The sequence below is a fragment of the Salvelinus alpinus genome, chromosome 27 (assembly GCF_045679555.1).
Source record: "Salvelinus alpinus chromosome 27, SLU_Salpinus.1, whole genome shotgun sequence".
NCBI classification, from domain to species: domain Eukaryota; kingdom Metazoa; phylum Chordata; class Actinopteri; order Salmoniformes; family Salmonidae; genus Salvelinus; species Salvelinus alpinus.
In genome coordinates, this window is record NC_092112.1 from 7,750,151 (window position 1) to 7,822,239 (window position 72,089).

Consider the following 72,089-nt stretch of genomic DNA (forward strand, 5'->3'; position numbering starts at 1 on the left):
CTGAAAACCATGGTAACCATGTTCTGGGTAATATCTTATGTTCTGAAATCCATGGTAACCATGTTCTGGGAAGTATCTTATGTTCTGAAAACCATGGTAACCATGTTCTGGGTAATATCTTATGTTCTGAAAACCATGGTAACCATGTTCTGGGTAGTATCTTATGTTCTGAAAACCATGGTAACCATGTTCTGGGTAATATCTTATGTTCTGAAAACCATGGTAACCATGTTCTGGGTAGTATCTTATGTTCTGAAAACCATGGTAACCATGTTCTGGGTAGTATATTATGTTCTGAAAACCATGGTAACCATGTTCTGGGTAGTATCTTATGTTCTGAAAACCATGGTAACCATGTTCTGGGTAAATATCTATTTGACATTAAGGGAATGGTCTCTTGGAAACATTCTTGCACATCACAGGATCATTCCTATGAAAATGTTAGGTAATGACCAAATGACACTTTTAAGGGAACGTTCTATAAAGTTGTGGGAACGTTTGTTGTTAGCTGGGCTAATCAGTAAAGAGTCTGTTTTAGTGACTGTGTCCTGTCACCAAGCCTATAACACTTCAGTCCTAAATGGCATGATATTCATTATTTAGTGCACTAGGTTATATAAGGAATAGTGAGAGTAACTAGGTTATATAGGGACTGGTGAGAGTAACCAGGTTATATAGGAAATAGTGAGAGTAACTAGGTTATATAAGGAATAGTGAGGGTGACTAGGTTATATAAGGAATAGTGATAGTAACTATGTTATATAGGGAATAGTGAAAGTAACTAGGTTATATAGGGAATAGTGAGAGTAACCAGGTTATATGTGGAATAGTGATAGTAACTATGTTATATAGGGAATAGTGAGAGTAACCAGGTTATATGTGGAATAGTGATAGTAACTATGTTATATAGGGAATAGTGAAAGTAACTAGGTTATATAGGGAATAGTGATAGTAACTAGGTTATATAAGGAATAGTGAGGGTGACTAGGTTATATAGGAAATAGTGTGAGTAACTAGGTTATATAGGGAATAGTGATAGTAACTAGGTTATATAGGGAATAGTGATAGTAACTAGGTTATATAGGAAATAGTGATAGTAACTAGGTTATATAAGGAATAGTGAGGGTGACTAGGTTATATAGGGAATAGTGAGAGTAACTAGGTTATATATGGAATAGTGATAGTAACTAGGTTATATAGGGAATAGTGAGAGTAACTAGGTTATATAGGAAATAGTGTGAGTAACTAGGTTATATATGGAATAGTGAGGGTGACTAGGTTATATAGGAAATAGTGTGAGTAACTAGGTTATATATGGAATAGTGATAGTAACTAGGTTATATAGGGAATAGTGTGAGTAACTAGGTTATATAGGGAATAGTGATAGTAACTAGGTTATATAAGGAATAGTGAGGGTGACTAGGTTATATAGGAAATAGTGTGAGTAACTAGGTTATATATGGAATAGTGATAGTAACTAGGTTATATAGGGAATAGTGAGAGTAACTAGGTTATATAGGGAATAGTGAGAGTGACTAGGTTATATAGGGAATAGTGATAGTGACTAGGTTATATAGGGAATAGTGAGAGTAACTAGGTTATATAGGGAATAGTGAGAGTAACTAGGTTATATAAGGAATAGTGAGAGTAACTAGGTTATATAGGGAATAGTGATAGTAACTAGGTTATATAGGGAATAGTGATAGTGACTAGGTTATATAGGGAATAGTGAGAGTAACTAGGTTATATAGGGAATAGTGAGAGTAACTAGGTTATATAGGGAATAGTGATAGTGACTAGGTTATATAGGGAATAGTGAGAGTAACTAGGTTATATAGGGAATAGTGAGAGTAACTAGGTTATATAGGGAATAGTGAGAGTAACTAGGTTATATAGGGAATAGTGATAGTGACTAGGTTATATAGGGAATAGTGAGAGTAACTAGGTTATATAGGGAATAGTGAGAGTAACTAGGTTATATAAGGAATAGTGAGAGTAACTAGGTTATATAGGGAATAGTGATAGTAACTAGGTTATATAGGGAATAGTGAGAGTAACTAGGTTATATAGGGAATAGTGATAGTGACTAGGTTATATAAGGAATAGTGAGGGTGACTAGGTTATATAAGGAATAGTGAGAGTAACTAGGTTATATAAGGAATAGTGAGAGTAACTAGGTTATATAGGGAATAGTGATAGTAACTAGGTTATATAAGGAATAGTGATAGTGACTAGGTTATATAAGGAATAGTGAGAGTAACTAGGTTATATAGGGAATAGTGAAAGTAACTAGGTTATATAGGGAATAGTGAAAGTAACTAGGTTATATAAGGAATAGTGAAAGTAACTAGGTTATATAAGGAATAGTGATAGTGACTAGGTTATATAAGGAATAGTGAGGGTGACTAGGTTATATAGGGAATCGTGATAGTAACCAAGTTATATAGGGAATAGTGAGAGTAACTAGGTTATATAGGGAATAGTGAGAGTAACTAGGTTATATAGGGAATAGTGATAGTAACCAGGTTATATAGGGAATCGTGATAGTAACCAAGTTATATAGGGAATAGTGATAGTAACTAGGTTATATAAGGAATAGTGAAAGTAACTAGGTTATATAAGGAATAGTGATAGTGACTAGGTTATATAGGGAATAGTGATAGTGACTAGGTTATATAAGGAATAGTGAGAGTAACTAGGTTATATAGGGACTGGTGAGAGTATTAAACTAGATTTTATAGGGAATAGTGAGAGTAACTAGGTTATATAAGGAATAGTGAAAGTAACTAGGTTATATAAGGAATAGTGATAGTAACTAGGTTATATAGGGAATAGTGAGAGTAACTAGGTTATATAGGGAATAGTGAGAGTAACTAGGTTATATAGGGAATAGTGAGAGTAACTAGGTTATATAAGGAATAGTGAGAGTAACTAGGTTATATAGGGAATAGTGATAGTGACTAGGTTATATAGGGAATAGTGATAGTAACTAGGTTATATAAGGAATAGTGATAGTAACCAGGTTATATAGGGAATAGTGATAGTAACTAGGTTATATAAGGAATAGTGATAGTAACTAGGTTATATAGGGAATAGTGATAGTAACTAGGTTATATAGGGAATAGTGAGAGTAACTAGGTTATATAGGGAATAGTGAGAGTAACTAGGTTATATAGGGAATAGTGAGAGTAACTAGGTTATATAGGGAATAGTGATAGTAACTAGGTTATATAGGGAATAGTGAGAGTAACTAGGTTATATAGGGAATAGTGAGAGTAACTAGGTTATATAGGAAATAGTGAGAGTAACCAGGTTAAATAGGGAATAGTGAGAGTAACCAGGTTATATAAGGAATAGTGAGAGTAACTAGGTTATATAGGGAATAGTGATAGTGACTAGGTTATATAGGGAATAGTGCCCAAGTTCATTTTTCAATCAGCCACGTCCTATAAACCAATGAGGAGATGGCACGAGGGTATATACTCCTATAAACCAATGAGGAGAAGGAACGAGGGTATATACTCCTAAAAACCAATGAGGAGAAGGAACGAGGGTATATACTCCTATAAACCAATGAGGAGAAGGAACGAGGGTATATACTCCTGTAAACCAATGAGGAGAAGGAACGAGGTTATATACTCCTATAAACCAATGAGGAGAAGGAACGAGGGTATATACTCCTGTAAACCAATGAGGAGAAGGAACGAGGGTATATACTCCTAAAAACCAATGAGGAGAAGGAACGAGGGTATATACTCCTGTAAACCAATGAGGAGAAGGAACGAGGGTATATATTCCTAAAAACCAATGAGGAGAAGGAACGAGGGTATATACTCCTAAAAACCAATGAGGAGAAGGAACGAGGGTATATACTCCTGTAAACCAATGAGGAGATGGGACGAGGGTATATACTCCTGTAAACCAATGAGGAGAAGGAACGAGGGTATATACTCCTGTAAACCAATGAGGAGATGGGACGAGGGTATATACTCCTATAAACCAATGAGGAGAAGGAACGAGGGTATATACTCCTATAAACCAATGAGGAGAAGGAACGAGGGTATATACTTCTAAAAACCAATGAGGAGAAGGAACGAGGGTATATACTCCTGTAAACCAATGAGGAGATGGGACGAGGGTATATACTCCTAAAAACCAATGAGGAGATGGGACGAGTGTATATACTCCTATAAACCAATGAGGAGATGGGACGAGGGTATATACTCCTGTAAACCAATGAGGAGAAGGAACGAGGGTATATACTCCTATAAACCAATGAGGAGAAGGAACGAGGGTATATACTCCTATAAACCAATGAGGAGAAGGCACGAGGGTATATACTCCTATAAACCAATGAGGAGAAGGAACGAGGGTATATACTCCTATAAACCAATGAGGAGAAGGCACGAGGGTATATACTCCTGTAAACCTATGAGGAGAAGGAATGAGGGTATATACTCCTGTAAACCTATGAGGAGAAGGAACGAGGGTATATACTCCTGTAAACCTATGAGGAGAAGGAACGAGGGTATATACTCCTGTAAACCTATGAGGAGAAGGAACGAGGGTATATACTCCTGTAAACCAATGAGGAGAAGGAACGAGGGTATATACTCTTAAAAACCAATGAGGAGAAGGAACGAGTGTATATACTCCTATAAACCAATGAGGAGAAGGAACGAGGGTATATACTCCTGTAAACCAATGAGGAGAAGGAACGAGGGTATATACTCCTATAAACCAATGAGGAGAAGGAACGAGGGTATATACTCCTGTAAACCTATGAGGAGAAGGAACAAGGGTATATACTCCTGTAAACCTATGAGGAGAAGGAACGAGGGTATATACTCCTGTAAACCAATGAGGAGAAGGAACGAGGGTATATACTCCTAAAAACCAATGAGGAGAAGGAACGAGGGTATATACTCCTAAAAACCAATGAGATGGCACGAGGGTATATACTCCTAAAAACCAATGAGGAGATGGCACAAGGGTATATACTCCTATAAACCAATGAGAAGAAGGAACGAGGGTATATACTCCTAAAAACCAATGAGGAGAAGGAACGAGGGTATATACTCCTATAAACCAATGAGGAGAAGGAACGAGGGTATATACTCCTGTAAACCAATGAGGAGAAGGAACGAGGGTATATACTCCTGTAAACCAATGAGGAGAAGGAACGAGGGTATATACTCCTGTAAACCAATGAGGAGAAGGAACGAGGGTATATACTCCTATAAACCAATGAGGAGAAGGAACGAGGGTATATACTCCTGTAAACCAATGAGGAGAAGGAACGAGGGTATATACTCCTATAAACCAATGTGGAGAAGGAACGAGGGTATATACTCCTGTAAACCAATAAGGAGAAGGAACGAGGGTATATACTTCTAAAAACCAATGAGGAGAAGGAACGAGGGTATATACTCCTATAAACCAATGAGGAGAAGGAACGAGGGTATATACTCCTGTAAACCAATGAGGAGAAGGAACGAGGGTATATACTCCTGTAAACCAATGAGGAGATGGCGCGAGGGTATATACTCCTAAAAACCAATGAGGAGAAGGAACGAGGGTATATACTCCTATAAACCAATGAGGAGAAGGAACGAGGGTATATACTCCTGTAAACCAATGAGGAGAAGGAACGAGGGTATATACTCCTGTAAACCAATGAGGAGAAGGAACGAGGGTATATACTCCTGTAAACCAATGAGGAGATGGCCTCGAGGGTATATACTTCTAAAAACCAATGAGGAGAAGGAACGAGGGTATATACTCCTATAAACCAATGAGGAGAAGGAACGAGGGTATATACTCCTAAAAACCAATGAGGAGATGGGACGAGGGTATATACTCCTGTAAACCAATGAGGAGAAGGCACGAGGGTATATACTCCTGTAAACCAATGAGGAGAAGGCACGAGGGTATATACTCCTGTAAACCAATGAGGAGAAGGAACGAGGGTATATACTCCTGTAAACCTATGAGGAGAAGGAACGAGGGTATATACTCCTATAAACCAATGAGGAGAAGGAACGAGGGTATATACTCCTATAAACCAATGAGGAGAAGGAACGAGGGTATATACTCCTGTAAACCAATGAGGAAAAGGAACGAGGGTATATACTCCTGTAAACCAATGAGGAGATGGGACGAGGGTATATACTCCTATAAACCAATGAGGAGATGGGAGGAACGAGGGTATATACTCCTATAAACCAATGAGGAGAAGGAACGAGGGTATATACTCCTATAAACAAATGAGGAGAAGGATCGAGGGTATATACTCCTGTAAACCAATGAGGAGAAGGAACGAGGGTATATACTCCTATAAACCAATGAGGAGAAGGCACGAGGGTATATACTCCTATAAACCAATGAGGAGAAGGAACGAGGGTATATAATCCTATAAACCAATGAGGAGAAGGCACGAGGGTATATACTCCTGTAAACCTATGAGGAGAAGGAACGAGGGTATATACTCCTATAAACCTATGAGGAGAAGGAACGAGGGTATATACTCCTGTAAACCTATGAGGAGAAGGAACGAGGGTATATACTCCTGTAAACCTATGAGGAGAAGGAACGAGGGTATATACTCCTGTAAACCAATGAGGAGAAGGAACGAGGGTATATACTCTTAAAAACCAATGAGGAGAAGGAACGAGTGTATATACTCCTATAAACCAATGAGGAGAAGGAACGAGGGTATATACTCCTATAAACCAATGAGGAGAAGGAACGAGGGTATATACTCCTGTAAACCAATGAGGAGAAGGAACGAGGTTATATACTCCTATAAACCAATGAGGAGAAGGAACGAGGGTATATACTCCTGTAAACCAATGAGGAGAAGGAACGAGGGTATATACTCCTAAAAACCAATGAGGAGAAGGAACGAGGGTATATACTCCTGTAAACCAATGAGGAGAAGGAACGAGGGTATATACTCCTAAAAACCAATGAGGAGAAGGAACGAGGGTATATACTCCTAAAAACCAATGAGGAGAAGGAACGAGGGTATATACTCCTGTAAACCAATGAGGAGATGGGACGAGGGTATATACTCCTGTAAACCAATGAGGAGAAGGAACGAGGGTATATACTCCTGTAAACCAATGAGGAGATGGGACGAGGGTATATACTCCTATAAACCAATGAGGAGAAGGAACGAGGGTATATACTCCTATAAACCAATGAGGAGAAGGAACGAGGGTATATACTTCTAAAAACCAATGAGGAGAAGGAACGAGGGTATATACTCCTGTAAACCAATGAGGAGATGGGACGAGGGTATATACTCCTAAAAACCAATGAGGAGATGGGACGAGGGTATATACTCCTATAAACCAATGAGGAGATGGGACGAGGGTATATACTCCTGTAAACCAATGAGGAGAAGGAACGAGGGTATATACTCCTATAAACCAATGAGGAGAAGGAACGAGGGTATATACTCCTATAAACCAATGAGGAGAAGGCACGAGGGTATATACTCCTATAAACCAATGAGGAGAAGGAACGAGGGTATATACTCCTATAAACCAATGAGGAGAAGGCACGATGAGGAGAAGGAACGAGGGTATATACTCCTGTAAACCAATGAGGAGAAGGAACGAGGGTATATACTCCTGTAAACCAATGAGGAGAAGGAACGAGGGTATATACTCCTGTAAACCAATGAGGAGAAGGAACGAGGGTATATACTCCTATAAACCAATGAGGAGAAGGAACGAGGGTATATACTCCTGTAAACCTATGAGGAGAAGGAACGAGGGTATATACTCCTGTAAACCAATGAGGAGAAGGAACGAGGGTATATACTCCTGTAAACCAAACCAATGAAGGAGAAGGAACGAGGGTATATACTCCTAAAAACCAATGAGGAGAAGGAACGAGGGTATATACTCCTAAAAACCAATGAGGAGAAGGAACGAGGGTATATACTCCTGTAAACCAATGAGGAGAAGGAACGAGGGTATATACTCCTGTAAACCAATGAGGAGAAGGCACGAGGGTATATACTCCTAAACGAGGGTATATACTCCTAAAAACCAATGAGGAGAAGGAACGAGGGTATATACTCCTGTAAACCAATGAGGAGAAGGAACGAGGGTATATACTCCTATAAACCAATGAGGAGACGGAGATGGAGACGAGGGTATATACTCCTATAAACCAATGAGGAGAAGGAACGAGGGTATATACTCCTATAAACCAATGAGGAGAAGGAACGAGGGTATATACTCCTATAAACCAATAGAGGAGAAGGAACGAGGGTATATACTCCTATAAACCAATGAGGAGAAGGCACGAGGGTATATACTCCTATAAACCAATGAGGAGAAGGAACGAGGGTATATACTCCTATAAACCAATGAGGAGAAGGCACGAGGGTATATACTCCTGTAAACCTATGAGGAGAAGGAATGAGGGTATATACTCCTGTAAACCTATGAGGAGAAGGAACGAGGGTATATACTCCTGTAAACCTATGAGGAGAAGGAACGAGGGTATATACTCCTGTAAACCTATGAGGAGAAGGAACGAGGGTATATACTCCTGTAAACCAATGAGGAGAAGGAACGAGGGTATATACTCTTAAAAACCAATGAGGAGAAGGAACGAGTGTATATACTCCTATAAACCAATGAGGAGAAGGAACGAGGGTATATACTCCTGTAAACCAATGAGGAGAAGGAACGAGGGTATATACTCCTATAAACCAATGAGGAGAAGGAACGAGGGTATATACTCCTGTAAACCTATGAGGAGAAGGAACAAGGGTATATACTCCTGTAAACCTATGAGGAGAAGGAACGAGGGTATATACTCCTGTAAACCAATGAGGAGAAGGAACGAGGGTATATACTCCTAAAAACCAATGAGGAGAAGGAACGAGGGTATATACTCCTAAAAACCAATGAGGAGATGGCACGAGGGTATATACTCCTAAAAACCAATGAGGAGATGGCACAAGGGTATATACTCCTATAAACCAATGAGAAGAAGGAACGAGGGTATATACTCCTAAAAACCAATGAGGAGAAGGAACGAGGGTATATACTCCTATAAACCAATGAGGAGAAGGAACGAGGGTATATACTCCTGTAAACCAATGAGGAGAAGGAACGAGGGTATATACTCCTGTAAACCAATGAGGAGAAGGAACGAGGGTATATACTCCTGTAAACCAATGAGGAGAAGGAACGAGGGTATATACTCCTATAAACCAATGAGGAGAAGGAACGAGGGTATATACTCCTGTAAACCAATGAGGAGAAGGAACGAGGGTATATACTCCTATAAACCAATGTGGAGAAGGAACGAGGGTATATACTCCTGTAAACCAATAAGGAGAAGGAACGAGGGTATATACTTCTAAAAACCAATGAGGAGAAGGAACGAGGGTATATACTCCTATAAACCAATGAGGAGAAGGAACGAGGGTATATACTCCTGTAAACCAATGAGGAGAAGGAACGAGGGTATATACTCCTGTAAACCAATGAGGAGATGGCGCGAGGGTATATACTCCTAAAAACCAATGAGGAGAAGGAACGAGGGTATATACTCCTATAAACCAATGAGGAGAAGGAACGAGGGTATATACTCCTGTAAACCAATGAGGAGAAGGAACGAGGGTATATACTCCTGTAAACCAATGAGGAGAAGGAACGAGGGTATATACTCCTGTAAACCAATGAGGAGATGGCCTCGAGGGTATATACTTCTAAAAACCAATGAGGAGAAGGAACGAGGGTATATACTCCTATAAACCAATGAGGAGAAGGAACGAGGGTATATACTCCTAAAAACCAATGAGGAGATGGGACGAGGGTATATACTCCTGTAAACCAATGAGGAGAAGGCACGAGGGTATATACTCCTGTAAACCAATGAGGAGAAGGCACGAGGGTATATACTCCTGTAAACCAATGAGGAGAAGGAACGAGGGTATATACTCCTGTAAACCTATGAGGAGAAGGAACGAGGGTATATACTCCTATAAACCAATGAGGAGAAGGAACGAGGGTATATACTCCTATAAACCAATGAGGAGAAGGAACGAGGGTATATACTCCTGTAAACCAATGAGGAAAAGGAACGAGGGTATATACTCCTGTAAACCAATGAGGAGATGGGACGAGGGTATATACTCCTATAAACCAATGAGGAGATGGGAGGAACGAGGGTATATACTCCTATAAACCAATGAGGAGAAGGAACGAGGGTATATACTCCTATAAACAAATGAGGAGAAGGATCGAGGGTATATACTCCTGTAAACCAATGAGGAGAAGGAACGAGGGTATATACTCCTATAAACCAATGAGGAGAAGGCACGAGGGTATATACTCCTATAAACCAATGAGGAGAAGGAACGAGGGTATATAATCCTATAAACCAATGAGGAGAAGGCACGAGGGTATATACTCCTGTAAACCTATGAGGAGAAGGAACGAGGGTATATACTCCTGTAAACCTATGAGGAGAAGGAACGAGGGTATATACTCCTGTAAACCTATGAGGAGAAGGAACGAGGGTATATACTCCTGTAAACCTATGAGGAGAAGGAACGAGGGTATATACTCCTGTAAACCAATGAGGAGAAGGAACGAGGGTATATACTCTTAAAAACCAATGAGGAGAAGGAACGAGTGTATATACTCCTATAAACCAATGAGGAGAAGGAACGAGGGTATATACTCCTATAAACCAATGAGGAGAAGGAACGAGGGTATATACTCCTGTAAACCAATGAGGAGAAGGAACGAGGGTATATACTCCTGTAAACCAATGAGGAGAAGGAACGAGGGTATATACTCTTAAAAACCAATGAGGAGAAGGAACGAGTGTATATACTCCTATAAACCAATGAGGAGAAGGAACGAGGGTATATACTCCTGTAAACCAATGAGGAGAAGGAACGAGGGTATATACTCCTATAAACCAATGAGGAGAAGGAACGAGGGTATATACTCCTGTAAACCTATGAGGAGAAGGAACGAGGTTATATACTCCTGTAAACCTATGAGGAGAAGGAACGAGGGTATATACTCCTGTAAACCAATGAGGAGAAGGAACGAGGGTATATACTCCTAAAAACCAATGAGGAGAAGGAACGAGGGTATATACTCCTAAAAACCAATGAGGAGATGGCACGAGGGTATATACTCCTAAAAACCAATGAGGAGATGGCACGAGGGTATATACTCCTATAAACCAATGAGAAGAAGGAACGAGGGTATATACTCCTAAAAACCAATGAGGAGAAGGAACGAGGGTATATACTCCTATAAACCAATGAGGAGAAGGAACGAGGGTATATACTCCTGTAAACCAATGAGGAGAAGGAACGAGGGTATATACTCCTGTAAACCAATGAGGAGAAGGAACGAGGGTATATACTCCTGTAAACCAATGAGGAGAAGGAACGAGGGTATATACTCCTATAAACCAATGAGGAGAAGGAACGAGGGTATATACTCCTGTAAACCAATGAGGAGAAGGAACGAGGGTATATACTCCTATAAACCAATGAGGAGAAGGAACGAGGGTATATACTCCTGTAAACCAATAAGGAGAAGGAACGAGGGTATATACATCTAAAAACCAATGAGGAGAAGGAACGAGGGTATATACTCCTATAAACCAATGAGGAGAAGGAACGAGGGTATATACTCCTGTAAACCAATGAGGAGAAGGAACGAGGGTATATACTCCTGTAAACCAATGAGGAGATGGCGCGAGGGTATATACTCCTAAAAACCAATGAGGAGAAGGAACGAGGGTATATACTCCTATAAACCAATGAGGAGAAGGAACGAGGGTATATACTCCTGTAAACCAATGAGGAGAAGGAACGAGGGTATATACTCCTGTAAACCAATGAGGAGAAGGAACGAGGGTATATACTCCTGTAAACCAATGAGGAGATGGCCTCGAGGGTATATACTTCTAAAAACCAATGAGGAGAAGGAACGAGGGTATATACTCCTATAAACCAATGAGGAGAAGGAACGAGGGTATATACTCCTAAAAACCAATGAGGAGATGGGACGAGGGTATATACTCCTGTAAACCAATGAGGAGAAGGCACGAGGGTATATACTCCTGTAAACCAATGAGGAGAAGGCACGAGGGTATATACTCCTGTAAACCAACGAGGAGAAGGAACGAGGGTATATACTCCTGTAAACCAATGAGGAGAAGGAACGAGTGTATATACTCCTATAAACCAATGAGGAGAAGGAACGAGGGTATATACTCCTGTAAACCAATGAGGAGAAGGAACGAGGGTATATACTCCTATAAACCAATGAGGAGAAGGAACGAGGGTATATACTCCTGTAAACCTATGAGGAGAAGGAACAAGGGTATATACTCCTGTAAACCTATGAGGAGAAGGAACGAGGGTATATACTCCTGTAAACCAATGAGGAGAAGGAACGAGGGTATATACTCCTAAAAACCAATGAGGAGAAGGAACGAGGGTATATACTCCTAAAAACCAATGAGGAGATGGCACGAGGGTATATACTCCTAAAAACCAATGAGGAGATGGCACAAGGGTATATACTCCTATAAACCAATGAGAAGAAGGAACGAGGGTATATACTCCTAAAAACCAATGAGGAGAAGGAACGAGGGTATATACTCCTATAAACCAATGAGGAGAAGGAACGAGGGTATATACTCCTGTAAACCAATGAGGAGAAGGAACGAGGGTATATACTCCTGTAAACCAATGAGGAGAAGGAACGAGGGTATATACTCCTGTAAACCAATGAGGAGAAGGAACGAGGGTATATACTCCTATAAACCAATGAGGAGAAGGAACGAGGGTATATACTCCTGTAAACCAATGAGGAGAAGGAACGAGGGTATATACTCCTATAAACCAATGTGGAGAAGGAACGAGGGTATATACTCCTGTAAACCAATAAGGAGAAGGAACGAGGGTATATACTTCTAAAAACCAATGAGGAGAAGGAACGAGGGTATATACTCCTATAAACCAATGAGGAGAAGGAACGAGGGTATATACTCCTGTAAACCAATGAGGAGAAGGAACGAGGGTATATACTCCTGTAAACCAATGAGGAGATGGCGCGAGGGTATATACTCCTAAAAACCAATGAGGAGAAGGAACGAGGGTATATACTCCTATAAACCAATGAGGAGAAGGAACGAGGGTATATACTCCTGTAAACCAATGAGGAGAAGGAACGAGGGTATATACTCCTGTAAACCAATGAGGAGAAGGAACGAGGGTATATACTCCTGTAAACCAATGAGGAGATGGCCTCGAGGGTATATACTTCTAAAAACCAATGAGGAGAAGGAACGAGGGTATATACTCCTATAAACCAATGAGGAGAAGGAACGAGGGTATATACTCCTAAAAACCAATGAGGAGATGGGACGAGGGTATATACTCCTGTAAACCAATGAGGAGAAGGCACGAGGGTATATACTCCTGTAAACCAATGAGGAGAAGGCACGAGGGTATATACTCCTGTAAACCAATGAGGAGAAGGAACGAGGGTATATACTCCTGTAAACCTATGAGGAGAAGGAACGAGGGTATATACTCCTATAAACCAATGAGGAGAAGGAACGAGGGTATATACTCCTATAAACCAATGAGGAGAAGGAACGAGGGTATATACTCCTGTAAACCAATGAGGAAAAGGAACGAGGGTATATACTCCTGTAAACCAATGAGGAGATGGGACGAGGGTATATACTCCTATAAACCAATGAGGAGATGGGAGGAACGAGGGTATATACTCCTATAAACCAATGAGGAGAAGGAACGAGGGTATATACTCCTATAAACAAATGAGGAGAAGGATCGAGGGTATATACTCCTGTAAACCAATGAGGAGAAGGAACGAGGGTATATACTCCTATAAACCAATGAGGAGAAGGCACGAGGGTATATACTCCTATAAACCAATGAGGAGAAGGAACGAGGGTATATAATCCTATAAACCAATGAGGAGAAGGCACGAGGGTATATACTCCTGTAAACCTATGAGGAGAAGGAACGAGGGTATATACTCCTGTAAACCTATGAGGAGAAGGAACGAGGGTATATACTCCTGTAAACCTATGAGGAGAAGGAACGAGGGTATATACTCCTGTAAACCTATGAGGAGAAGGAACGAGGGTATATACTCCTGTAAACCAATGAGGAGAAGGAACGAGGGTATATACTCTTAAAAACCAATGAGGAGAAGGAACGAGTGTATATACTCCTATAAACCAATGAGGAGAAGGAACGAGGGTATATACTCCTATAAACCAATGAGGAGAAGGAACGAGGGTATATACTCCTGTAAACCAATGAGGAGAAGGAACGAAGGTATATACTCCTGTAAACCAATGAGGAGAAGGAACGAGGGTATATACTCTTAAAAACCAATGAGGAGAAGGAACGAGTGTATATACTCCTATAAACCAATGAGGAGAAGGAACGAGGGTATATACTCCTGTAAACCAATGAGGAGAAGGAACGAGGGTATATACTCCTATAAACCAATGAGGAGAAGGAACGAGGGTATATACTCCTATAAACCAATGAGGAGAAGGAACGAGGGTATATACTCCTGTAAACCAATGAGGAAAAGGAACGAGGGTATATACTCCTGTAAACCAATGAGGAGATGGGACGAGGGTATATACTCCTATAAACCAATGAGGAGATGGGAGGAACGAGGGTATATACTCCTATAAACCAATGAGGAGAAGGAACGAGGGTATATACTCCTATAAACAAATGAGGAGAAGGATCGAGGGTATATACTCCTGTAAACCAATGAGGAGAAGGAACGAGGGTATATACTCCTATAAACCAATGAGGAGAAGGCACGAGGGTATATACTCCTATAAACCAATGAGGAGAAGGAACGAGGGTATATAATCCTATAAACCAATGAGGAGAAGGCACGAGGGTATATACTCCTGTAAACCTATGAGGAGAAGGAACGAGGGTATATACTCCTGTAAACCTATGAGGAGAAGGAACGAGGGTATATACTCCTGTAAACCTATGAGGAGAAGGAACGAGGGTATATACTCCTGTAAACCTATGAGGAGAAGGAACGAGGGTATATACTCCTGTAAACCAATGAGGAGAAGGAACGAGGGTATATACTCTTAAAAACCAATGAGGAGAAGGAACGAGTGTATATACTCCTATAAACCAATGAGGAGAAGGAACGAGGGTATATACTCCTATAAACCAATGAGGAGAAGGAACGAGGGTATATACTCCTGTAAACCAATGAGGAGAAGGAACGAGGGTATATACTCCTGTAAACCAATGAGGAGAAGGAACGAGGGTATATACTCTTAAAAACCAATGAGGAGAAGGAACGAGTGTATATACTCCTATAAACCAATGAGGAGAAGGAACGAGGGTATATACTCCTGTAAACCAATGAGGAGAAGGAACGAGGGTATATACTCCTATAAACCAATGAGGAGAAGGAACGAGGGTATATACTCCTGTAAACCTATGAGGAGAAGGAACGAGGTTATATACTCCTGTAAACCTATGAGGATAAGGAACGAGGGTATATACTCCTGTAAACCAATGAGGAGAAGGAACGAGGGTATATACTCCTAAAAACCAATGAGGAGAAGGAACGAGGGTATATACTCCTAAAAACCAATGAGGAGATGGCACGAGGGTATATACTCCTAAAAACCAATGAGGAGATGGCACGAGGGTATATACTCCTATAAACCAATGAGAAGAAGGAACGAGGGTATATACTCCTAAAAACCAATGAGGAGAAGGAACGAGGGTATATACTCCTATAAACCAATGAGGAGAAGGAACGAGGGTATATACTCCTGTAAACCAATGAGGAGAAGGAACGAGGGTATATACTCCTGTAAACCAATGAGGAGAAGGAACGAGGGTATATACTCCTGTAAACCAATGAGGAGAAGGAACGAGGGTATATACTCCTATAAACCAATGAGGAGAAGGAACGAGGGTATATACTCCTGTAAACCAATGAGGAGAAGGAACGAGGGTATATACTCCTATAAACCAATGAGGAGAAGGAACGAGGGTATATACTCCTGTAAACCAATAAGGAGAAGGAACGAGGGTATATACTTCTAAAAACCAATGAGGAGAAGGAACGAGGGTATATACTCCTATAAACCAATGAGGAGAAGGAACGAGGGTATATACTCCTGTAAACCAATGAGGAGAAGGAACGAGGGTATATACTCCTGTAAACCAATGAGGAGATGGCGCGAGGGTATATACTCCTAAAAACCAATGAGGAGAAGGAACGAGGGTATATACTCCTATAAACCAATGAGGAGAAGGAACGAGGGTATATACTCCTGTAAACCAATGAGGAGAAGGAACGAGGGTATATACTCCTGTAAACCAATGAGGAGAAGGAACGAGGGTATATACTCCTGTAAACCAATGAGGAGATGTCCTCGAGGGTATATACTTCTAAAAACCAATGAGGAGAAGGAACGAGGGTATATACTCCTATAAACCAATGAGGAGAAGGAACGAGGGTATATACTCCTAAAAACCAATGAGGAGATGGGACGAGGGTATATACTCCTGTAAACCAATGAGGAGAAGGCACGAGGGTATATACTCCTGTAAACCAATGAGGAGAAGGCACGAGGGTATATACTCCTGTAAACCAATGAGGAGAAGGAACGAGGGTATATACTCCTGTAAACCTATGAGGAGAAGGAACGAGGGTATATACTCCTATAAACCAATGAGGAGAAGGAACGAGGGTATATACTCCTATAAACCAATGAGGAGAAGGAACGAGGGTATATACTCCTGTAAACCAATGAGGAAAAGGAACGAGGGTATATACTCCTGTAAACCAATGAGGAGATGGGACGAGGGTATATACTCCTATAAACCAATGAGGAGATGGGAGGAACGAGGGTATATACTCCTATAAACCAATGAGGAGAAGGCACGAGGGTATATACTCCTGTAAACCTATGAGGAGAAGGAATGAGGGTATATACTCCTGTAAACCTATGAGGAGAAGGAACGAGGGTATATACTCCTGTAAACCTATGAGGAGAAGGAACGAGGGTATATACTCCTGTAAACCTATGAGGAGAAGGAACGAGGGTATATACTCCTGTAAACCAATGAGGAGAAGGAACGAGGGTATATACTCTTAAAAACCAATGAGGAGAAGGAACGAGTGTATATACTCCTATAAACCAATGAGGAGAAGGAACGAGGGTATATACTCCTGTAAACCAATGAGGAGAAGGAACGAGGGTATATACTCCTGTAAACCAATGAGGAGAAGGAACGAGGGTATATACTCCTGTAAACCTATGAGGAGAAGGGACGAGGGTATATACTCCTGTAAACCAATGAGGAGAAGGAACGAGGGTATATACTCCTGTAAACCAATGAGGAGATGGGATGAGGGTATATACTCCTAAAAACCAATGAGGAGATGGGACGAGGGTATATACTCCTGTAAACCAATGAGGAGATGGGATGAGGGTATATACTCCTATAAACCAATGAGGAGATGGGAGGGACCGGACTTGCAGCACGTTGAGCGTCACAAATAGAATCAATTTCTATTTTAGCGCCAAGGCCACGCTGACGCCCACGAGCGGTCTGGGTGCAACGACTGAATAACATATAATATACACTGCTCAAAAAAAATAAAGGGAACACTTAAACAACACAATGTAACTCCAAGTCAATCACACTTCTGTGAAATCAAACTGTCCACTTAGGAAGCAACACTGATTGACAATAAATTTCACATGCTGTTGTGCAAATGGAATATTTTTTATTTCACCTTTATTTAACCAGGTAGGCTAGTTGAGAACAAGTTCTCATTTGCAACTGCGACCTGGCCAAGATAAAGCATAGCAGTGTGAACAGACAACAACACAGAGTTACACATGGAGTAAACAATAAACAAGTCAATAACATGGTAGAAAAAAAGAGAATCTATATACAATGTGTGCAAAAGGCATGAGGAGGTAGGCAATAAATCGAATAATTACAATTTAGCAGATTAACACTGGAGTGATAAATCATCAGATGATCATGTGCAAGTAGAGATACTGGTGTGCAAAAGAGCAGAAAAGTAAATAAATAAAAGCAGTATGGGGGGTGAGGTAGGTAAATTGGGTGGGCTATATACCGATGGACTATGTACAGCTGCAGCGATCGGTTAGCTGCTCGGATAGCAGATGTTTAAAGTTGTTGAGGGAGATAAAAGTCTCCAACTTCAGAGATTTTTGCAATTCGTTCCAGTCGCAGGCAGCAGAGAACTGGAAGGAAAGGCGTCCAAATGAGGTTTTGGCTTTAGGGATGATCAGTGAGATACACCTGCTGGAGCGCGTGCTACGGGTGGGTGTAGCCATCGTGACCAGTGAACTGAGATAAGGCGGCACTTTACCTAGCATAGCCTTGTAGATGACCTGGAGCCAGTGGGTCTGACGACGAACATGTAGCGAGGGCCAGCCGACTAGGGCATACAGGTCGCAGTGGTGGGTCGTATAAGGTGCTTTAGTAACAAAACGGATGGCACTGTGATAAACTGCATCCAGTTTGCTGAGTAGAGTATTGGACGCTATTTTGTAGATGACATCGCCGAAGTCGAGGATCGGTAGGATAGTCAGTTTTACTAGAGTAAGTTTGGCGGCGTGAGTGAAGGAGGCTTTGTTGCGAAATAGAAAGCCGACTCTAGATTTGATTTTGGATTGGAGATGTTTGATATGAGTCTGGAAGGAGAGTTTGCAGTCTAGCCAGACACCTAGGTACTTATAGATGTCCACATATTCTAGGTCGGAACCGTCCAGGGTGATGATGCTAGTCGGGCATGCGGGTGCAGGCAGCGAACGGTTGAAAAGCATGCATTTGGTTTTACTAGCGTTTAAGAGCAGTTGGAGGCCACGGAAGGAGTGTTGTATGGCATTGAAGCTCGTTTGGAGGTTAGATAGCACAGTGTCCAAGGAAGGGCCAGAAGTATACAGAATGGTGTCGTCTGCGTAGAGGTGGATCAGGGAATCGCCCGCAGCAAGAGCAACATCATTGATATATACAGAGAAAAGAGTCGGCCCGAGAATTGAACCCTGTGGTACCCCCATAGAGACTGCCAGAGGACCGGACAACATGCCCCCCCCGATTTGACACACTGAACTCTGTCTGCAAAGTAGTTGGTGAACCAGGCAAGGCAGTCATTAGAAAAACCGAGGCTACTGAGTCTGCCGATAAGAATATGGTGATTGACAGAGTCGAAAGCCTTGGCCAGGTCGATGAAGACGGCTGCACAGTACTGTCTTTTATCGATGCCGGTTATGATATCGTTTAGTACCTTGAGCGTGGCTGAGGTGCACCCGTGACCGGCTCGGAAACCGGATTGCACAGCGGAGAAGGTACGGTGGGATTCGAGATGGTCAGTGATCTGTTTGTTGACTTGGCTTTCGAAGACCTTAGATAGGCAGGGCAGGATGGATATAGGTCTGTAACAGTTTGGGTCCAGGGTGTCTCCCCCTTTGAAGAGGGGGATGACCGCGGCAGCTTTCCAATCCTTGGGGATCTCAGATGATACGAAGGAGAGGTTGAACAGGCTGGTAATAGGGGGTGCGACAATGGCGGCGGACAGTTTCAGAAATAGGGGGTCCAGATTGTCGAGCCCAGCTGATTTGTATGGGTCCAGGTTTTGCAGCTCTTTCAGAACATCTGCTATCTGGATTTGGGTAAAGGAGAAGCTGTTGAGGCTTGGGCGAGTAGCTGCGGGGGGGGGGGCGGGGCTGTTGGCCAAGGTTGGAGTCGCCAGGAGGAAGGCATGGCCAGCCATTGAGAAATGCTTGTTGAAGTTTTCGATTATCACGGATTTATCGGTGGTGACCGTGTTACCTAGCCTCAGTGCAGTGGGCAGCTGGGAGGAGGTGCTCTTGTTCTCCATGGACTTTACAGTATCCCAGAACTTTTTGGAGTTAGAGCTACAGGATGCAAATTTCTGCTTGAAAAAGCTGGCCTTTGCTTTCCTGACTGACTGCGTGTATTGGTTCCTGACTTCCCTGAACAGTTGCATATCGCGGGGGCTCTTCGATGCTATTGCAGTTCGCCACAGGATGTTTTTGTGCTGGTCGAGGGCAGTCAGGTCTGGAGTGAACCAAGGGCTATATCTGTTCTTAGTTCTGCAATAGAACAACAGGTGGAAATTATAGGCAATTAGCAAGACACCCCCAATAAAGGAGTGGTTCTGGAATAGACAACAGGTGGAAATTATAGGCAATTAGCAAGACACCCCCAATAAAGGAGTGGTTCTGCAGGTGGTGACCACAGACCACTTCTCAGTTCCTATGCTTCCTGGCTGATGTTTTGGTCACTTTTGAATGCTGGCGGTGCTTTCACTCTAGCGGTAGCATGAGACGGAGTCTACAACCCACACAAGTGGCTCAGGTAGTGCAGCTCATCCAGGATGGCACATCAATGCGAGCTGTGGCAAGAAGGTTTGCTGTGTCTGTCAGCGTAGTGTCCAGAGCATGGAGGCGCTACCAGGAGACAGGCCAGTACATCAGGAGACGTGGAGGAGGCCGTAGGAGGGCAACAACCCAGCAGCAGGACCGCTACCTCCACCTTTGTGCAAGGAGGAGCACTGCCAGAGCCCTGCAAAATGACCTCCAGCAGGCCACAAATGTGCATGTGTCTGCTCAAACGGTCAGAAACAGACTCCATGAGGGTGGTATGAGTGCCCAACGTCCACAGGTGGGGGTTGTGCTTACAGCCCAACACCGTGCAGGACGTTTGGCATTTGCCAGAGAACACCAAGATTGGCAAATTCGCCACTGGCGCCCTGTGCTCTTCACAGATGAAAGCAGGTTCACACTGAGCACATGTGACAGACGTGACAGAGTCTGGAGACGCCGTGGAGAACGTTCTGCTGCCTGCAACATCCTCCAGCATGACCGGTTTGGTGGTGGGTCAGTCATGGTGTGGGGTGGCATTTCTTTGGGGGCCGCACAGCCCTCTATGTGCTCGCCAGAGGTAGCCTGACTGAAGGCATTGATGCTATGGACTGGCCCGCCCGTTCCCCAGACCTGAATCCAATTGAGCACATCTGGGACATCATGTCTCGCTCCATCCACCAACGCCACGTTGCACCACAGACTGTCCAGGGGTTGGCGGATGCTTTAGTCCAGGTCTGGGAGGAGATCCCTCAGGAGACCATCCGCCACCTCATCAGGAGCATGCCCAGGCGTTGTAGGGAGGTCATACAGGCACGTGGAGGCCACACACACTACTGAGCCTCATTTTGACTTGTTTTAAGGACATTACATCAAAGTTGGATCAGCCTGTAGTGTGGTTTTCCACTTTAATTTTGAGTGACTCCAAATCCAGACCTCCATGGGTTGATAAATTTGATTTCCATTGATCATTTTTGTGTGATTTTGTTGTCAGCACATTCAACTATGTAAGGAAAAAAGTATTTAATAAGAATATTTCATTCATTCAGATCTAGGATGTGTTATTTTAGTGTTCCCTTTATTTTTTTGAGCAGTGTATATAATAATGTATACATTTATACATAATATATATACACTATCGTTGAAAAGTTTGTGGTCATTTAGAAATGTCCTTGTTTTTTAAAGAAAAGCACATTTTTTGTCCATTAAAATAACTTCAAATTGATCAGATATACAGTGTAGACATTGTTAATGTTGGAAATGGCAGATTTTCTATGTAATATAGGCGTACAGAGGCCCATCATCAGCAACCATCACTCCTGTGTTCCAATGGCAAGTTGTGTTAGCTATTCCAAGTTTATTATTTTAAATGGCTAATTGATCATTAGAAAACCTTTTTGCAACTTTGTTTTCACAGCTGAAAACTGTTGTTCTGATTAAAGACGCAATAAAACTGTCCTTCTTTAGACTAGTTGAGTATCTGGAGCGTCAGCATTTGTGGGTTCGATTACAGGCTCAAAATGGCCAGAAATAAAGAACTTTCTTCTGAAACTCATCAGTCTATTCTTGTTCTGAGAAATGAAAGCTATTCCATGTGAGAAATTGCCAAGAAACTGAAGATCTCGTACAACGCTGTGTACTACTCCTTTCACAGAACAGCGCAAACTGGCTCTACCCAGAATATAAAGAGGAGTGGGAGGCCCCGGTGCACAACTGAGCAAGAGGACAAGTACATTAGAGTGTCTAGTTTGAGAAACAGATGCCTCACAAGTCCTCAACTGGCAGCTTCATTAATTAATAGTACCCGCAAAACACCAATCTCTGTAACGTCCAACGCAGGAGATGAGAGGCAGGTACAGGGAGTGAACCATTTAATATAGACGGACATGGAACAGGAACAGGAACAGCGTCCGGACATAAACACAACACAACAATACTACTACAGGGAACAACCCAGAGGAGACATATATGCAGGGGCAGTCAACCAAGTGATGGAGTACAGGTGAGTCTAATGAGCGCAGCTGCTCTTAATGAAGGAAATGAAGGTAATGAAGGAAACAGCTGCATATAATGACGGGTAGCCTGGCGTCCTCGAGCGCCAGGGAGGGGGAGCGGGAGCACGCGTGACAGTCTCAACGTCAACAGTGAAGAGGAGACTCCAGGATGCTGGCCTTCTAGGCAGAGTTGCAAAGAAAAATACATATCTCAGACTGGCCAATAAAAATAAAAGATTAAGATGGGCAAAAGAACACAGACCCTGGACAGAGGAAGATTGGAAAAAAGTGTTATGGACAGACAGACGAATCTAAGTTTGAGGTGTTCGGATCACAAAGAAGAACATTCGTGAGACGCAGAAAAAATGAAAAGATGCTGGAGGAGTGCTTGACGCCATCTGGTGGAGGCAATGTGATAGTCTGGGGGTGCTTTGGTGCTGGTAAAGTGGGAGATTTGTACAGGGTAAAAGGGATCTTGAAGAAGGAAGGCCATCACACCCATTTTGTAACGCCATGCCATACCCTGTGGACGGCGCTTAATTGGAGACAATTTCCTCCTACAACAGGACAATGACCCAAAGCACAGCTCCAAACTATGCAATAACTATTTAGGGAAGATGGAGTCAGCTGGTATTCTGTCTATAATGGAGTGGCCAGTTCAGTCACCGGATCTCAACCCTATATAGCTGTTGTGGGAGCAGCTTGACCGTATGGTACGTCAGAAGTGCCCATCAAGCCAATCCAACTTGTGGGAGGTGCTTCAGGAAGCCTGGGGTGAAATCTCTTCAGATTATCTCAACATATTGACAACTAGAATGCCAAAGGTCTGCAAGGCTGTAATTGCTGCAAATGGAGGATTCTTTGACAAAAGCAAAGTTTGAAGGAAACAATTATTATTTCAATTAAAAATCATTATTTATAACCTTGTCAACATCTTGACTATATTTCCTATTCATATTGCAACTAATTTCATATGTTTTCATGGAAAACAAGGACATTTCCAAGTGACCCCAAACTTTTGAACGGTATTGTATGTGTAAATTTATTTTGCAACGCGATGCAAACGGTGTGGTCAGCATGTAACAGCTATTGAGGACAACGTCTTCCTGTCTTCCTGTCTTCCTGTCTTCCTGTCTGCCTGCCTGTCTGCCTACCATCGTAATAGTTTCCATTGTGTTTCTGCTGGCAGGACATTTATATTGATCCTGATGTTGACTGACTGTGCAGCTCGACAAGTGTCTGTCTGTCTGTCTGTCTGTCTGTCTGTCTGTCTGTCTGTCTGTCTGTCTGTCTGTCTGTCTGTCTGTCTGTCTGTCTGTCTGTCTGTCTGTCTGTCTGTCTGTCTGTCTGTCTGTCTGTGTGTGTGTGTGTGTGTGTGTGTGTGTGTGTGTGTGCCTTTGCCCCTGCATCAATGTATTCCATTGTGTTCAAGTGATACTGTAAAAGTCCTGTGTTCAAGTGATACTGAATAGGCCTACTCCGCACACGGCACCAGAATGACCCTCTCCTGGTGTGATACGGGTAGTAGAGCTCCAGAATAATACACTGCACCAGAATGACCCTCTCCTGGTGTGATATGGGTAGTACAGCTCCAGAATAATACACGGCACCAGAATGACCCTCTCCTGGTGTGATATGGGTAGTACAGCTCCAGAATAATACACGGCACCAGAATGACCCTCTCCTGGTGTGATATGGGTAGTACAGCTCCAGAATAATACACGGCACCAGAATGACCCTCTCCTGGTGTGATATGGGTAGTACAGCTCCAGAATAATACACGGCACCAGAATGACCCTCTCCTGGTGTGATATGGGTAGTAGAGCTCCAGAATAATACACGGCACCAGAATGACCCTCTCCTGGTGTGATATGGGTAGTACAGCTCCAGAATAATACACTGCACCAGAATGACCCTCTCCTGGTGTGATATGGGTAGTACAGCTCCAGAATAATACACGGCACCAGAATGACCCTCTCCTGGTGTGATATGGGTAGTACAGCTCCAGAATAATACACGGCACCAGAATGACCCTCTCCTGGTGTGATATGGGTAGTACAGCTCCAGAATAATACACGGCACCAGAATGACCCTCTCCTGGTGTGATATGGGTAGTACAGCTCCAGAATAATACACGGCACCAGAATGACCCTCTCCTGGTGTGATATGGGTAGTACAGCTCCAGAATAATACACGGCACCAGAATGACCCTCTCCTGGTGTGATATGGGTAGTACAGCTCCAGAATAATACACGGCACCAGAATGACCCTCTCCTGGTGTGATATGGGTAGTACAGCTCCAGAATAATCCACTGGTAGTGCTGAGGTTTTTTTTATTTTTATTTTATTTTTTTTATTTTTTTTTCACCTTTATTTAACCAGGTAGGCTAGTTGAGAACAAGTTCTCATTTGCAACTGCGACCTGGCCAAGATAAAGCATAGCAGTGTGAACAGACAACACAGAGTTACACATGGAGTAAACAATAAACAAGTCAATAACATGGTAGAAAAAAAGAGAATCTATATACAATGTGTGCAAAAGGCATGAGGTAGGCAATAAATCGAATAATTACAATTTAGCAGATTAACACTGGAGTGATAAATCATCAGATGATCATGTGCAAGAAGAGATACTGGTGTGCAAAAGAGCAGAAAAGTAAATAAATAAAAGCAGTATGGGGGGTGAGGTAGGTAAATTGGGTGGGTAGTTTACAGATGGACTATGTACAGCTGCAGCGATCGGTTAGCTGCTCGGATAGCAGATTTTTAAAGTTGTTGAGGGAGATAAAAGTCTCCAACTTCAGAGATTTTTGCAATTCGTTCCAGTCGCAGGCAGCAGAGAACTGGAAGGAAAGGCGTCCAAATGAGGTTTTAGCTTTAGGGATGATCAGTGAGATACACCTGCTGGAGCACGTGCTGCGGGTGGGTGTAGCCATCGTGACCAGTGAACTGAGATAAGGCGGCACTTTACCTAGCATAGCCTTGTAGATGACCTGGAGCCAGTGGGTCTGACGACGAACATGTAGCGAGGTCCAGCCGACTAGGGCATACAGGTCGCAGTGGTGGGTCGTATAAGGTGCTTTAGTAACAAAACGAATGGCACTGTGATAAACTGCATCCAGTTTGCTGAGTAGAGTGTTGGAAGCTATTTTGTAGATGACATCGCCGAAGTCGAGGATCGGTAGGATAGTCAGTTTTACTAGGGTAAGTTTGGCGGCGTGAGTGAAGGAGGCTTTGTTGCGGAATAGAAAGCCGATTCTTGATTTGATTTTGGATTGGAGATGTTTGATATGAGTCTGGAAGGAGAGTTTGCAGTCTAGCCAGACACCTAGGTACTTATAGATGTCCACATATTCTAGGTCGGAACCGTCCAGGGTGATGATGCTAGTCGGGCATGCGGGTGCAGGCAGCGAACGGTTGAAAAGCATGCATTTGGTTTTACTAGCGTTTAAGAGCAGTTGGAGGCCACGGAAGGAGTGTTGTATGGCATTGAAGCTCGTTTGGAGGTTAGATAGCACAGTGTCCAAGGAAGGGCCAGAAGTATACAGAATGGTGTCGTCTGCGTAGAGGTGGATCAGGGAATCGCCCGCAGCAAGAGCAACATCATTGATATATACAGAGAAAAGAGTCGGCCCGAGAATTGAACCCTGTGGTACCCCCATAGAGACTGCCAGAGGACCGGACAACATGCCCTCCGATTTGACACACTGAACTCTGTCTGCAAAGTAGTTGGTGAACCAGGCAAGGCAGTCATTAGAAAAACCGAGGCTACTGAGTCTGCCGATAAGAATATGGTGATTGACAGAGTCGAAAGCCTTGGCCAGGTCGATGAAGACGGCTGCACAGTACTGTCTTTTATCGATGCCGGTTATGATATCGTTTAGTACCTTGAGCGTGGCTGAGGTGCACCCGTGACCGGCTCGGAAACCGGATTGCACAGCGGAGAAGGTACAGTGGGATTCGAGATGGTCAGTGATCTGTTTGTTGACTTGGCTTTCGAAGACCTTAGATAGGCAGGGCAGGATGGATATAGGTCTGTAACAGTTTGGGTCCAGGGTGTCTCCCCCTTTGAAGAGGGGGATGACCGCGGCAGCTTTCCAATCCTTGGGGATCTCAGATGATACGAAGGAGAGGTTGAACAGGCTGGTAATAGGGGGTGCGACAATGGCGGCGGACAGTTTCAGAAATAGGGGGTCCAGATTGTCGAGCCCAGCTGATTTGTATGGGTCCAGGTTTTGCAGCTCTTTCAGAACATCTGCTATCTGGATTTGGGTAAAGGAGAAGCTGGGGAGGCTTGGGCGAGTAGCTGCGGGGGGGGGGCGGGGCTGTTGGCCAAGGTTGGAGTCGCCAGGAGGAAGGCATGGCCAGCCATTGAGAAATGCTTGTTGAAGTCTTCGATTATCACGGATTTATCGGTGGTGACCGTGTTACCTAGCCTCAGTGCAGTGGGCAGCTGGGAGGAGGTGCTCTTGTTCTCCATGGACTTTACAGTATCCCAGAACTTTTTGGAGTTAGAGCTACAGGATGCAAATTTCTGCTTGAAAAAGCTGGCCTTTGCTTTCCTGACTGACTGCGTGTATTGGTTCCTGACTTCCCTGAACAGTTGCATATCGCGGGGGCTCTTCGATGCTATTGCAGTTCGCCACAGGATGTTTTTGTGCTGGTCGAGGGCAGTCAGGTCTGGAGTGAACCAAGGGCTATATCTGTTCTTAGTTCTGCAATAGAACAACAGGTGGAAATTATAGGCAATTAGCAAGACACCCCCAATAAAGGAGTGGTTCTGGAATAGACAACAGGTGGAAATTATAGGCAATTAGCAAGACACCCCCAATAAAGGAGTGGTTCTGCAGGTGGTGACCACAGACCACTTCTCAGTTCCTATGCTTCCTGGCTGATGTTTTGGTCACTTTTGAATGCTGGCGGTGCTTTCACTCTAGCGGTAGCATGAGACGGAGTCTACAACCCACACAAGTGGCTCAGGTAGTGCAGCTCATCCAGGATGGCACATCAATGCGAGCTGTGGCAAGATGGTTTGCTGTGTCTGTCAGCGTAGTGTCCAGAGCATGGAGGCGCTACCAGGAGACAGGCCAGTACATCAGGAGACGTGGAGGAGGCCGTAGGAGGGCAACAACCCAGCAGCAGGACCGCTACCTCCACCTTTGTGCAAGGAGGAGCACTGCCAGAGCCCTGCAAAATGACCTCCAGCAGGCCACAAATGTGCATGTGTCTGCTCAAACGGTCAGAAACAGACTCCATGAGGGTGGTATGAGTGCCCAACGTCCACAGGTGGGGGTTGTGCTTACAGCCCAACACCGTGCAGGACGTTTGGCATTTGCCAGAGAACACCAAGATTGGCAAATTCGCCACTGGCGCCCTGTGCTCTTCACAGATGAAAGCAGGTTCACACTGAGCACATGTGACAGACGTGACAGAGTCTGGAGACGCCGTGGAGAACGTTCTGCTGCCTGCAACATCCTCCAGCATGACCGGTTTGGTGGTGGGTCAGTCATGGTGTGGGGTGGCATTTCTTTGGGGGCCGCACAGCCCTCTATGTGCTCGCCAGAGGTAGCCTGACTGAAGGCATTGATGCTATGGACTGGCCCGCCCGTTCCCCAGACCTGAATCCAATTGAGCACATCTGGGACATCATGTCTCGCTCCATCCACCAACGCCACGTTGCACCACAGACTGTCCAGGGGTTGGCGGATGCTTTAGTCCAGGTCTGGGAGGAGATCCCTCAGGAGACCATCCGCCACCTCATCAGGAGCATGCCCAGGCGTTGTAGGGAGGTCATACAGGCACGTGGAGGCCACACACACTACTGAGCCTCATTTTGACTTGTTTTAAGGACATTACATCAAAGTTGGATCAGCCTGTAGTGTGGTTTTCCACTTTAATTTTGAGTGACTCCAAATCCAGACCTCCATGGGTTGATAAATTTGATTTCCATTGATCATTTTTGTGTGATTTTGTTGTCAGCACATTCAACTATGTAAGGAAAAAAGTATTTAATAAGAATATTTCATTCATTCAGATCTAGGATGTGTTATTTTAGTGTTCCCTTTATTTTTTTGAGCAGTGTATATAATAATGTATACATTTATACATAATATATATACACTATCGTTGAAAAGTTTGTGGTCATTTAGAAATGTCCTTGTTTTTTAAAGAAAAGCACATTTTTTGTCCATTAAAATAACTTCAAATTGATCAGATATACAGTGTAGACATTGTTAATGTTGGAAATGGCAGATTTTCTATGTAATATAGGCGTACAGAGGCCCATCATCAGCAACCATCACTCCTGTGTTCCAATGGCAAGTTGTGTTAGCTATTCCAAGTTTATTATTTTAAATGGCTAATTGATCATTAGAAAACCTTTTTGCAACTTTGTTTTCACAGCTGAAAACTGTTGTTCTGATTAAAGACGCAATAAAACTGTCCTTCTTTAGACTAGTTGAGTATCTGGAGCGTCAGCATTTGTGGGTTCGATTACAGGCTCAAAATGGCCAGAAATAAAGAACTTTCTTCTGAAACTCATCAGTCTATTCTTGTTCTGAGAAATGAAAGCTATTCCATGCGAGAAATTGCCAAGAAACTGAAGATCTCGTACAACGCTGTGTACTACTCCTTTCACAGAACAGCGCAAACTGGCTCTACCCAGAATATAAAGAGGAGTGGGAGGCCCCGGTGCACAACTGAGCAAGAGGACAAGTACATTAGAGTGTCTAGTTTGAGAAACAGATGCCTCACAAGTCCTCAACTGGCAGCTTCATTAATTAATAGTACCCGCAAAACACCAATCTCTGTAACGTCCAACGCAGGAGATGAGAGGCAGGTACAGGGAGTGAACCATTTAATATAGACGGACATGGAACAGGAACAGGAACAGCGTCCGGACATAAACACAACACAACAATACTACTACAGGGAACAACCCAGAGGAGACATATATGCAGGGGCAGTCAACCAAGTGATGGAGTACAGGTGAGTCTAATGAGCGCAGCTGCTCTTAATGAAGGAAATGAAGGTAATGAAGGAAACAGCTGCATATAATGACGGGTAGCCTGGCGTCCTCGAGCGCCAGGGAGGGGGAGCGGGAGCACGCGTGACAGTCTCAACGTCAACAGTGAAGAGGAGACTCCAGGATGCTGGCCTTCTAGGCAGAGTTGCAAAGAAAAATACATATCTCAGACTGGCCAATAAAAATAAAAGATTAAGATGGGCAAAAGAACACAGACCCTGGACAGAGGAAGATTGGAAAAAAGTGTTATGGACAGACAGACGAATCTAAGTTTGAGGTGTTCGGATCACAAAGAAGAACATTCGTGAGACGCAGAAAAAATGAAAAGATGCTGGAGGAGTGCTTGACGCCATCTGGTGGAGGCAATGTGATAGTCTGGGGGTGCTTTGGTGCTGGTAAAGTGGGAGATTTGTACAGGGTAAAAGGGATCTTGAAGAAGGAAGGCCATCACACCCATTTTGTAACGCCATGCCATACCCTGTGGACGGCGCTTAATTGGAGACAATTTCCTCCTACAACAGGACAATGACCCAAAGCACAGCTCCAAACTATGCAATAACTATTTAGGGAAGATGGAGTCAGCTGGTATTCTGTCTATAATGGAGTGGCCAGTTCAGTCACCGGATCTCAACCCTATATAGCTGTTGTGGGAGCAGCTTGACCGTATGGTACGTCAGAAGTGCCCATCAAGCCAATCCAACTTGTGGGAGGTGCTTCAGGAAGCCTGGGGTGAAATCTCTTCAGATTATCTCAACATATTGACAACTAGAATGCCAAAGGTCTGCAAGGCTGTAATTGCTGCAAATGGAGGATTCTTTGACAAAAGCAAAGTTTGAAGGAAACAATTATTATTTCAATTAAAAATCATTATTTATAACCTTGTCAACATCTTGACTATATTTCCTATTCATATTGCAACTAATTTCATATGTTTTCATGGAAAACAAGGACATTTCCAAGTGACCCCAAACTTTTGAACGGTATTGTATGTGTAAATTTATTTTGCAACGCGATGCAAACGGTGTGGTCAGCATGTAACAGCTATTGAGGACAACGTCTTCCTGTCTTCCTGTCTTCCTGTCTTCCTGTCTGCCTGCCTGTCTGCCTACCATCGTAATAGTTTCCATTGTGTTTCTGCTGGCAGGACATTTATATTGATCCTGATGTTGACTGACTGTGCAGCTCGACAAGTGTCTGTCTGTCTGTCTGTCTGTCTGTCTGTCTGTCTGTCTGTCTGTCTGTCTGTCTGTCTGTCTGTCTGTCTGTCTGTCTGTCTGTCTGTCTGTCTGTCTGTCTGTCTGTCTGTCTGTCTGTCTGTCTGTCTGTCTGTCTGTCTGTCTGTCTGTCTGTCTGTGTGTGTGTGTGTGTGTGTGTGTGTGTGTGTGTGTGCCTTTGCCCCTGCATCAATGTATTCCATTGTGTTCAAGTGATACTGTAAAAGTCCTGTGTTCAAGTGATACTGAATAGGCCTACTCCGCACACGGCACCAGAATGACCCTCTCCTGGTGTGATACGGGTAGTAGAGCTCCAGAATAATACACTGCACCAGAATGACCCTCTCCTGGTGTGATATGGGTAGTACAGCTCCAGAATAATACACGGCACCAGAATGACCCTCTCCTGGTGTGATATGGGTAGTACAGCTCCAGAATAATACACGGCACCAGAATGACCCTCTCCTGGTGTGATATGGGTAGTACAGCTCCAGAATAATACACGGCACCAGAATGACCCTCTCCTGGTGTGATATGGGTAGTACAGCTCCAGAATAATACACGGCACCAGAATGACCCTCTCCTGGTGTGATATGGGTAGTAGAGCTCCAGAATAATACACGGCACCAGAATGACCCTCTCCTGGTGTGATATGGGTAGTACAGCTCCAGAATAATACACTGCACCAGAATGACCCTCTCCTGGTGTGATATGGGTAGTACAGCTCCAGAATAATACACGGCACCAGAATGACCCTCTCCTGGTGTGATATGGGTAGTACAGCTCCAGAATAATACACGGCACCAGAATGACCCTCTCCTGGTGTGATATGGGTAGTACAGCTCCAGAATAATACACGGCACCAGAATGACCCTCTCCTGGTGTGATATGGGTAGTACAGCTCCAGAATAATACACGGCACCAGAATGACCCTCTCCTGGTGTGATATGGGTAGTACAGCTCCAGAATAATACACGGCACCAGAATGACCCTCTCCTGGTGTGATATGGGTAGTACAGCTCCAGAATAATACACGGCACCAGAATGACCCTCTCCTGGTGTGATATGGGTAGTACAGCTCCAGAATAATCCACTGGTAGTGCTGATTTTTTTTTTTTTTTTTTTTTTTTTTTTTTTCACCTTTATTTAACCAGGTAGGCTAGTTGAGAACAAGTTCTCATTTGCAACTGCGACCTGGCCAAGATAAAGCATAGCAGTGTGAACAGACAACACAGAGTTACACATGGAGTAAACAATAAACAAGTCAATAACATGGTAGAAAAAAAGAGAATCTATATACAATGTGTGCAAAAGGCATGAGGTAGGCAATAAATCGAATAATTACAATTTAGCAGATTAACACTGGAGTGATAAATCATCAGATGATCATGTGCAAGAAGAGATACTGGTGTGCAAAAGAGCAGAAAAGTAAATAAATAAAAGCAGTATGGGGGGTGAGGTAGGTAAATTGGGTGGGTAGTTTACAGATGGACTATGTACAGCTGCAGCGATCGGTTAGCTGCTCGGATAGCAGATTTTTAAAGTTGTTGAGGGAGATAAAAGTCTCCAACTTCAGAGATTTTTGCAATTCGTTCCAGTCGCAGGCAGCAGAGAACTGGAAGGAAAGGCGTCCAAATGAGGTTTTAGCTTTAGGGATGATCAGTGAGATACACCTGCTGGAGCACGTGCTGCGGGTGGGTGTAGCCATCGTGACCAGTGAACTGAGATAAGGCGGCACTTTACCTAGCATAGCCTTGTAGATGACCTGGAGCCAGTGGGTCTGACGACGAACATGTAGCAAGGTCCAGCCGACTAGGGCATACAGGTCGCAGTGGTGGGTCGTATAAGGTGCTTTAGTAACAAAACGAATGGCACTGTGATAAACTGCATCCAGTTTGCTGAGTAGAGTGTTGGAAGCTATTTTGTAGATGACATCGCCGAAGTCGAGGATCGGTAGGATAGTCAGTTTTACTAGGGTAAGTTTGGCGGCGTGAGTGAAGGAGGCTTTGTTGCGGAATAGAAAGCCGATTCTTGATTTGATTTTGGATTGGAGATGTTTGATATGAGTCTGGAAGGAGAGTTTGCAGTCTAGCCAGACACCTAGGTACTTATAGATGTCCACATATTCTAGGTCGGAACCGTCCAGGGTGATGATGCTAGTCGGGCATGCGGGTGCAGGCAGCGAACGGTTGAAAAGCATGCATTTGGTTTTACTAGCGTTTAAGAGCAGTTGGAGGCCACGGAAGGAGTGTTGTATGGCATTGAAGCTCGTTTGGAGGTTAGATAGCACAGTGTCCAAGGAAGGGCCAGAAGTATACAGAATGGTGTCGTCTGCGTAGAGGTGGATCAGGGAATCGCCCGCAGCAAGAGCAACATCATTGATATATACAGAGAAAAGAGTCGGCCCGAGAATTGAACCCTGTGGTACCCCCATAGAGACTGCCAGAGGACCGGACAACATGCCCTCCGATTTGACACACTGAACTCTGTCTGCAAAGTAGTTGGTGAACCAGGCAAGGCAGTCATTAGAAAAACCGAGGCTACTGAGTCTGCCGATAAGAATATGGTGATTGACAGAGTCGAAAGCCTTGGCCAGGTCGATGAAGACGGCTGCACAGTACTGTCTTTTATCGATGCCGGTTATGATATCGTTTAGTACCTTGAGCGTGGCTGAGGTGCACCCGTGACCGGCTCGGAAACCGGATTGCACAGCGGAGAAGGTACGGTGGGATTCGAGATGGTCAGTGATCTGTTTGTTGACTTGGCTTTCGAAGACCTTAGATAGGCAGGGCAGGATGGATATAGGTCTGTAACAGTTTGGGTCCAGGGTGTCTCCCCCTTTGAAGAGGGGGATGACCGCGGCAGCTTTCCAATCCTTGGGGATCTCAGATGATACGAAGGAGAGGTTGAACAGGCTGGTAATAGGGGGTGCGACAATGGCGGCGGACAGTTTCAGAAATAGGGGGTCCAGATTGTCGAGCCCAGCTGATTTGTATGGGTCCAGGTTTTGCAGCTCTTTCAGAACATCTGCTATCTGGATTTGGGTAAAGGAGAAGCTGGGGAGGCTTGGGCGAGTAGCAGCGGGGGGGGGCGGGGCTGTTGGCCAAGGTTGGAGTCGCCAGGAGGAAGGCATGGCCAGCCATTGAGAAATGCTTGTTGAAGTCTTCGATTATCACGGATTTATCGGTGGTGACCGTGTTACCTAGCCTCAGTGCAGTGGGCAGCTGGGAGGAGGTGCTCTTGTTCTCCATGGACTTTACAGTATCCCAGAACTTTTTGGAGTTAGAGCTACAGGATGCAAATTTCTGCTTGAAAAAGCTGGCCTTTGCTTTCCTGACTGACTGCGTGTATTGGTTCCTGACTTCCCTGAACAGTTGCATATCGCGGGGGCTCTTCGATGCTATTGCAGTTCGCCACAGGATGTTTTTGTGCTGGTCGAGGGCAGTCAGGTCTGGAGTGAACCAAGGGCTATATCTGTTCTTGGTTCTGCATTTTTTGAACGGAGCATGCTTGTCTAATATGGTGAGGAAGTAACATTTAAAGAATGACCAGGCATCCTCAACTGACGGGATGAGGTCAATATCCTTCCAGGGTACCAGGGCCAGGTCGATTAGAAAGGCCTGCTCGCAGAAGTGTTTTAGGGAGCGTTTGACAGTGATGAGGGGTGGTCGTTTGACCGCGGACCCGTGGCGGATACAGGCAATGAGGCAGTGATCGCTGAGATCTTGATTGAAGACAGCAGAGGTGTATTTGGAGGGCAGGTTGGTCAGGATAATGTCTATTAGGGTGCCCATGTTTACGGATTTAGGGTTGTACCTGGTGGGTTCCTTGATGATTTGTGTGAGATTGAGGGCATCAAGCTTGGATTGTAGGACTGCCGGGGTGTTAAGCATATCCCAGTTTAGGTCACCTAACAGAACAAACTCTGAAGCTAGATGGGGAGCGATCAATTCACAGATGGTGTCCAGGGCACAGCTGGGAGCTGAGGGGGGTCGGTAGCAGGCGGCAACAGTGAGAGACTTATTTCTGGAGAGATTAATTTTTAAAATTAGAAGTTCGAACTGTTTGGGCATAGACCTGGAAAGTATGACAGAACTTTGCAGGCTATCTCTGCAGTAGATTGCAACTCCTCCCCCTTTGGCAGTTCTATCTTGACGGAAAGTGTTATAGTTGGGTATGGAAATCTCAGAATTTTTGGTGGCCTTCCTAAGCCAGGATTCGGACACGGCAAGGACATCAGGATTGGCAGAGTGTGCTAAAGCGGTGAGTAAGGCAAACTTAGGGAGGAGGCTTCTGATGTTGACATGCATGAGGCCAAGGCTTTTTCGATCGCAGAAGTCAACAAATGAGGGTGACTGGGGACATGCAGGGCCTGGGTTTACCTCCACATCACCCGAGGAACAGAGGAGTAGTAGGATGAGGGTGCGGCTAAAGGCTATCAAAACTGGTCGCCTAGAGCGTTGGGGACAAAGAATAAAAGGAGCAGATTTATGGGCGTGGTAGAATAGATTCTGGGCATAATGTGCAGACAGGGGTATGGAGGGGCGCGGGTACAGCGGAGGCAAGCCCAGGCACTGGGTGATGATAAGAGAGGTTGTATCTCTGGACATGCTGGTCTCAATGGGTGAGGTCACCGCATGTGTGGGGGGTGGGACAAAGGGGGTATCAGAGGTACGGAGAGTGGAACTACAGGGTCCATTGCAAACCAAAACAATGATAATGAAAACTAGCCTGAACAACAGTATGCAAGGCATATTGATATTTGAGAGAGACATACAATAAGGCATAAAGTGATTGCAGGTCTTGATTGGGAGAGCTAGCTAAAACAACAGGTAAGATAACAGCAGCAATAACAGGGTGCTAGTCTAACACAGCAACAACAGGTAAAAATGGCGACGACTAGGCAGAGAGGGTCGGATTAACTACACACAGATCCTGAGTTAAAGCACAGAGTCGACAGATAAAACACAAATAAACAGAATGGAGTACCGTGAATTAATGGACAGTCAAGCATGCATCAGCTATGTAGCCAAGTGATCATAGTGTCCAGGGGGCAGCCGTAGATGGAGCAGGGAGGCCTCGCGGCGTTTAAAGTTAGTAGCCCGGGGGGTGGTCTGCTCAGACGGAGGGGGTCTGCTCAGACGTGGTCGTGTCGACAGAGAATCCAAGCCAGATGGCGATGGCGAAAGAGAGGTTGTGAATTGTAGAATTGTGTTTGCTAACTGGTGCTAGCTTCGTGGCAGTGGCGCTAGCTGCGCTAGCCGCAAGCTAGCTGTGAGGATCAGAAGCAGTGGCTCAGGGATTACGGCAGGAATCCGGCGTTGTTGTCGAGAGACAGTCCGATGCTGGTAAATTGGTGAGTAATATCCAGGCTAATAACAGGGCTGGTGTCTGTGCAGAAGGTAAAAGCTACTAGCAGCGGCAACAAAAAAAAAAATGGCTAAATTAGCTTGTAGCTGGTATTGTAGCCCAAGAATTCGCTGGTAGACCTCTTCAGCTAGCCGGCAGATGGGCCTAGCTCGAGGCTAGCTCAAGGCTAACTGGTGCTTGCTTCGGGACAGAGGTGTTAGCCAGTAGTAGCCACTCGGTTGCAGCTAGCTAGCTGTGATGATACGGTGTAATTGTCCAGAGCTTGCGTCAGGAATCCGGTGATGTGGTAGAGAAAAAGCAGTCCTATATGCTCTGGGTTGATATCGCGCTTGCAGACTGGCAGGTATTGGCCCGGTATTGAAGCTGGCTGTGTCCGAGTTGAGGGTGAAGACCGCAGCAGTGGCTAACTGACTACTAGCTAGTAGCTAGTTATCTGGCTAGCTTCTGATTGGGGTTACGGTTCTAAAGTATAAAAAAAATAGCAGGTCCGTACCACATTGGGTGAGGCGGAATGTAGGAATGTATATTCAGTTCCTAGATGGAAAGTGAAATTAAAATATATACGAAATGTATACGAAAAATACGAAGACTATTTACTATTTACTATTTACACGCGACAGGACAATACAAACACACGTCCGACTGCTACGCCATCTTGGATTCGAACAAGAGTCACCAGGGTAGAGACTGTTTGGTCCCATACTAGACAGCACCCTATTCCCTATTGTAATGTACTACTTTTGGCCAGAACCCTATTGGTCCTGGTCAAACGTTGAACACTATTCAGGGACTATGCTGATTGGGACACACATGTCCCTGTTACAATACTGTCTTTCATCCTAGTAAGGTTGCGGCAACTTTCCCAATAATCCCAGGTTTTCTAGAAAATTCTGGTTGTAGGAATCCGTATTTCCTGCTTATTCCCCCCTGATTCCTGGATTCTTCCAACCATTAACCCTTACTAATGCATAATAATAATCCACTGTAGTCTAGTAATCCCTTCATAGAAGTTATCGCTGCAATCAACTGTTGCTAAACTACTATTGACTGATTCAGCTAGACTCAGAGGTAATCTTCATCCTGTCTTAACTCCATGCCCATCGGTGTAACGAGAAACCATTCTTTACTGACCTGTTGACGTCACATCAGTACGTCACATCAATACACAACCTCCCCCTTTACTTGGATATAAACTTCACTGTAAACCTGCCATATAAACTTCACTGTAAACCTGCCATATAAACTTCACTGTCAACCTGCCATATAAACTTCATTGTCAACCTGCCATATAAACTTCATTGTCAACCTTCCATATTAACTTCACTGTCAACCTGCCATATAAACTTCACTGTCAACCTGCCATATAATCTTCACTGTCAACCTGCCATATAAACTTCACTGTCAACCTGTCATATAAACTTCACTGTCAACCTGCCATATAAACTTACTGTCAACCTGCCATATAAACTTCACTGTCAACCTGTCATATAAACTTCACTGTCAACCTGCCATATAAACTTCACTGTCAACCTGCCATATAAACTTCACTGTCAACCTGTCATATAAACTTCACTGTCAACCTGCCATATAAACTTCACTGTCAACCTGCCATATAAACTTCACTGTCAACCTGCCATATAAACTTACTGTCAACCTGCCATATAAACTTCACTGTCAACCTGCCATATAAACTTCACTGTCAACCTGCCAGCATCCCAAACCTGCTCAAAGGGTGACATGTCTGGTGAGTATGCAGGCCATGGAAGAACTGGGACATTTTCAGATTCCAGGAATTGTGTACAGATCCTTGTGACATGGGCCCCATTATCATGAGGTGATGGCGGCGGATGAATGGCACGGCAACAGGCCTCAGGATCTTGTTATGGTATCTCGATGTGTTCAAATTGCCATCGATAAAATGCAATTGTGTTCATTGTCTGTAGTTTATGCCTGCCCATTCCATAATGCCACCATGGGGCATTCTGTTCACCACGCTAGCTCACATGACGCAATACACACTGCCAACTGCCCGGTACAGTTGAAACCGGGATTCATTCGTGAATAGGACACTTCTCCAGCGTGCCAGTGGCCATCGAGGGTGAGCATTTGCCCACATGTCGGTTACGACGCCAACTTCAGTCAGGTCAAGACCCTGGTGAGGACGACGAGCACACAGTTGAGGTTGTCTGAGACGGTTTCTGACGGTTTGTGTAGAAATTCTTCGGTTTGTGCAAACCCACAGTTTCATCAGCTGTCCAGGTGGCTGGTCTCAGACGATCCCGCAGGTGAAGAAGCCCAGATGTGGATGTCCTGGGCTGGTGTGGTTTCACGTGGTCTTCGGTTGTGAGGATGGTTGGACGTACTGCCAAATTCTCTAAAACGACGTTATGGCGGTTTATGGTGGTTTATGGTAGAGAAATTAGCATTCAATTCTCTGGCAACAGCTCTGGCGAAAATTTCTGCAGTCAGTATGGCAATTGCACGCTCCCTCAAAACTTGAGACATCTGTGGCATTGTGTTGTGTGACAAAACTGCACATTTTACAGTGACCTTCTATTGTCCCCAGCACAAAGTGCACCTGTGTAATGATCATGCTGTTTATTCAGCTTCTTGATATGCCACACCTGTCAGGTGGATGGATTATATTGGCAGAGGCGAAATGCTCACTAACAGGGATGTAAACACATTTGAGAGAAAAAAGCTTTTTGGTGCTTATGGAACATTTCTGGGATCTTTTATTTCAGCTCATGAAACATGGGACCAACACTTTACAAGGTTGCATTTATATTTTTGTTTAGTATATATGATTTATATTTTATGTACAAGCTGACACATTTTTTCCAGTCTCTGAAAGACTACAACTCGTGTGGGGCAATGCTTCTTGCTCTGGCCCCGTCCCTCCCCCAAGGCGAGCCCTTTTTTAAAGGGAAGCGGACACTAACATGCTGACTAGACCGGGCACACGCATGCGTCCGCACTGCTCCATCGCACGCGCACTGTGTGTGTGTGTGTGTGTGTGTGTGTGTGTGTGTGTGTGTGTGTGTGTGTGTGTGTGTGTGTGTGTGTGTGTGTGTGTGTGTGTGTGTGTGTGTGTGTGTGTGTGTGTGTGTGTGTGTGTGTGTGTGTGTGTGTGTGTGTGTGTGTGTGTGTGTGTGTGTGTGTGTGTGTGTGTGTGTGTGTGTGTGTGTGTGTGTGTGTGTGTGTGTGTGTGTGTGTGTGTGTGTGTGTGTGTGTGTGTGTGTGTGTGTGTGTGTGTGTGTGTGTGTGTGTGTGTGTGTGTGTGTGTGTGTGTGTGTGTGTGTGTGTGTGTGTGTGTGTGTGTGTGTGTGTGTGTGTGTGTGTGTGTGTGTGTGTGTGTGTGTGTGTGTGTGTGTGTGTGTGTGTGTGTGTGTGTGTGTGTGTGTGTGTGTGTGTGTGTGTGTGTGTGTGTGTGTGTGTGTGTGTGTGTGTGTGTGTGTGTGTGTGTGTGTGTGTGTGTGTGTGTGTGTGTGTGTGTGTGTGTGTGTGTGTGTGTGTGTGTGTGTGTGTGTGTGTGTGTGTGTGTGTGTGTGTGTGTGTGTGTGTGTGTGTGTGTGTGTGTGTGTGTGTGTGTGTGTGTGTGTGTGTGTGTGTGTGTGTGTGTGTGTGTGTGTGTGTGTGTGTGTGTGTGTGTGTGTGTGTGTGTGTGTGTGTGTGTGTGTGTGTGTGTGTGTGTGTGTGTGTGTGTGTGTGTGTGTGTGTGTGTGTGTGTGTGTGTGTGTGTGTGTGTGTGTGTGTGTGTGTGTGTGTGTGTGTGTGTGTGTGTGTGTGTGTGTGTGTGTGTGTGTGTGTGTGTGTGTGTGTGTGTGTGTGTGTGTGTGTGTGTGTGTGTGTGTGTGTGTGTGTGTGTGTGTGTGTGTGTGTGTGTGTGTGTGTGTGTGTGTGTGTGTGTGTGTGTGTGTGTGTGTGTGTGTGTGTGTGTGTGTGTGTGTGTGTGTGTGTGTGTGTGTGTGTGTGTGTGTGTGTGTGTGTGTGTGTGTGTGTGTGTGTGTGTGTGTGTGTGTGTGTGTGTGTGTGTGTGTGTGTGTGTGTGTGTGTGTGTGTGTGTGTGTGTGTGTGTGTGTGTGTGTGTGTGTGTGTGTGTGTGTGTGTGTGTGTGTGTGTGTGTGTGTGTGTGTGTGTGTGTGTGTGTGTGTGTGTGTGTGTGTGTGTGTGTGTGTGTGTGTGTGTGTGTGTGTGCGTGCGTGCGTGCGTGCGTGCGTGCGTGCGTGCGTGCGTGCGTGCGTGCGTGCGTGCGTACCTTCGGTTGCTGGTACAGAAGACCTGGACGGTTGCTGGTACAGAAGACCTGGACGGTTGCCTTGAGGGTTTTGATCCTGTAGGTGGCAGCAGGGTGGAGCTCTGGCTCATTGCGAGACACACGCTATTATTTCAAGTGGCCACTAGAGGTCCTCCTAACTCTACTCAGCTGAATGATGTCACTGACTACCCAGCATCGTGGAGAACCTGGCTTCCCTAGGGGCGTGATCAACAAGGTTTGGCGACGTGACTCTACTGATACTAATACTAAATATATAAATATAAATATAATAATACATACTAAACCAACCTCTCACACTGCATATGAAAACAACGTTTGATCTTGAGGCGAACTGAACTGTCCCTTTGACATAAGGTACAATCTGACATATTCACTGTTGTTCAAAAGTAGATTTAAGTAAAGATATACAATTTATTCTTGTCTAGTGTCCGGCCAGGGTATTTGTACATCAAGCTGCCTCATGGTAGGGAGACAGGAGATTGACTAGTGTCCTGTCCAGGGGTTGTACTGTACATCAAGCTGTCTCACTATAGAAACAGGAGATAGACTAGTGTCCTGTCCAGGGGTTGTACTGTACATCAAGCTGTCTCACTATAGAAACAGGACATAGACTAGTGTCCTGTCCAGAGGGTGTACTGTACATCAAGCTGTCTCAATATAGAAACAGGAGATAGACTAGTGTCCTGTCCAGAGGGTGTACTGTACATCAAGCTGTCTCAATATAGAAACAGGAGATAGACTAGTGTCCTGTCCAGAGGGTGTACTGTACATCAAGCTGTCTCACTATAGAAACAGGACATAGACTAGTGTCCTGTCCAGGGGTTGTACTGGTACATCAAGCTGTCTCACTATATTAAGTCCTCATTCTTGAAGAGTATACCTTATAAACCCATATTAAGTCCTCATTCTTGAAGGGTATACCCTATAAACCCATATTAAGTCCTCATTCTTGAAGAGTATACCTTATAAACCCATATTAAGTCCTCATTCCTGAAGAGTATACCTTATAAACCCATATTAAGTCCTCATTCCTGAAGAGTATACCTTATAAACCCATATTAAGTCCTCATTCCAAACACCGATGTGTTTAGAGTGGATATCTGTGGCCATATTTGTGCAATGACAATGGTTGTCGCGGTGACAATGTGTGACGATGTTGTGTGTTACCTGGCGATTTGGCCAATTGTTCTTGGTGAACTCGATGAGTCGGATTGGACACACACAGGAGAGAAACACGGAGAAACAAGTCTGTGACTTACAGGTAGGACTGGCACGGGAATTGTATAACCGTGTAACTGAAGGATATGGATGAAAGCTGTGAATAAAATAAAATAACTGTCAAAACCTTTCTAATACATACATGTTAGGCCAGGGCTACCAATACTGAGTTTTCCCCACCGCCCCTCTGGAAACGTACTCCAACCCCACTCTCTTTTGTGACTTTGTTTAGTACAACGCTCTAACCTCTAGGCTACCTTCCACCCCAGTATCTGGCATGACGGTGTTGATGTGTGCCAAGACCAGCCTTTAAAAGCATTCCGTGGTTACAGATGTGAGTGTTACGGTTCGTAGATCAAAAGTAGTTGGCGGTCTTATTTTTTTTATTTATTTAACCTTTATTTAACTGACGGTTAAAGGTTGAAAGGTGCTACGGGTCTGTCGTCATTTAGGCAGGTTACCTTAGTGTTCTTGGGCACAGAGACTATGGTGGTCTGCTTGAATCATGTTGGTATTACACACTCAGACAGGGAGAGGTTGAAATTGTCAGTGAAGACACTTTCCAGTTGGTCAATGCATGTTCTGAGTACACGTCCTGGTAATCCGTCTGGCCCCGTGGCCTTGTGAATTTTGACTTGTTTAAAGGTCTTACTCACATCGGCTACAGAGAGCGTGATCACACCGTCGTCCGGAACAGCTGATGCTCTCATGTGTGTTTCAGTTACTTGCCTCAAAGCGAGCATAGAAGTAATTTAGTTTGTCTGGTAGGCTCGTGTCACTGGGGAGCTCGCGGCTGTGCTTCCCTTTGTAATCTGTAATAGTTTGCAAGCCCTGCCACATCCGACGAGCGTCGGAGCCTGATTTACCTTTCACTTTTTTTCAGCCGTCTTCAATAGTATTGTGGATAGTCATGCTCCCCTAAGGGTTAAAGGTCAAATGACTGGTACACTCCGGAATGATCAGAAGTAATTCATAAAAGAGATTGGGTCAAGGCCAGGAATAAAAGCTTAGGCTTTAAGCAACTGAGGAATAATTGTGTAATACAAATCAGAAAGGCTAAATCTGATTATTAGGTAACTGCTCTTTCAGATTGTAATGGGATTGTAAAATTCTGGAAAACTGTCAAATCTCCTCTCTGCCACAGCAAATCAATTCTGACACATTACAGTGGGAAAAAAATCATAATTGCTGCATTTAATCACCATTTTATCTCTTTGAAAGAACTTATAATTCACAATGATACTGAGCTGGATGCTGATAGGGGAAACTTGCTGAATGATCAGAGAGGTTGTCAAAATGATAGTTTATTTTACAGAACAATAAGTCCTGGATGCTTTACAATAGACAGCAAGAAATCCACAGGGGCCAACCAAAAGGATCCCCGTCTGCTTAAGCGTGTAGCGCCCATCATTGTTGGCTAAATAAACAAAATATTTCAATGAAACATTGTTATCAGGAAATATTCCAAAATGTATCTATCAGCTTTTGTGCTGCCACTCTATAAGGGCCGGGATAGTAGTGATCATAATCATTATCGCCCCATATCAAGTCTTCCTTGTCTGGCTTAGATTCTACATTCTTAGATTCTACATTCTTAGATTCTACATTCTTAGATTCTAGATTCTTAGATTCTACATTCTTAGATTCTACATTCTTAGATTCTACATTTTTAGATTCTTAGATTCTTAAATTCTAGATTCTTAGATTCTTGAATCCTTATAAATATAGAACTTTACTCTTTGTTATCTAATACATTTATTTTGAATGTAAACCAATCAGGGTTTAGGGCCGGCCATAGCACTATTACAGCAACCACTTTAGTTATTAAGGATCTTGTCAATGTTTTAGACACTAAAATTAAATGTGCTGTCAAAAGCTTTTGACACAGTTGATCATGCTAATTTTATTGAATAAGTTGTCCTCGATAGGCCTGAGCTCTGACGCCTGTTCGTGGTTTCATGATTATCTTATTGACAGAACTCAGGCCATCTTAAGTCTGAATTTCTTGAAGTACATAAAGATTTGGGACCTGTTCTCTTCACTATTTATATAATCTGTAAAAAAAAATGGTAAACGTCATCTATATGCAGACGATACTATGCTATTGCCCCGGCTGTTGACCTGGCTGTGTCAAAACTACAGTCAGATTTTATAGCTATGCAGGAATCTGATTTAAAATGTGTGCTTAACTAAATACATGTTGTTTTTAAACTCTCGTAAGAATGAACCAAATCAAATCTAATGTTATTGGTCACATGCGCCGAATACAAAAGGTGTAGACCTTACCGTGAAAATGTGAACTTACAAGCCCTTAACAAACAATTGTCACGACTTCCGCCGAAGTCGGCTCCTCTCCTTGGTCGGGCGGCGTTCGGCGGTCGACGTCACCGGCTTTCGCCGCTCCATTTTTCATGTATCCATTTGTTTTGTCTTGTTCCCTGCACACCTGGTTTTCATTCCCCAATCAATCCATATGTATTTATTCCTCTGTTCCCCATCATGACTTTGTGTAAGTTTGTTTGTGTTACGTGTGTATTGTTGACACGCCAGACTGGTTTGTTTTTTTCCGTGGTATTTCACGAAGACGTTTATTGTTAAACATAATTCTTGTAACTGTTTTGCGCGTTTTGCACTTTTGCCTCAATAAAGTGTGCGCCTGTTCACAAATCTCTGCTCTCCTGCACCTGACTTCGCTATCAGTACGCACACACCTGACAACAATGCAGTTAAAAAATTTAGTTAAGAAAATATTTACTAAATAAACTAGGGTAAAAAAAAAATGAAAATCAAAAAGTAACACACGAAAATAACAATAACGAGGCTATATACAGGGGGTACCGGTACTGAGTCAATGTGCAAGGGTACAGGTTAGTTGAGGTAATTTATAAATTGACTATGCATAGATAACAAACAGCGAGTAACAGCAGTGTAAAAACAAAGGGGGGGTCAATGTAAATAGTCTGGGTGGCCATTTGATTCATTGTTCAGCAGTCTTATGGCTTGGGGGGTAGAAGCTGTTCAGAAGCCTCTTGGACCTAGGCTTGGTGCTCCGGTACCGCTTGCTATGTGGTAACAGAGAGAACAGTCTATGACTTCAGTGACTAGAGTCTTTGACAATTTTTTGGGCCTTCCTCTGACACCGCCTAGTATATAGGTCCTGGATGGCAGGAACCTTGGCCCCAGTGATGTACTTGGCTGTATGCACTACACTCTGTAGTGCCTTACGGTCAGATGCCAATCAGTTACCATTCCAGGCGGTGATGCACCCGTCAGGATATTCTCGATGGTGCAGCTTTATAGCTTTTTGAGGATCTGGGGGTCCTGTTCGACCATTATTTTCCTATAGTCCACAATCAGCTCCTTTGTATTGCAAAAAAAGAGGGAGAAGTTATTGTCCTGGCACCACACTGCCAGGTCTCTGACCTCCTCCCTATTGGCTGTCTCACCGTTGTCGGTGTTCATGCCTACCATTGTTGTGTCGTCAGCAAACTTAATGATAGTGTTGGAGTCAAGCTTGGCCACGCAGTCGTGGGTGAACAGGGAGTACAAGAGGGGACTGAGCACGCACCCCTGAGGGGCACCAGTGTAGATGATCAGCGTGGCAGATGTGTTGTTCCCTACCCTTAACACCTGGGGGAAGTGTTTTTTTCCTCTGGTTGCACATGTGACATGCTGGTAGAAATGCGGTGAAATGGATTTAAGTTTGCCTGCATTAAAGTCCCTGGCCACTAGGAGCGTCGTTTCTGGATGAGCATTTTCTTGTTTGCTTAAGGCCTTATAGAGCTTGTTGAGTGCGGTCTTAGTACCAGCATTGGTCTGTGGTGGTAAATCGACGGCTACAAATAATATAGATGAAAACCCTCTTGGTAGATTATCATGAGGTATTCTACCTCAGGCAAGCAAAACTTCTACTAAATTATGCCTATACTAACTTCTATTAAATTAGGCCTATATAAATTCTACTAAATTACGCCTACACTAAATTACGCCTAACTTCTACTAAATTAGGCCTACACTAACTTCTAATAAATTAGGCCTACACTAACTTCTACTAAATTAGGCCTACACTAACTTCTACTAAATTAGGGCTTTACTAACTTCTACTAAATTAGGCCTATATAAATTCTACTAAATTAGGCCTATACTAACGTCTACTAAATTAGGGCTTTACTAACTTCTACTAAATTAGGCCTATATAAATTCTACTAAATTAGGCCTACTGTCACAGCCGTCGTAAGGAGGAGACCAAGGCGCAGCGTGGTAAGCGCACATTCTTCTTTATTAAAAGAACGAACACTGAACAAATCGAACAAAATAACAAAACGAACCGTGAAGCTAATATGGATGGTGCAGACAGGCAACTAAACATAGATCAAGAACCCACAAAATCAAAAGGGGAAATGGCAACCTAAATATGATCCTCAATCAGAGACGACGATAAACAGCTGCCTCTGATTGGGAACCAATTCAGGTCACCATAGACTTACATATGCCTAGATTTACCAAAACCCCATGACATACAAAAAACCCTAGACAAAACAAAACCAGCATACCCACCCTCGTCACACCCTGACCTAACCAAAATAATAAAGAAAACAGAGATAACTAAGGTCAGGGCGTGACACCTACGTGACAGTCTACTACTTTAGACCAGAAACCAGAAAGGAGAGAAGAGGAGGAGGAGGAGAGGAGGAGGATCAGCAAGAGGAGGAGGAGGAAGAGGAGAGGAGAAAGGTAGAGGAGTGGAGGAGGAGGAGAGGAGGAGGATCAGCAAGAGGAGGAGGAGGAAGAGGAGAGGAGAAAGGTAGAGGAGTGGAGGAGAAGGAGTACATGTTATCTAATAGAGATCCATAGCTGGCTGTATGTGGCCCGTGAATCAATTTTGTGAATGAACATTCTGTCCTGAGGTCATTGTGGACACTGTAATACCCTTTACAGACAGACTTTACGGTATGTTGCCTGTAAGAGAACGTGGCGTTGTTTTTATGAAGTTTCATATGGTCACATTTGACCACACTGTTGCAGGGACAAGCCTTTTCTATCTCCCGTGCACATGCCAACAAGTTATGGACTTGTAGACATTGACAGATGGGAGTGGACATGGACAGATGGGAGTAGACATGGACAGATGGGAGGAGACATGGACAGATGGGAGTAGACATGAACAGATGGGAGTGGACATGGACAGATGGGAGGAGACATGGACAGATGGGAGTGGATGTGGACAGATGGGAGTAGACATGGACAGATGGGAGGAGACATGGACAGATGGGAGGAGACATGGACAGATGGGAGTAGACATGGACAGATGGGAGGAGACATGGACAGATGGGAGGAGACATGGACAGATGGGAGGAGACATGGACAGATGGGAGTAGACATGGACAGATGAGAGGAGACATGGACAGATGGGAGGAGACATGGACAGATGAGAGGAGACATGGACAGATGGGAGGAGACATGGACAGATGGGAGGAGACATGGACAGATGGGAGGAGACATGGACAGATGGGAGTGGGCATGGACAGATGGGAGTGGCCATGGACAGATGGGAGTAGACATGGACAGATGGGAGTAGACATGGACAGATGGGAGTGGATATGGACAGATGGGAGGAGACATGGACAGATGGGATTGGACATGGACAGATGAGAGGAGACATGGACAGATGGGAGTGGACATAGACAGATGGGAGTAGACATGGACAGATGGGAGTGGACATGGACAGATGGTAAGAGACATGGACAGATGGGAGGAGACATGGACAGATGAGAGGAGACATGGACAGATGGGAGGAGACATGGACAGATGAGAGGAGACATGGACAGATGGGAGTAGACATGGACAGATGGGAGGAGACATGGACAGATGGGAGGAGACATGGACAGATGGGAGTGGCCATGGACAGATGGGAGGAGACATGGACAGATGGGAGGAGACATGGACAGATGTGTGTGGACGTCTATTTTAATAATCCATTGAATATACACCATCAAAGAAGGCAGGTCCTATGAAACATTATAAGACTTTTCATTTGTTTAGGCAGGTCCTATGAAACATTATAAGACTTTTCATTTGTTTAGGCAGGTCCTATGAAACATTATAAGACTTTTCATTTGTTTAGGCAGGTCCAATGAAACATTATAAGACTTTTCATTTGTTTAGGCAGGTCCTATGAAACATTATAAGACTAATAAAATGTATGGTTAATATACTGGTATATTTTGAGTTTAATTGTTTTACTAGTGTGTTCAGCCTATAGACTACACAAAAAAACTAAACATAATTCAATTTTGGAATTATGGAAACATTTAACATTAAATTATTATTACAGTTTAATTTAAGGTACTTGTGTTATTCAAACAGTATTGAATTTAGAAAGTAATAGTCTTCACATCACAATCTATAGTATAACAGGATGATCCTAACTCTATAGTATAACAGGATGATCCTAACTCTATAGTATAACAAGATGATCCTAACTCTATAGTATAACAGGATGATCATAACTCTATAGTATAACAGGATGATCCTAACTCTATGGTATAACAGGATGATCCTAACTCTATAGTATAACAGGATGATCCTAACTCTATAGTATAACAGGATGATCCTAACTCTATAGTATAACAGGATGATCCTAACTCTATAGTATAACAGGATGATCCTAACTCTATGGTATAACAGGATGATCCTAACTCTATGGTATAACAGGATGATCCTAACTCTATAGTATAACAGGATGATCCTAACTCTATAGTATAACAGGATGATCCTAACTCTATAGTATAACAGGATGATCCTAACTCTATAGTATAACAGGATGATCCTAACTCTATAGTATAACAGGATGATCATAACTCTATATTATAACAGGATGATCCTAACTCTATGGTATAACAGGATGATCCTAACTCTATAGTATAACAGGATGATCATAACTCTATAGTATAACAGGATGATCCTAACTCTATGGTATAACAGGATGATCCTAACAGGATGATCCTAACTCTATAGTATAACATGATGATCCTAACTCTATAGTATAACAGGATGATCCTAACTCTATAGTATAACAGGATGATCCTAACTCTATAGTATAACAGGATGATCCTAACCCTATGGTATAACAGGATGATCCTAACTCTATGGTATAACAGGATGATCCTAACTCTATAGTATAACAGGATGATCCTAACTCTATGGTATAACAGGATGATCCTAACTCTATATTATAACAGGATGATCCTAACTCTATGGTATAACAGGATGATCCTAACTCTATAGTATAACAGGATGATCCTAACTCTATAGTATAACAGGATGATCCTAACTCTATAGTATAACAGGATGATCTTATCTCTATGGTATAACAGGATAATCCTAACTCTATAGTATAACAGGATGATCCTATCTCTGTAGTATAACAGGATGATCCTAACTCTATAGTATAACAGGAGGATCCTATCTCTATGGTATAACAGGATGATCCTATCTCTATGGTATAACAGGATGATCCTAACTCTATAGTATAACAGGATGATCCTAACTCTATAGTATAACAGGATGATCCTAACTCTATGGTATAACAGGATGATCCTAACTCTATAGTATAACAGGATGATCCTAACTCTATAGTATAACAGGATGATCCTAACAGGATGATCCTAACTCTATAGTATAACAGGATGATCCTAACTCTATGGTATAACAGGATGATCCTAACTCTATGGTATAACAGGATGATCCTAACTCTATAGTATAACAGGATGATCCTAACTCTATAGTATAACAGGATGATCCTAACTCTATAGTATAACAGGATGATCCTAACTCTATGGTATAACAGGATGATCCTAACTCTATGGTATAACAGGATGATCCTAACAGGATGATCCTAACTCTATAGTATAACAGGATGATCCTAACAGGATGATCCTAACTCTATAGTATAACAGGATGATCCTAACAGGATGATCCTAACTCTATGGTATAACAGGATGATCCTAACTCTATAGTATAACAGGATGATCCTAACTCTATGGTATAACAGGATGATCCTAACTCTATGGTATAACAGGATGATCCTAACTCTATAGTATAACAGGATGATCCTAACTCTATAGTATAACAGGATGATCCTAACTCTATAGTATAACAGGATGATCCTAACTCTATAGTATAACAGGATGATCACTGAAACTCTATAGGTATAACAGGATGATCCTAACTCTATGGTATAACAGGATGATCCTAACTCTATGGTATAACAGGATGATCCTAACTCTATAGTATAACAGGATGATCCTAACTCTATAGTATAACAGGATGATCCTAACTCTATAGTATAACAGGATGATCCTAAATCTATAGTATAACAGGATGATCCTAACTCTATAGTATAACAGGATGATCCTAACTCTATGGTATAACAGGATGATCCTAACAGGATGATCCTAACTCTATGGTATAACAGGATGATCCTAACTCTATAGTATAACAGGATGATCCTAACTCTATAGTATAACAGGATGATCCTAACTCTATAGTATAACAGGATGATCCTAACTCTATAGTATAACAGGATGATCCTAACTCTATGGTATAACAGGATGATCCTAACTCTATAGTATAACAGGATGATCCTAACTCTATGGTATAACAGGATGATCCTAACTCTATGGTATAACAGGATGATCCTAACAGGATGATCCTAACTCTATAGTATAACAGGATGATCCTAACAGGATGATCCTAACTCTATGGTATAACAGGATGATCCTAACTCTATAGTATAACAGGATGATCCTAACTCTATAGTATAACAGGATGATCCTAACTCTATAGTATAACAGGATGATCCTAACTCTGTAGTATAACAGGATGAACCTAACTCTATGGTATAACAGGATGATCCTAACTCTATGGTATAACAGGATGATCCTAACTCTATAGTATAACAGGATGATCCTAACTCTATAGTATAACAGGATGATCCTAACTCTATAGTATAACAGGATGATCCTAACTCTATAGTATAACAGGATGATCCTAAATCTATAGTATAACAGGATGATCCTAACTCTATGGTATAACAGGATGATCCTAACTCTATGGTATAACAGGATGATCCTAACTCTATAGTATAACAGGATGATCCTAACTCTATAGTATAACAGGATGATCCTAACTCTATAGTATAACAGGATGATCCTAACTCTATAGTATAACAGGATGATCCTAAATCTATAGTATAACAGGATGATCCTAACTCTATAGTATAACAGGATGATCCTAACTCTATGGTATAACAGGATGATCCTAACAGGATGATCCTAACTCTATGGTATAACAGGATGATCCTAACTCTATAGTATAACAGGATGATCCTAACTCTATAGTATAACAGGATGATCCTAACTCTATAGTATAACAGGATGATCCTAACTCTATAGTATAACAGGATGATCCTAACTCTATGGTATAACAGGATGATCCTAACTCTATAGTATAACAGGATGATCCTAACTCTATAGTATAACAGGATGATCCTAACTCTATAGTATAACAGGATGATCCTAACTCTATGGTATAACAGGATGATCCTAACTCTATGGTATAACAGGATGATCCTAACTCTATAGTATAACAGGATGATCCTAACTCTATAGTATAACAGGATGATCCTAACTCTATAGTATAACAGGATGATCCTAACCCTATGGTATAACAGGATGATCCTAACTCTATAGTATAACAGGATGATCCTAACTCTATAGTATAACAGGATGATCCTAACTCTATAGTATAACAGGATGATCCTAACTCTATAGTATAACAGGATGATCCTAACTCTATAGTATAACAGGATGATCCTAACCCTATGGTATAACAGGATGATCCTAACTCTATAGTATAACAGGATGATCCTAGCTCTATGGTATAACAGGATGATCCTAACTCTATGGTATAACAGGATGATCCTAACTCTATAGTATAACAGGATGATCCTAACCCTATGGTATAACAGGATGATCCTAACCCTATGGTACATGAGGATGAATAACAGACAGATAGACGATATGGACCGGACACGTAGTCCAACTAGTGTTGACTCCACCCCTCATCTAGATTACGGTGAGCAACAATAAGAAGAAGCTGTTCTCTCCTAGTGTTTGGTCTTTTTGGTCAGTGAAGATGCTGACAGCTGCCCTGTGACCCCTGTGTCCCCCCCCCCTGCCCCTTGCAGCTTGGGCCAGAGAACACTTGGAGTGTGTCAGATTGTTGACACGATGATATTTACTGTCTGTCTGACCTTCGCTGGCTGTTTTGTTCCTGTCTATTTAGTGTCTGTCTTATTTTATTTGATAGCAGCAAGCTACACTCTTAGAGGTGATACGCGCTGCACTACGTAGGCCAGGGGATGAGCGTGTGTGTGTGTGTGTGTGTGTGTGTGTGTGTGTGTGTGTGTGTGTGTGTGTGTGTGTGTGTGTGTGTGTGTGTGTGTGTGTGTGTGTGTGTGTGTGTGTGTGTGTGTGTGTGTGTGTAGAGAACATACATATTTATGAATACTCTACTTATGAGATGTCAGACACACACACACACACACACACACACACTCACACACTCACACTTACACATGATGATGTACTTCACACGTAGGTCAAAGTTCATGGTATGCTAAAAAGTCAGTACTTTCTCTCTGACATGCCTAAATATGGACTTCTGGAGTGTGATGGAGGAATAGTGGTGTTACAGTAATAGATGTCTAAGGAGGAAGTGGTGTTACTGTAATAGATGTCTCAGGAGGAAGTGGTGTTACTGTAATAGATGTCTAAGGAGGAAGTGGTGTTACTGTAATATAATTCTCAGGAGGAATAGGGGTGTTACTGTAATAGATGTCTCAGGAGGAATAGGGGTGTTACTGTAATAGATGTCTAAGGAGGAAGTGGTGTTACTGTAATAGATGTCTGAGGAGGAAGTGGTGTTACTGTAATAGATGTCTCAGGAGGAAGTGGTGTTACTGTAATAGATGTCTAAGGAGGAATAGGGGTGTTACTGTAATAGATGTCTCAGGAGGAATAGGGGTGTTACTGTAATAGAATTCTCAGGAGGAATAGGTGTGTTACTGTAATAGAATTCTCAGGAGGAAGTGATGTTACTGTAATAGAATTCTCAGGAGGAATAGGGGTGTTACTGTAATAGAATTCTCAGGAGGAATAGGTGTGTTACTGTAATATAATTCTCTGGAGGAAGTGGTGTTACTGTAATAGATGTCTCAGGAGGAATAGGGGTGTTACTGTAATAGATGTCTGAGGAGGAATAGGGGTGTTACTGTAATAGATGTCTCAGGAGGAAGGGGTGTTACTGTAATAGATGTTTAAGGAAGAATAGTGGTGTTACTGTAATATATGTCTAAGGAGGAATAGTGGTGTTACTGTAATAGATGTCTCAGGAGGAATAGGGGTGTTACTGTAATAGATGTCTCAGGAGGAATAGGGGTGTTACTGTAATAGAATTCTCAGGAGGAAGTGGTGTTACTGTAATAGATGTCTCAGGAGGAATAGGGGTGTTACTGTAATACAATTCTCAGGAGGAAGTGGTGTTACTGTAATAGATGTCTAGAAGTCATCGAACGAAGTCTCTCGGACATTCGGTTTCCGTTTTATAAAATGTTCAAATTTTGGTCCTTTTTCCTCTGTTCCGGTAAATTCCACCAGATGGCGATTGGAATCTTATTGCAAATGTACAAAACATCACCAATCACGACATGGCCATTTCTCCTAAACGGAAAAGACTTTGAAGACGAAACTTGGTGAGCATAGGTTTGGACTAATGGGCTGTTAGCCCAGAAACAAGATGGCGTCGAGGCCTCAACGCTTTTTGAGTTAAGGCCATTTTTCTGGGATTAAAGGTCAAAAACAAAAACAGAGCGCTAATTTGACCACTTCACGTCAAAGTACATGAACCTACGGTGTCAGGAAAAAAAGAACCAGCCATTTATCTATCGTAATTTAAGAGAAATCGTACAATGTACAATTGGTGATGGTCAAAGAAATGTTTTTTTTCCCCAAAAAAGTTACAGATCCAGTTGCAGCGTGTTCAGACGAATCCGTTAAGGTGGGTTTCAAAGCTCTGCGAGATTGCTGTGATTTTCTGAAATCACACACACTCATTCAACCCTCTGTAAATCAGTCAGTTCTTAACGTAAATACTTAAAACTCAGGATTCTGTAAAAGCCTACGCCAATGAGGATAAGTGTTTACTTTCAACTTCCTGTGCCAACCGGAAGTTCCTTAAATTGGGGTCAACGGGGATGTTTCGAAGGGTTAAAAAGGTCAGATCTTTCCAAAACTTCATATGTGTGATTAGGCAACCCTCATGAACTGTAAATCAGTCATTTCTCCCAACAGATGTCAAATAAAAAACTCTTACACACACATACACATAAAGGATGGAGTGACACAGTGCAGGGCTTAACCTGTCTAGGACAGGGGTTCCTCTAGCGCCACTCCTCCCACATTCCACTGAAAAGGCAGAGCGCGAAATTCAAAAAATATTTTTTTTAAATATTTAACTTTCACACATTAACTTAACAAGTCAAATACAGCAAATGAAAGATAAACATCTTGTGAATCCAGTCAACATGTCCGATTTTTAAAATGTTTTACAGCGAAAACACCACGTATATTTATGTTAGCTCACCACCAAATACAAAAAAGCAGAGACATTTTTCACAGCACAGGTAGCTTGCACATAACCAACCAAACTAACCAAGAACCAACCAAACTAACCAAGAAACAACTTCATCAGATGACAGTCTTATAACATGTTATACAATAAATCTATGTTTTGTTCGAAAAATGTGCATATTTGAGGTATAAATTAGTTTTACATTGCAGCTACCATCACAGCTACCATCAGAAATAGCACCGAAGCAGCCAGAGTAATTATAGAGACCAACGTGAAATACCTAAATACTCATCATAAAACATTTCTGAAAAATACATGGTGTACAGCAAATTAAAGACAAATATCTTGTGAATCCAGCCAATATTTCCGATTTTTTAAGTGTTTTACAGCGAAAACACAATATAGCATTATATTAGCTTACTACAATAGCCTACCACACAACAGCATTGATTCATGGCAACAGTATTGATAGCGACAAAACCAGCAAAAGATATTAATTATTTCACTAACCTTCATAAACTTCATCAGATGACAGTCCTATAACATCATATTACACAATACATATATGGTTTGTTGGAAAATGTGCATATTTAGAGCTGAAATCCGTGGTTATACATTGGGAAAACTTAGCATCTTTTTCCCAGAATGTCCAGATATATTTCTGACACTCACCTATTCTGACCAAATAACTATTCATAAACATTACAAAAAAATACATGTTGTATAGGAAACGATAGATCCATTAGTTCTTAAACCTGTTGAGGCCACGGGTGCCGCTAGCGGCACTCCTCCCACATTCCATTGAAAAGGCAGAGCGGCAAATTCAAAAAACAAAATTGAAATATTTAACTTTCACACATTAACAAGTCCAATACAGCATTTGAAAGATAAACATCTTGTCAATCCAGCCAAAATGTCCGATTTTGTAAATGTTTTACAGAGAAAACACCACATATATTTATGTTAGGTCACCACCAAATAAAAAAAGACAGACAGACATTTTTCACAGCACAAGTAGGCTGCATGTAGCATGCACAAGCCAACCTAACTAACCTAGAACCAACCTAAATAACCTAGAAAAAACTACCTCAGATGACAGTCCTATAACATGTTACACAATAAATCTATGTTTTGTTCAAAAAAATTGCATATTTTAGCTATAAATCAGTTTTACATTACTGCTACCATCATAGCTACAGTCAGAAATCGCACGGGAGTAGCCAGAGTAAATACAGACACCAACTACCTAATTACACATCATAAAACATTTCAGACAAATATATGGTGGATAGCTAATGAAAGACAAATATCTTGTGAATACAGACAATATTTCCGATTGTTGAAGTGTTTTACAGCGAAAACACCACATATATTTATGTTAGTTCACCACCAAATACAAAAGACAGACAGACAGTTTTTCACAGCAACGGTAGCATGCAAGTAGCTAACCTAACTAACCTAGAACCACCCTAGAACCAACCTAAATAACCTAGAAAAAACTCCCTCAGATGACAGTCCTATAACATGTTACACAATAAATCTATGTTTTGTTCGAAAAATGTGCATATTTTAGCTATAAATCAGTTTTACATTACTGCTACCATCATAGCCACCATCACAGCTACAGTCAGAAATCGCACGGCAGTAGCCAGAGAAAATACAGACACCAACGTCAACTACTAATTACACATCATAAAACATTTCAGAACAATATATGGTGGATAGCTAATGAAAGAATAAGATCTTGTGAACAGAGCCAATATTTCCGATTTTTGAAGTGTTTTACAGCGAAAACACAATATATCGTTATATTAGCTTACTACAATAGCTAGCACACAGCAGCATTGCTTCTAGTCAAACGGTAGCATAGCACAGTTCGACAGATATATATGAAAAAGCATCCCAAATTGGGTCCTTATCTTTATGGATCTTCCATCAGAATGTTCTCCAAGGGGTCCTTTGTTCAGAACCGACTTTATTTGGATCCATAACGAACGATTTCCCTCAGAATTAGCAAGCACCATTAGCTAGCATTGCTAGCCTCTCGTTCTTGAACCAATTCTTGCGTCGCATCACGTCTAAAGTCCAGAATAAATTTCAATAATATAATTAAACTATATTGAAAAAACATACTTTAAGATGATATTGTGACATGTATCAAAGAAAATCGAAGCCAGAGATCATATTCACCTTTAAAAAGGTTCTTCAATGAGCCGAGTACAGGTCAGACTTCGCGCCCAGAAAATAAATAAAAGTGCGCACGTCTCAGTCCAAGACGTTGTGTTCAGTCCCTGGTCGAGATAATCAACTGATTTTTTCTCTCACTTCCGCATTACACCCAGGCGAAGGCGTATGACGTGTTTCTACAGTCATAAGTGACATGCCCTTTTATAGACAAGCTCCTGAAGAGAGAGTTCGCTTTTGGAAATCTCACTTCCGGTTAGGAAATGGTCTGTAAAAGGAGTTCTGTTTCACTTAGAGAAATAATTCAAACGTTTTTAGAAACTAGAGACTGTTTTCTATCCAATAGTAATAATAATATGCATATTGTACGAGCAAGAATTGAGTACGAGGCCGTTTAAAAATCATACGATTTTCTCCAAAAGTGAAAACAGCACCCCCTTGTCCTCAACAGGTTAATGCAATCGCAGTGTTAGAATTCTAAAAATATCTTCATTACGACATAAGACTTAGTTATGGTAAGGGAATAACCAAAACCTGAGCGCAAAGCTACTAGTACACAGTTCGACAGATATATATGAAATAGCATCACAAAATGGTTCCTACTTTTGCTGATCTTCTATCAGAATGTTGTACCTTTGGTCCTTTGTCCAGAACCGTCTTTGTTTGGATTCAGAACGTTCTTTTTCCCTCTTGAATTAGCAAGCACACTGGCCATGCGGCGCTAAGCTCTCCAACGTCAACAAAGTCAAACAAACACAACACAACTAACGTCCCGAATAAATTTCAATAATCTAATGAAACTATATTGAAAAAACATACTTTAGGATGATATTGTAACATGTATCAAATAAAATCAAAGCCGGAGATCATATTCGCCCATAACGACGGGTTTCCAGTAGGCAATAACAGGTCCCTTCACGCGCCTTGCAGAAAACAGAAAATGGGGGACACGTTGTTCCAAGAGGGCTCATTCAACGTCAGACAGAGATAATCAACTCATTTTTCCTCTCACTTCCTCTTGACATCCGGGTGAAGGTGTATGACGTGCACGTATAGTCATACGTATAATGCCCATTTATAGGCAGTCACTTGAACATAGATTTCAGACTTTCCACTTCCTGGTCACAAAGTGTGCTGCCAAATGAGTTGTGTTTTACCCACAGACAAAATTCAAACGGTTTTAGAAACTAGAGAGTGTTTTCTATCCAATAGTAATAATAATATGCATATTGTACGAGCAAGAATTGAGTACGAGGCCGTTTAAATTGGGTACGATTTTCCCCCAAAGTGAAAACAGCGCCCTCTGGTCCTCATCAGGTTAATGTGCATTTGCAATATGAACATTTACTGTGGAGCGCGCTCGCCCTCTTTTGGATTTTTGCTGTGTGACACTTGGCATTTGCCATATGACATTCGCAATAAGCTTTGAATGAAATGCTGTCCATTTGAGTGGTATTGGACATCGTGTATATGTTTCGTACGTTCCCATTATGTTCCCATTCATTTTTGTCCATTTCAGGGGGTCTTCCCTTACTTGTTTAAATACTCTTTCATGTACAGCAAGACTTTACTTGTTTAAATACTATTTTATTTACAGCATGACTTTACTTGTTTATATACAGCATGACTACTTGTTAATATACAGCATGTCTTTACTTGTTAATATACAGCATGACTACTTGTTTATATACAGCATGACTACTTGTTTATCTAAAGCATGACTACTTGTTAATATACAGCATGACTTTACTTGTTTATACACAGCATGACTGTACTTGTTTATACACAGCATGACTGTACTCACATTGTAGGATCGACGCTGGTAGAGACCAGAAGCAGGTACAGGGAGTGAACATTTAATGGCAACGGACATGGAACAGGACAGGACAGCGTCTGGACAGGAACACAACAACATTAAGGAGACACAGGGAACACACGGGGGAGCAGACAGTTATAGACGGGGCAATCAACAAAGGGAAGGAGTTCAATGAGCGCAGCTTCGCGTAATGATGGTGACAGGTGTGCGTAATGAAGGGCACACGAGCGCCAGAGAGGGAGAACAGGAGCATCTGTCCTGGAGAACCATCTGTACGTCAAAGCGGAAAAGTGCCAGTTCCATCAGGTCACCGTCTCCTCCTTGGGATATCGAAATAGCCCACACGGAGTGGTTATGGAGGAGGTCAAGGTAGATGCACTCAGGTCATGACCACTCCCAACCAACATAAAGGGACTCCAATGGAATTTGGGGTTTGCCAACTTCTACCGCCACCTTAATTAGTAACTTCAGTTCCGTCGCCTCTCCTCTCACCTCTCTACTCAAAGGTGGTCCGTAAGTTGGTGTGGAATCCTGCAGCTGATGATGCCTTCCGACCTACTCAAGGGGATTTTCACCACTGCCCCATTGCTAAAAGATCCAGATCCCACACTGCCCTTCGTGGTGGAGGTGGATACCTCATAAGTGGGTTTTGGGACCATCCTGTCACAACATCAAGGTAATCCACAACATTTTTTTATCCACTTCTCTAAAAAAAACTGTCTCCTGCAGAAAGAAACTATAACGTTCCCATGATCGGGAACTCCTGGCGGTGAAGTTGTCATTAGAGGAGATACTGGCTGGGGGAAACCACAGACCCGTTTCTCATCCTCACTGACCATAGGAACCTGGAGTACATACGGACAGCGAGGTGGCTGAACCCGCACCAAGCAAGGTGGGTCCTTTTCTTTACCAGATTCAACTTCACCCTATCATACCGCCCAGGTTCAAAGAACATCAAAGCCAATGCCCTGTCCTGTCTCCACGACTCAGGAGAGATCCAGTCCTGAGTGCGCCCATCATACCACCCTACTAAATAATTGCCCCCGTGCTTTGGGACATAGATGTGGACATACGCCAGGCTCTGGAGAGGGAACCCGGGCCTGGTACCTGTCCTCCCGAGAGCACCTATGTTCCCACGGAGGTAATGGATCGGCTATTGACCTGGGCGAATACATCGCTTGGCACGGGACACCCAGTTATCACCCGCAGAACTCAACCCATCTCCGTTAAGTACTGGTGCAGGACATCACCCGCTACGTCAACTGCTGATCCGTGTACAAACCAAGTCTTCCTGGCACGCCTCAGCAGAGAAACTCATTCCCTTCCTCGTAACTCAGCGGCCTTGGTCCCATCTGTCTATAGATTGTGTTACTGATCTTCCCTTGTCTGATGGTTTCACCAATGGTATTGTTGTTGCGGACAGATTCTCCAAATCCTGATGTTTTATCCCTCTCGTTGGTCTCCCTACTGCTCTCCAGGTTGCGGAGGCATTGTTCCAGCAAGTCTTCCGTCACTATGGCCTTCCGGAAGTCAGCGTCTCTGACCGTGGTTCCCAATTTACTTTACGAGTAAAGCCTTCATGGAGAAGCTGGGGCTTATGGTCAGCTTCACATCCGGGTACCGGCCTCAGTCCAACGGGCAGGTGGAGAGGACCAACCAGGAGCTGGGGAGGCTCCTGAGGAGTCACTGCCAGGACCGGTAGGGGGAGTGGGCCCGGTTCCTTCCCTGGGCGGTACCAGCCGGCCTTGGCCAAGTGGACCCCGAGCCAGACCCGAAGCCCCTGCGGTGGACGATTGGTTCCGGCACGTCAAGGAAGTTTGGAATGCTGCCCACGTGAGGCTCCAACACACCGTCCGCCTCCAGTAGGAGCAGGCGGATCGCTAGCGTAGTGAGGCTCCTGTGTTCCATCCTGGTGATCACGTCTGGCTCTCCACCAGGAACCTCCCACTCCGCCTGCCCTGCTGTAAGCTAAGCCCCTGGTTTGTGGGGCCATTCGAAGACCTTCGGAGGGTCAATGAGATAACATACTGATTACAGTTTCCCAGTAACTACCGGATCTCACCCTCTTTCACGTTTCCCTCCTCAGTCCGGTGGTTCCTGGTCCCGTGGCTGGTGCCATCCCCCTTGAGACCCTTCCACCCCTCCTGGACATCGAGGGAAGCACGCCTATGCTGTCAGATCCCTCCTGGAGTCCTGGCGTAGTGGGGGTCGGCTGCTCCAGTACCTGGTGGACTGGAAGGGGTACGGTCCAAAGGAACGGTGTTGGGTTCCGGTGGACGACATTCTACATCCTAATATCATCCGAGATTTCCACCTTTGCTGACTGGACTGGTCCTCTCTTCGCCCTCGGGGTCATTCCCCTAGCCAGCGTGGGAGGGCGATAGTATTGTTAGGTAGTATTGTTTCCTGTTTTCATGTTTAGACGCAACAAGTTTTTGTATTCACTCTATGTTTGTTCCTATTAAACTCCCCGACTGCACCTGCTTCCTGATTCCCTGCGTCTCCGTTACATCAACAGGCAATTCACGAAATCCTGAAATTCTTTCTTTAAGTTTCAGGAGATAAATACTTCTGATTGAGTCGTATTTGGAGCAGCGGCAAAGGAAGTGGTGTCTTTTATCGCTGACATTCCATGTTGTTCTATGGCATCCTGTCTCTATTGCTATGGTTACTGAGTCTGACATTCCATTGTGTTCTATGGCATCCTGTCTCTATTGCTATGGTTACTGAGTCTGACATTCCATGTTGTTCTATGGCATCCTGTCTCTATTGCTATGGTTACTGAGTCTGACATTCCATTGTGATCTATGGCATCCTGTCTCTATTGCTACGGTTACTGAGTCTGACCTTCCATGTTGTTCTATGGCATCCTGTCTCTATTGCTATGGTTACTGAGTCTGACCTTCCATGTTGTTCTATGGCATCCTGTCTCTATTGCTATGGTTACTGAGTCTGACATTCCATTGTGTTCTATGGCATCCTGTCTCTATTGCTATGGTTACTGAGTCTGACTTTCCATGTTGTTCTATGGCATCCTGTCTCTATTGCTATGGTTACTGAGTCTGACCTTCCATTGTGTTCTATGGCATCCTGTCTCTATTGCTATGGTTACTGAGTCTGACCTTCCATGTTGTTCTATGGCATCCTGTCTCTATTGCTATGGTTACTGAGTCTGACCTTCCATGTTGTTCTATGGCATCCTGTCTCTATTGCTATGGTTACTGAGTCTGACATTCCATTGTGTTCTATGGCATCCTGTCTCTATTGCTATGGTTACTGAGTCTGACATTCCATTGTGATCTATGGCATCCTGTCTCTATTGCTATGGTTACTGAGTCTGACCTTCCATTGTGATCTATGGCATCCTGTCTCTATTGCTATGGTTACTGAGTCTGACTTTCCATGTTGTTCTATGGCATCCTGTCTCTATTGCTATGGTTACTGAGTCTGACTTTCCATGTTGTTCTATGGCATCCTGTCTCTATTGCTATGGTTACTGAGTCTGACTTTCCATGTTGTTCTATGGCATCCTGTCTCTATTGCTATGGTTACTGAGTCTGACTATCCATGTTGTTCTATGGCATCCTGTCTCTATTGCTATGGTTACTGAGTCTGACTTTCCATGTTGTTCTATGGCATCCTGTCTCTATTGCTATGGTTACTGAGTCTGACTTTCCATGTTGTTCTATGGCATCCTGTCTCTATTGCTATGGTTACTGAGTCTGACATTCCATTGTGATCTATGGCATCCTGTCTCTATTGCTATGGTTACTGAGTCTGACATTCCATTGTGATCTATGGCATCCTGTCTCTATTGCTATGGTTACTGAGTCTGACATTCCATGTTGTTCTATGGCATCCTGTCTCTATTGCTATGGTTACTGAGTCTGACATTCCATGTTGTTCTATGGCATCCTGTCTCTATTGCTATGGTTACTGAGTCTGACCTTCCATGTTGTTCTATGGCATCCTGTCTCTGTTGCCAGGCTATAGTTACTGAATCTGTACATTGTTAATGACTTCCTTTATTTTAAATTATTTTATTTTGAGGTGTTGTGCTATTTAGAATTTGGTAACATTGAAGTTTGTGAATAAATGAAAATAATTTTTGCCAAAAATTTGTGGATATATTGGCCGTATCAAACTGCCCAGATTATGTTATAGTCTCTCTCTCTCTCTCTCTCTCTCTCTCTCTCTCTCTCTCTCTCTCTCTCTCTCTCTCTCTCTCTCTCTCTCTCTCTCTCTCTCTCTCTCTCTCTCTCTCTCTCTCTCTCTCTCTCTTTGTATCTCTCTTTGTATCTCTTTTCTCCCTCTCCTAGTTCTCTCTTTTTTCTCTCTCTCTCTTTATATATCTCCCCCCTCTCTCTCTCACACACGTCCCTCTCTCTCTCTCCCAGTTTCACTCCATCTTGTATCCAGTCCCAGGGTTAGTTGGGTCAATAACACGGTTGGGGTTGGGTGAATAACAGGCTGTTTGTTGATCACAGTGACTTCATGTCCTATTCCCAGACTGACTGGCCTTAATGTTCCAGAGACGTTTATTGAGAGAGGAGATAAAAGGAGAGATCTGTTCTGTGTCTATTAAACTAAAAGGACCAGTCTGGTGAAATAAACTGTTGTTGTTATCTCTCTCTGTTCAAGAAGAGGAGAGTACACACACACACACACACACACACACACACACACACACACACACACACACACACACACACACACACACACACACACACACACACACACACACACACACACACACACACACACACACACACACACACACACACACACACACACACACACACACACACACACACACACACACACACACACACACACACACACGTGTTTCATAATGAGGGATTGTGGGTATGTATCCCAAACCATAACAGAGAGGAGAGATAATGGCTGAGGGGACGCTCGTTAAAATAGCCTGGCACGGGTCTGTTTGCATTAGCTCCCTTTCTCTCTCTCCCACCCACCCACCCTCTCTCACCCACCCACCCACCCTCTCTCTCCCATCCTCTCTCTCCCACCCACCCTCTCTCTCCGACCCACCCACCCTCTCTCTCCCACCCACCCTCTCTCACCCACTCATCCTCTCTCTCCCACCCACCCACCCTCTCTCTCCCACCCACCCTCTCTCACCCACCCATCCTCTCTCTCCCACCCACCCACCCTCTCTCACCCACCCAGCCTCTCCCACCCAGCCTCTCTCACCCACCCATCCTCTCCTACCCACCCACCCACCCTCTCTCACCCACCCACCCTCTCTCACCCACCCATCCTCTCTCTCCCACCCACCCACCCTCTCTCACCCACCCATCCTCTCTCTCCCACCCACCCACCCACCCTCTCTCACCCACCCACCCTCTCTCACCCACCCATCCTCTCTCTCCCACCCACCCACCCACCTCTCACCCACCCACCCTCTCTCACCCACCCATCCTCTCTCTCCCAACCACCCACCCACCCTCTCTCACCCACCCATCCTCTCTCTCCCACCCACCCACCCTCTCTCACCCACCCATCCTCTCTCACCCACCCACCCATCCACCCTCTCTCACCCACCCATCATCATTGAAGAGAACCAGTAAGATAGTGACTCAGCCCCTCTGATAGGGTTAGAGGCAGAGAATCCCAGTGGAGAGAGGGGCACCGGCCAGGCAGAGACTATCACATTGAACCTAATGGAGTTATAGACCTCCTCAGGCTGGTTATAGACCTCCTCAGGCTGGTTATAGACAGACTATCACATTCAACCTAATGGAGTTATAGACCTCCTCAGGCTGGTTATAGGCAGACTATCACATTCAACCTAATGGAGTTATAGGCCACCTCAGGCTGGTTATAGACCTCCTCAGGCTGGTTATAGACAGACTATCACATTCAACCTAATGGAGTTATAGACCTCCTCAGGCTGGTTATAGACCTCCTCAGGCTGGTTATAGACCTCCTCAGGCTGGTTATAGACCTCCTCAGGCTGGTTATAGGCCTCCTCAGGCTGGTTATAGACCTCCTCAGGCTGGTTATAGGCCTCCTCAGGCTGGTTATAGACAGACTATCACATTCAACCTAATGGAGTTATAGACCTCCTCAGGCTGGTTATAGACCTCCTCAGGCTGGTTATAGACCTCCTCAGGCTGGTTATAGGCCTCCTCAGGCTGGTTATAGACAGACTATCACATTCAACCTAATGGAGTTATAGACCTCCTCATGCTAGTTATAGGCAGACTATCACATTCAACCTAATGGAGTTATAGACCTCCTCAGGCTGGTTATAGACAGACTATCACATTCAACCTAATGGAGTTATAGACCTCCTCAGGCTGGTTATAGACCTCCTCAGGCTGGTTATAGACAGACTATCACATTCAACCTAGTGGAGTTATAGACCTCCTCATGCTAGTTATAGACAGACTATCACATTCAACCTAATGGAGTTATAGGCCTCCTCAGGCTGGTTATAGACAGACTATCACATTCAACCTAATGGAGTTATAGACCTCCTCATGCTAGTTATAGACAGACTATCACATTCAACCTAATGGAGTTATAGGCCTCCTCAGGCTGGTTATAGGCAGACTATCACATTCAACCTAATGGAGTTATAGACCTCCTCAGGCTGGTTATAGACAGACTATCACATTCAACATAATGGAGTTATAGGCCTCCTCAGGCTGGTTATAGACAGACTATCACATTCAACCTAATGGAGTTATAGACCTCCTCAGGCTGGTTATAGACAGACTATCACATTCAACCTAATGGAGTTATAGACCTCCTCAGGCTGGTTATAGACAGACTATCACATTCAACCTAATGGAGTTATAGACCTCCTCAGGCTGGTTATAGACAGACTATCACATTCAACCTAGTGGAGTTATAGACCTCCTCAGGCTGGTTATAGGCCTCCTCAGGCTGGTTATAGACCTCCTCAGGCTGGTTATAGACCTCCTCAGGCTGGTTATAGACAGACTATCACATTCAACCTAATGGAGTTATAGACCTCCTCAGGCTGGTTATAGACAGACTATCACATTCAACCTATACTGTAGACCATACAGTCCATCTATTTTATTTAAAAAGGAATGAAGACAGAAACAGATCATTTGGTTCCATTTCAGCATATTTATTAATGAAAAACAAAACTGATGTTAACACATATTAATGAAATCAAACAGCCTGGTAAATATACCCACACTTTTCAAATGTTCAAATCAAAAGGCTATTGAACAGAAAAACGTGGACAGTCCGGGGCATTGTAAATTCAGAACCGCTGGAACGAACGTCGTCGGGAGAAGTAGAAGAGGACCAAGGTGCAGCGTGGTAAGTATTCATAATACGTTATTTTAATAAATATGAACACTCTAACAAAACAACAACACGACAAATGAACAGTTCTGTAAGGTGACGAAAAAACACTAAACAGAAAATAATCACTCACAACTCAAAGTGGGAAAACAGGCTACCTAAATATGGTTCTCAATCAGAGACAACGATAGACAGCTGCCTCTGATTGAGAACCACACACGGCCAAACACAAAGAAATAGACAACATAGAACACTAGACATAGAATGTCCACCCAAACTCACGCCCTGACCAACCAAAACAGAGACATAAAAAGGATCTCTACGGTCAGGGCGTGACAACCGCTGGACAGTGGTTTGATTTATATGCTGATTCTGTGACTGAGTTCATAAGGAAGTGTATAGGAGATGTTGTACCCACTGTGACTATTAAAACCTTCCCTAACCAGAAACCGCGGATGGATGGCGGCATTCGCACAAAAGTGAAAGCGTGAACCCCCACATTTAACCATGGAAAGAGGTCTGGGAATATGGCAGGAATATAAACAGTGTAGTTATTCCCTCCGCAAGGTAATCAAAGAAGCGAAATGTCGGTATAGGGACAAAGTGGAGTCGCAATTCAACGGCTCAGACAGGAGAGGTATGTGGCTGGGTCTACAGGAAATCACGGACTACAAAAACCACGGACACCGAAGTCTTGCTTCCAGACAAACTAAACACCTTCTTTGCCCGCTTTGAGGATAATACAGTGCCACCGACGCGGCCCGCTACCAAGGACTGTGGGCTCTCCTTCTCCGTGGCCGACGTGAGTGAGACATTTAAACGTGTTAACCCTCGCAAGGCTGCTCGCCCAGACAGCATCCCTAGCCACGTCCTCAAAGCATTACGGACATATTCAAACTCTCCCTATTCCAGTCTGCTGTCCTCACATGCTTCAAGATGGCCGCCATTGTAAGGTAACTGAACTAAATGACCTATAGCCCCGTAGCACTCACTTCCGTCATCATGAAGTGCTTTGAGAGGCTAGTCAAGGATCATATCACCTCCATCTTACCTGCCACCCTAGAATCACTGCAATTTGCATGCCGCCCCAATAGGTCCACAGACGATGCAATCACCAGCCCAATCCCATCAGTACACAACCCCTTTGATGTAATTACCGGTCACAACTTGTGGACTTGTTTACGTGCTACTGTGCAGTTTGTTGCTAACGTTACTTTGCTACCTGCCAAATTTACGTTTTTTACTTTTTAATTACCGTTTTATATTTTTGTTTTTTCCCTCGCTCAAGTTTTTTCATTCAACTTTTTCACCCCAGACGCTTTATCTGGACGTGGTTCGTCAGGACCTCCACCAGCCGAAGCTAAGTAGTAACATTAACATTATGCCTTCTAATAGCAGTCGCTGTACTCATAATATACAGGAGAACTATCGCCTTATGGCGAGGATAGCTGTGCTGCAAGCCCAGCTTCAGACGCAATCGTTAGGCAAGGGTAATTTCAGTGTAGGAAAGGATGAAACAGCGTCTGTGCCACCAGTAAGTACAGATAGTAGTATAAATCCCCTTGCACGATCCCTGCAGCCGGACAACTTTCTCATGGCTTCTGGAGGGAAATGCTGTAGGAATGGTCAACCGATGTCGCTCATTCAGCCGACAGAAACTTTCAACCTGTTTTCCCCATTGAGTAGCGAGTCGGAGTCTGAGGCCGAGTCTTCTCTTGTCTCTACTCCTCCCGTTATGGGGTCTGAGACGCCGAAGGCTCCCACCATTAGCTCTGACAAATTGAAAACCCTAGTCATTGGCGACTCCATTACCCGCAGTATTAGACTTAAAAAGAATCATCCAGCGATCATACACTGTTTACCAGGAGGCAGGGCTTCCGACGTTATTAAGGCTAATCTGAAGATGGTGCTGGTCTGAATCTGACCAGTGTAGAGAGTATAGGGATATTGTTATCCACGTCGGCACCAACGATGTTAGGATGAAACAGTCAGAGGTCACCAAGCGCAACATAGCTTCAGCGTGCAAATCAGCCAGAAAGATGTGTCGGCATCGAGTAATTGTCTCTGGCCCCCTCCCAGTTAGGGGAAGTGATGAGCTCTACAGCAGAGTCTCAGGCCCCTCCCAGTTAGGGGGAGTGATGAGCTCTACAGCAGAGTCTCTGGCCCCTCCCAGTTAGGGGGAGTGATGAGCTCTACAGCAGAGTCTCACAACTCAATCGCTGGTTGAAAACGGTTTTCTGCCCCTCCCAAAAGATAGAATTTGTAGATAATTGGCACTCTTTCTGGGACTCACCCACAAACAGGACCAAATCTGGCCTGCTGAGGAGTGACGGACTCCATCCTAGCTGGAGGGGTGCTCTCATCTTATCTACCAACATAGACAGGGCTCTAACTCCTCTAGCTCCACAATGAGATAGGGTGCAGGCCAGGTAGCAGGCTGTTAGCCAGCCTGTCAGCTTAGTGGAGTCTGCCACTAGCATAGTCAGTGTAGTCAGCTCAGCTATCCTCATTGAGACCGTGTCTGTGCCTCGATCTAGGTTGGGCAAAATTAAACATGGCGTTGTTCGCTATAGCAATCTCACTGGAATAAAGACCTCCTCCATTCCTGTCATTATTGAAAGAGATCGTGATGTCTCACATCTCAAAATAGGGCTACTTAATGTTAGATCCCTCACATCCAAGGCAGTTATAGTCAATGAACTAATCACTGATCATAATCTTGATGTGATTGGCCTGATTGAAACATGGCTTAAGCCTGATGAATTTACTGTGTTAAATGAGGCCTCTCCTCCTGGTTACACTAGTGACCATATCCCCCGCGCATCCCGCAAAGGCAGAGGTGTTGCTAACATTTACGATAGCAAATTTCAATTGACAAAAAAAAGACTGCATTTTCGTCGTTTCAGCTTCTAGTCATGAAATCTATGCAGCCTACTCAATCACTTTTTATAGCTACTGTTTACAGGCCTTCTGGGCCGTATACAGCGTTCCTCACTGAGTTCCCTGAATTCCTATTGGACCTTGTAGTCATGTCAGATAATATTCTAATATTCAAATAATCAGCTCAGAACCAAACCAAGGATCATCAAAAGTCGTGCTATGTATTCTCTGACAACCCAAAGATTCCCTTCCAGAGTCCCTCCACGTAGCCAAGGACGTCAGAGACACTCAAGTTTTTTAATACTATATCTCTTGTCACATTGATGAAAATAGTCATGGCCTCTAAACCTTCCAGCTGCCTACTGGACCCTATTCCAACTAAACTACTGAAAGAGCTGCTTCCTGTGCTTGGCCCTCCTATGTTGAACATAATAAATGGCTCCCTATCCACCGAATGTGTACCAAACTCACTAAAAGTGGCAGTAATAAAGCCTCTCTTGAAAAAGCCAAACCTTGACCCCAAAAATATGAAAAACTATCGGCCTATATCGATTCTCCACTATTGTTTTCAATATATATTTGACCTCTTGGTGATGTCATTCGGAAACATAATGTTAACATTCACTGCTATGCGGATGACACACAGCTGTACATTTCGATGAAACATGGTGAAGCCCCAAAATTGCCCTCCCTGGAAGCCTGTGTTTCAGAAATAAGGAAGTGGATGGCAGCAAATGTTTTACTTTAAAACTCGGACAAAACAGAGATGCTTTCTTCTAGGTCCCAAGTAATGAAGAGATCTTCTGTTGAATCTGACAATTAATCTTGATGGTTGTACAGTCGTCTCAAATAAAACTGTGAAGGACCTCGGCGTTACTCTGGACCCTGATCTCTCTTTTGACGAACATATCAAGACTGTTTCAAGGACAGCTTTTTTCCATCAACGTAACATTGCAAAAATCTGAAACTTTCTGTCCAAAAATGTATCCATGCTTTTGTCACTTCTAGGTAAGACTACTGCAATGCTTTACTTTACGGATAAATTAACTTCAGTTAGTGCACGGCTGCTAGAATCTTGACTAGAACCAAAATAACTATACGTACGCTACGGTCACAAGATGCAGGCCTCCTTACTGTCCCTAGAATTTCTAAGCAAACAGGTGGAGGCAGGGCTTTCTCCTATAGAGCTCAATTTTTATGGAATGGTCTGCCTACCCATGTGAGAGACGCAGACTCGGTCTCAACCTTTAAGTCTTTATTGAAGACTCATCTCTTCAGTAGGTCCTAGTGTAGTCTGGCCCAGGAGTGTGAAGGTGAACGGAAAGGCACTGGAGCAACGAACCGCCCTTGCTGTCTCTGCCTGGCCGGTTCCCCTCTCTCCACTGAGACTCTCTGCCTCTAACCCTATTACGGGGGCTGAGTCACTGGCTTACTGGTGCTCTTCCATGCCATCCCTAGGAGGGGTGCGTCACTTGAGTGGGTTGAGTCACTGACGTGATCTTCCTGTCCGGGTTGGCGCCCCTCTCGGGTTCGTGCCGTGGCGGAGATCTTCATGGGCTATACTCGGCCTTGTCTCAGGATGGTAAGATGGTGGTTGAAGATATCCCTCTAGTGGTGTGGGGGCTGTGCTTTGGCAAAGTGGGTGGGGTTATATCCTGCCTGTTTGGCCCTGTCCGGGGGTATCGTTGGCACAGTGTCTCCCGACCCCTCCTGTCTCAGCCTCCAGTATTTAAGCTGCAGTAGTTTATGTGTCGGGGGGCTAGGGTCAGTCTGTTATATCTGGAGTACTTCTCCTGTCTTATCTGGTGTGCTGTGTGAATTTAAGTATGCTCTCTCTAATTCTCTCCTTCTCTCGGAGGACCTGAGCCCTAGGACCATGCCTCAGGACTACCTGGCCTGATGACTCCTTGCTGTCCCCAGTCCCCCCGGTTGAGCTGCTCCTCCAACTGTTCTGCCTGCGGCTATGGTCCCTGACCTATTCACAGGACGTGCTACCTTTTCCCGGACCTGCTGTTTTCGACTCTCTCTCTGAACTCTGAGTGATCGGCTATGAAAAGCCAACAGACATTTACTCCTGAGGTGCTGACCTGTTGCACCCTCTACAACCACTGTGATTATTATTATTTGACCCTGCTGGTCATCTGTGAACGTTTGAACATCTTGGTCATGTTCTGTTATAATCTCCACCCGGCACAGCCAGAAGAGGACTGGCCACCCCTCATAGCCTGGTTCCTCTCTAGGTTTATTCCTAGATTCCTGGCTTTCTAGGGAGTAATTCCTCCATGCTTCTATATTTGCATTGCTTGCTCTTTGGGGCTTTAGGCTGAGTTTCTGTATAGCATTTTGTGACATCGGCTCTTGTAAAAAGGGCATAATAAATACATTTGATTGATTGATCTGGACAAGAGGAATACCTATGTAAGAATGCTGTTCATTGACTACAGCTCAGCATTCAATACCATAGTACCCTCCAAGCTCATCATTAAGCTGGAGGCCTTGGGTCTCAACCCCGCCCTGTGCAATTGGGTCCTGAACTTCCTGACGGGCCACCCCCAGGTGGTGAAGGTAGGAAACAACATCCCCACTTTGCTGATCCTCAACACTGGGGCCGCACAAGGGTGCGTGCTCAGCCCCCTCCTGTACTCCCTATTCACCCACGACTGAGTGGCCACGCACGCCTCCAACTAAATCATCAAGTTTGCAGACGACACAACAGTATTAGGCTTGATCACCAACAACAACGAGATAGCCTATAGAGAGGAGGTGAAGGCACTCAGAGTGTGGTGTCAGGAAAACAACCTCTCACTCAACGTCAACAAAACAAAGGAGATGATCGTGGACTTCAGGAAACAGCAGAGGGAGCACCCCCCTATCCACATCAACGAGACAGCAGTGGAGAAGGTGGAAAGTTTTAAGTTCCTCGGCGTACACATCACGGACAAACTGAAATGGTCCACCCACACAGACAGCAACAGCTCCTCTTCGACCTCAGGAGGCTGAAGAAATTTGTCTTGTCACCTTAAACCCTCACAAACTTTTACAGATGCACAACTGATAGCATCCTGTCGGGCTGTATCACCGCCTGGTCGGCAACTGCACCGCCCACAACCACAGGGCTCTCCAGACGGTAGTGCGGTCTGCACAATTCATCACCAGGGGCAAACTACCTGCCCTCCTGGACACCTACAGCACACAGATTTGCGAGTATTAGGTAGTTGTTGTGGAATTGTTAGATTACTTGTTAGATACTACTGCACTGTTGGAACTAGAAGCACAAGCATTTCGCTACACTCGCAATAACATCTGCTAACCATGTGTATGTGAACAATAAAATTTGATTTGATTTGACATAATAAACTAAAGCACTGATCATTGGGAATGAGATGAGAATGACTGCTAAGGCTTGATAAATAAATGAAATAATTTACATTTATGAATGTGTTATTCAATGTGTTTCTATGGGCCGATATCAGCATTTTACAAAATATTGTTTTATATATATTTTTGTCTTACCTAAAGGGGTCCTAAAATTCAAAATCAAATAGCTAAATGATCCATGGTATGACAATCTTAAAACAATTCCATATGTTCGATTCGTAACCCCCTTCCCCCTCCTCTTCCAATG